The following is a 72,089-nucleotide window of genomic DNA, read 5'->3' as shown; positions in this document are numbered from 1 at the left end:
CTTTGAAATAATATGTATTGTGAAAACTTCTATACAAATAAATTTGAATCAAATTTTATTGCTTTTTTTGTCAGTACAGTCATTCCCAGTTTATAACTGATATGTGTTCACAGAACTTTAAATTCTGCGTCAGTCCCTTTCTATTTATACAATACACTGAAAAAAAAAAAAAAAAAAACGTATTGCAGTGTTCTTTTGTGCAAACATTCAATAAGAAAACAGCTGTGTTTGTCTTTCCATGAATTTGCAAAAGATATGCATAGATGGATTCAGGCGATTCAATCTGAAGAAGGGCGTTCATAACTAGTGATGAGAGAAATGAAGCTTCACAAAACTTAAATTACTAATGACATAATGCTTTGAAAATTACTTCCATGTATTTTTATTTATTCCTCGTCAGGCCCTTCATTGGAACAAATCTGGAGAAATTTTCGCAGTATCCAGTGTAGAAAATCACTTATTAAATCACTTACAAGTTTTATTGTCTTTTGTCACATCACCTCGCTCGTGCCCATTGTAGACACTGTGTTAAGAACACTTTAAATATCTAAAGGACATTTTTCCACTATAAAGAATAGAATGCAAAAGGCTCTTCATGGAACCATAGATGCAAATAAAGAACCTTCATTTTGCGTGTGTTGGATTTTTTGTCAGTTTGCATCAACAGGGTCTTAAGGGACGATCAAACTAGACTTCTATCAATGGCTTGATCAATGGCTTAAACACAAGCGCTTTCAATTGCTTAAAACAGTATCTAGTATCTATTTTCATGCTAGTACTTATTTTTAAGTACTGCTGACATCTAGTGGTGAATTAATGAGGCAACAATGCTAATGAACGAACAATTCAAAATCTGCTAAGGGGTAATTAAATGTACCATCCTTTATTGGAAAATTAAACAACATTTTTGCAAACATTAATAACCTCCTTAATCTTTTACACTGAGAAGATAGCGATCAAACTACATTTTATAAAAATCATCTTTTAAGTTCAGTAATACATATTAAACACGAGTCAAATTGACTGTGACTCATCTCAAAATCACTAATTTAACAGTTCACCTATTGCCAAAATTATAATAAAATGTCTACTAGTCACTAACGAAGTACTAGTGTCTAATGAACAAGAACTACTATGTAATATGTACTAGTATCTTGAAGGCACTATAGCACCTGAAGAATAAGCACTAGTAACCAATGAATAAGTACTAGTAGCCTACCTGATGGAATAGCCTACTAGTATTCTAGTAGTAATTAAGTAGTATGTTAGTAGCATGAAAATATACTAGTACATTTGAAGGATTAAATGTTAAAACAGCTTGCCATAAACACACTGCAGGTCTTTTCTCTTTTCTGTTTCACTTTCAGTTGATGCCCTAGTCTGCATAGATAGGGAGTATCAGGACTGACCAGACGCAGATCCAGAAGCAAATCCATTTCCCAACATCTTTATGAGTCATGAATCTGAAATAGTATATGTTTGAATCCTCCAAGTGATGTGAAACTAGAGGATACAAAGGGAAAAAATAACCCAACATAATGACCCACCAGGCTCAACGCAGTGTTTTTTAGAGTTCAGTCTAATGGTGCAGTAATGCTGTTTGTGTCAATGAGCCTGAAACCTCTGACTGTATTCAGAGTCCGCAGATAGATCTGGAAACTCTTCATCTTCATCTTCCAGTCTAACATTAGTTACAATGAACAAGTTTAAATTCAGCACTTCTGCACCTGCTGGCAGATGTTGTGACTACATCATTTTACAGGCAATCTTTTTTCATTGACTGAAATTCAGAAGTAGTGTATTCTGATCAAATAACTTGGCAAGCAACACATAAAAGCAAATATAATCATTCGATTATATAGTATATATTTCACCACAATCACCAGAGTTCTAAAAAGCATAATATTGACTACAGTAGGCTATATGGCTATGAGCTCCATCATTACAAGTAATTAGACCATTTATCAACAAGTGTGTGACTTGCTTTTATTTTTCCAGTAAAATCAGTGTCATCTTTGCATCAACGATCATCTCGCTTTTACTTTCAGTTCGTCCTGCTATATAAGACGCAGCACTTCTGACCGAGACACAGCTCCACCCGCGACTCCATCAAACACCTCCTGAGAATCACAAACTACTGACACCCACAAATGTCTGACAGAAACCTAGATTTAACCTCCCGTGGACATGACGATACTGGTAAGTGCATTTTAATAGTCTATATTTACTAACATTTAAAAAAATACATTTAAGTGTTATTTGTTATTTATGTATTCTATTTGTGTAGACTTTTTTTTCTAAATGTTTCATTTTCTAACTGACTGACTGGGGGGACCCTTGTTGGGGGCATGTTTTGTATTTTTAAATATCACAGGAATTATTACATTATCATATTGTCTGCGATTCAGGGGCGTGTCTAGAGGGGGGCACGGGGGGTATTCTTGATATCGAGGATGCATGGATATTATTATTGATATCAAGGATGTAAGTTACTAATTATAACACTTTCATTTTACAGAGAGCAAAGAACATTTACATTATCAAAGAACATTTTCATTCAGTCTAGCCAGAGTTTAGGCACTCTCAAAAACTCCCATTAAAATCACTGAAGCTGTTTACACTGTGAAATTAATATCTTATTTACATTCGTATGCACATCTGCAATTTGTTGTTTCTGATTAGAGAATTCACCAGATAATTCAATCAGCGAGCAAGTTAATAAAACACCGCGTTTCAGTGGTGACTCATCTGAACGTCTCTGATTGGCCATTGCATTCATAAGCTCAACAGAATCGTGTGTGTTTGGTTATAATGCAGCTCTGGCTCAGCGCCAGCCAAAGCACAAACCAAATTTGAATTTAGCAGCTGATGCTGTGCCACACTGAATGATCTAATCACATGTATCAAATATAACAAAATATTATTCAGCTATTTTTTTTTGTCTTTTGGAAGCTGCATTCAAAATCGACTTGGCTCAGAAATCACTTTGAATGGGCATGAGGCCTCTGATATCAGTGAGCGCGGAGTGGAGCAGGAGCGCAATGATTATTAAATGCTTGGAGCGCGGAGGGGAGATTGTTGACGCTCCACTCTGGGAGCTCTAGACTAATCTGCCTGTCACCGCCACACAAATGTGGCTTTTTGATAATGACTGTCCTACTACAGGATTTAACACAGAGTAACAGCTCACAGTTACAACAGACACTGTGAGACATTTTTTTTGACCCGATGCCAAACTTACTTGCCAACCCCTGGCCTATACGTTTTGAGAAATTCAGTCGAAGTACAAATATTTATTCAGTGCCACTTGACATAAAGAGGTGGTTTACTGCTTTTTTTTCTTTGCTTGATTGTGTTTATGGGGTGCAATATAACATGTCTTCGTGTTTCGTTTGTTAAAAAACGCCTTATTTTTCATATATTTCACCTTTATTGTAAGCCGCTTTCTCCTCTGTCATTTGAACGACCGGTTGACTTCCTGATTCTCTGAAACCACTCCCTCAGAAACAGGCGATGGGCTCTGATTGGTTAGTTGGGCCGGTGTGTTGTGATTGGCTAAACTGCGTACTGCACATTGTCCGGAAACTTCACGCCCATTACCTTCACGGGCGACAGTCGCATGTGCTCCGGTCAAATGTAAATAATGTCGTCAATATTGCCGTATCAGTTTGAGCCAGAATCAGACCCAGAAAGCGGTAATGAAGAGAGTCAAGCAGAACTTCCGCAAGCACGGCTCTTACAAACGTTTCTGAATGAAGTTTGCTGTTGTGATTACATATACATTTTTGAAGTTCGTACACGTTTGTCTTATACACACAAAATAGCATCGAACTAACTGGCTACTATAACCAAACAGCGTTGGCTTGTGTTTACGTTCTTGATCAAATCGAAAAATTACGTCATAAAGTATACATGGAAAATACATTTACAAAATTAGTACATAATTACAAATTCGCGTCCAAAATGTTTGTACGCGTTTGTCATAGACACACGAAATAGCATTTAACTAACTGGCTACTAAAGCCAGCGTTGGCATTTGTTTACGTCCTTGATAAAACTAAAACATTACGTCTGAAATTATACATGCAAATACATTTAAAATTATGAAATCTTACTTACAGGTTGTGGCCCAACAACTGCTGCCTCTGGTTTTAAAGTTGGAACTGCTCCATGTTTTAGTAATAGTTTCTGTGTGAATCCGGCATTGAACTCGTGTAGATTCTGGAAGCTGTCTTCCGTAAAATGCGCAGCACAGAGAGCTAAATTAGGATTGTAATTGTCAGGCACATAATCAAACATAAATTTTAACCATTGTTGACGAACTACAGCCTCCGTAGGAAGCCCGAACACAGAAGACCTGACAGCTGGGTGAAAATAACACCGTTTCGACGGCATGGCTACAACTCTCCACTATAACTCTTCCTCTTCGACAAAGCCGCAGAACATGGCCTTGCCCCCTCTTTGGCATGTTCCGGAGGGAGGGGTTTGATGGGTTTTTTACGTGTGCAACCCGGGAAGTATCTCGTTGTAGTCCCATAGGAGTCGTTTTTGTAGGCATTAAACTTCCTGATTTTTAAAAGATGATATCTCCGCTTACGTTGAACCTTCAGCGCCTCAACTTTGCAGATATTGTTCATGCACCAACAGCAACATTACATACTATTTAAAATGAAAAAAGTGAAATCGCAGTAAACCACCCCTTTAACTTTCCCTGACGCCTGAACTTGACATACACTTAAATATCCACTTTTCTTCGGATATACAACTCATAAAACACTTTATAAATATCAACTCAAAAAAAAAAAAAAAAAAAAATCGAATATGTTGCATGATTTTCTCGTTAAATTTATTCTAAAAAATAACATTTGTTTAGTGGTATTTAGCCTACCTCACGCGTCAACTTGACAAGATGGCGGCTCTGTTTCTCTCGCGAAGTCACTCAGGCTCGTGTGGAATGGATGTTGGCTGGATTTGTTTTTATTAGTTCACTCAAACATTGGCATTCTGAATGTTGACTGGATTTAAAAGTAACCATTCTTTTAATGTTTTTAAAATATATTTGAGCAGACCTTTAATATAATATATCTTCTCAACTAAGCACAAGCAATAAAATTACTTCAACTTGAATATTTTTGCCCTTCCAACATTTTATTTATTTGTTTTTTTTTTTTTTTACAATGTAGGTTAAGAGGTTCATTATAGGCTGAGAATTTTATATATTTTATTTTCATTGTATTTTTCTATTTTTTATTTATGTTTTTCTTGCTTTTTATTTATTTTTAGAATTATTATTGTTTTGTTTTGATTATTGTACCTTAATATGGTTTAACCCTTTGTATTATTGTGTTTTTGTCTGTTAAAAAAAAAAAAAAAAAAACAGTCATAGATCATCCAGGTGAAGTGGGACTACACACAGTATTAAGAACCAAGGGTTCCCAAACTTTTGAAGGGGGTTATTTTAATAATTTCAGGTATTTTTTGTCTTGTGGACCATATGTAAATATCTTTTGTGTAAAATATCTTACTCAGGACAGTACTAAATAAAAAAAATAACATGCATTTTGTATGATCTCTCTTATTTTGTTAAAATTATTCACATTTTCACAGATTCTGCAAGGAGTTCCCAAACTTTCACATGCCACTGTATGTGTCTTTATTAAATGAAAAATATATAATTTATGTAAAATATATTATAACTAACACACTATGAAGATGCATGCAAACCAAATCTCAGACTGAATCACACCAAATACAGAAATATTAGCTTGCAAGGTTCACTAAAACCAATTTTCTAATGTTCAGTGCTAAATAGCTTACATTTCTATAAAGCTTGTTTTTCAAAATGTCTGTGCCTATTATTACTGCACTAAAGCTCATCTGTTTCATTTGCAGATGAAGAATCTGATGTACCTATCATAAGAAATCCTGTTTCAAGCAACTTCTTCAGAATACATGTCTGAAACAAGTAACAGACCAGCAAATACCATTAACGAAGGTGGTTATGCTAAACAAGGATCATATGCATCAGGTTCAGGAAAAAAAACAGGTATTCCCAAGGCTGGATACATTGCAGAAGCAGGAATTGGACGATCTCGTGCTGAATACAGTGTATTTGAGGCAGAAGCCAAAGGTCCAAATGCATTATTTGGTGCTGAAGCCAGTCTGGTTAAAGTCGGAGCGTTGGCTCGAGCTGAAATCAGCAGCGCGTCAGCTAAAGCTGGTCCAGTTGCTGTGAAAGTGGGACTTGGATTTGACACGGGGGCATCTGTTGGTCTGGGTGGGGTGGAGGCCAAAGTCCTGGGAATCGGATTCTCAATTGGTCCAAAAATCGGATTAACTTTTCTGGGTTCAGAAGTGTCACTTTCACTCTTTTAGCCACAATAGGTATTAATTACCTGTAACATTTTACTATAAATTTATCCTAAAAATCTCTGTCTCAGTTTTGACTGCTCTCATTAGGAGTCGTCACAGCGGATCGTCTGGACATCTATTTGTCGCAGGTTTTCATGTCACAACCTAAAACTGACATCCTGAAAACCATCAACTACTACTAATATTTAACCCACTTAATGAATCATTCAAATTGCTCTCTATATTTAAACATGACTGTTATAGTTGCATATCACTTTTTATAATTCAATTATATCTTTAATGTATAAAATTATCACATTGTAAGACTATTTTTCTATATTCCTGTCCCCATTTAGGAACATTGTTATTTGTCAAAATGTCAACTATTAAACTCACACTTGTGTGTCTAATTTGGTCATATATCTTATAATATGACATTTTGTTTCTCTAATTACTGCTATTCTTTAATTCGAGCTGGTGTGTCAACCTCTTTATTATCATAATATGCTTATTGCTGGGTTTTTTTAAGAGTGGCCTGGTTGGTGTATAATAGTAAGGTCAAGAACTTGTAATATTTCCTGAATCTTCTCAGTGAAATCAGCATGTTTAGTTTATTTACCTTTCAAATTGGTAAAATGTTCTCATTTGAATTGTTTTCATTTTAAAATCAATAAAAACCTGTTAGTGTCTGTTATTGGGATGTCTTGTGAGTTCCTTTTTTCTCCTGATTGCCCTTGAAACTCCCATGAGCTCTGTTTTGTGTTTTATTTTTATTTTTTTATATTCATTTATTCTTCATTTAATTATTTTTTCATTTAATCATTTATAATCATTATCCATTTATGTAAGTTATCATTTGATTAATTATATAATTTTTATAATCATCTATAATTTAATCTTTTAAATACGAATTATTTGATTATTTGTCATTTATATTATGTTTTTAACTATTTTATTATTATTACCATTTTTCTTCCTTATCGTTATAATCTTATGATTGGAGATATTAGTTTTCATGAGTAAGAGACGAGAGAATGTCTCCTTTTCAAGGTTTTAACATCACAGAACGATGTTTTGAAGCAGTAAATCTGGATCTGATTTGGAGATCTGATCTAACAAAACGCTATCCAAAAATTGTCACAATACATTATATATATACATAAGCTCACCAAGGCTGTATTTATTTGATCAAAAATACAGTAATATTAAACATTACAGTACAGTTAAACAGTAAAATTAATTTCTAAATATGTGATTTTTTTTTCTGTTTTCTATGTGAATATATTTTAAAAAGTAATATATTTCTGTGATCAAAGCTGTATTTTCAGCATCATTACTCCAGTCTTCAGTGTCACATGATCCTTCAGAAATCATTATATAATATTCTGATTTGCTGCTCAAGAAACATTTCTGATTATTATTAATACATATGTTAAGGATCTCGTCTGTCTGATGTTTATCATGTTCATCTGATGTTTACTACTGTGAATATGATAAGTAACTTTTTTAATATGCTGGGGAAATTCCCGACATTAAACAAATTTACATGCATTGGGCGTTTGTGTTGTAAAAATGTACAGGGATACTTCATATTTAAAAATACGGACTCATTAGGGAATGTTTTCTCATTAAAATTGTGCAATTTCTTATTTATTCAATATGTATGGGAATACTAGGGAATACCAATATGGCGGCGCGGTGGCTTCACTTTCATGACGTCATGAGCAATCCAGTTCTCTACTAGCCTATAGATCAGTGGTTGAACTCATCATGTGATCCAGCCAGCGAGGTCACATTAGCCAATAGGATCGCACACGTGTGGCACCATTAGACATCAGAGGAAGCATCTCAAACAGTTGACAAGACACACTAAATGAAATCCTTCATTCAGTAACAAGAATAACAAATCAGGGAGACCAGGGTACATTTTTGTGGGTGCATGTAGATGAAGGAGTGAAGGGGAATGAGCGTGTGGATGAGGCAGCAAAGAAAGCTTTAAAGAAGGAAAATGTAGAAATGCAAATCAGTAAAGCAGAGGTGAAACATATAATCTGGAGGAAATATTCAACCAATTGTGGCAAGAAAGGGGCTAGAGAGGGGAAAGAGAGACATCTATATCGTATTCAAAAGAGTATCAGAGTAAGTAGGGTAGGTAGTGGAAACAGAAGTGAGGAATTGTGTTAACAAGGTTAATACTGGAGCACTGTGCACTAAATAAAACATTAAAAATGGCAGAGAAACACCAAACAAGTTTGTGTGAGGGCACTGGTGGATCTAGGGGTGGAGCCAGAGGGGCCCTGCCCCCTGCTGAATTCTGATTGGTTCCTGAAGAGCCCCTGTCCTGTCACTCATCTCTGATCTACTCAAAGCACTCGGTTAGTTGGTTGAAAATTCAGCTCGTGTAAATGTTTCTTTCTACCGCATCTTAATACGAAGCTTTACTTGTGAATATGGAGATTCATGTCTATAGTGCTGACTGATTTAAAATTGTTATTTTGGCCTCTCCTGAAATGGGTCACATTACCAGATGCTAGAAAATACTGTTTTTGATCATTTTCAACCTTACGGGGGCAAGAGCATAAATGAATGTGCACTTAATGCTGTTGAACCTACTTTACAAAGCAAACTTTCTGAGTGTGTGGTCTTTCAATCAGATGTGTTTGGAAGTTGTTTTCATTTCTACACCAACATTAAGTTCCAGATCCGTTTTCATTCAGATTTCTCAACTGTTTGCGGTAGACTTTATTTTAAGTGTGAAAAATCTGTCAAAAGAAGGAGATGTGACAAAAATCTTCTACAGCTGTACTGTCTCACTCCCCATCCGCTTTTGACATGAAAGGATGAAAGGATGACAGTTTTCAGGTGCAGCATCACTTTATACACTTCAGTCAGTCAGACAAAAGAACAGAGATGCTGATCAGCCATCAAATATCAGAGTCAAACAATAAATCAGTTAAATAGGGAACCAAACCATAATGTTGTATTTAGTAGGGTAGAGTCTAAACAACAGAAATATGGCAAAATATGAGAGAAATACAGAAACACGAACGGTTGATATCTCTGTAAAGGGTAATGGAGTATTTCATTTTTCTTATTGTAGTGGAAAGGAACCGATTGAATAATGAAAAGTGGGTGTTATATATCAGCCTCTATGTCTGAATATGCCCACTTCACTATGTAGTAGACAAAAAACAAACAAAAACAATAGGCTACATTAGTATGTCTGAATTCACAGTATTCATATATTCACAGTATTCTACAGTAGTCAAAAAGTACCTGGATAACATACTACTACCTGCAATATTTTGAAGTAAAGGAGAATTTACTATCCCATGAGGCCTTGGGAGAGGATTCATAAATGACGTGGAAGCAACACAAGTTATATTGTAGGTCACATGAAAATGCCAACATGACAGAATTCTGGATTGAATCCATACTATTATAGGACATATACTGTTTTATTGGTCACAAACTACGGTAAGTTCTTCTTAAAATGGAGTACATTAACTCAGATATCAGCCAAATCAAAAAGTAGAAACATTCTGGTTTCAACATCCAATGTATCAAACAAAATAACTAATACTAAGATATTTTACAAAGCTTGCAATATTCCTGTTATAAAAATGTTCCTGTTGAGTAAAATGTTTTTATTTGCTGAATTTACTGAAATTATCTGAATTTATCAAAAAATTATATGAATTAAAATAACTGAAAATGGCCTGGATATTATATTTACCGCAATATACCAGAAAGCTATTTCTAAACACCACTTTTGAATTGTTTCACGTTACGTGTTACTGGTTCAGAAATCATTCTAATATGCTGATTTCTGAATATTATCCATATTAAAAAATAATTGTGCTGCTTTATATTTTTGTGAAAACTGCAATTTAAATATTTGAAGATTTAAAATAATAATGATTATTCAAGGATGCATTCAATTGAAGAAAAAATTTAAATAAAAGTGACAGTAGAGACATATATAATGTTACAAAATATTTCTATTTTAAATAAATGTCCTTCTTTTGAACTTTCTATTCTTCAAAGAATCCTGAAATATTAAACGTATACCGTTTCCACAAAAATATGAAGCCGTTTTCAACTGCTGAACTGGATGCTTCAACTCTTTTAAACTGCCCTTTTTAATTTCTTTTTTTTAACAGAACCATAATAATATTTTATATATTAGTCCATTTTATATATATATTAATGACAGTGTCGGTTCTCTGATTAAAGTTCATCACTGGAAGTAATTAGACAATATTCACTCATCAACAAGTGTAGTAAAGTACATGAAGTGTAATTTCTCCTGAAGATCACTGTTATCATGTTTCCCATAAACTTCAGGGTGTTGCAGAAAAGTCTCTATACATTTCTTAAGTTTAAATGTCATAGATGCCCACTGACATTTAGAAATGCAAATACAAGCAGAAAATGTCTTCCTCTTTTTTGTTTCTTTTTCTTTTAACCAAGTCTTTTCTTTGCATTTTTTGGCATCTGATCGTACCAACATATGAACAACAGAACACGCTAAATTACCCTAAAACTGCCAAACTGTCATGACTTTAAAATGAAAAGTGTTTCATGCTTCCCCGTTATACAGCTCTGGAAAAAGAGACGAATCCAATTTTTTATCATATCAGCTTCTCTACATGTATAGCAGACATTTCATTGTCTGTTGAATTCCAACACAACGAGGACGTATAGGTTTGATTTTGGCATTGATGGGGACATAACAGCAGACAGTTGACACACATGTATTAAATGTGCATCCTTTAAAGCGCTCAGTTTTCTAGCGTATTTACTTTCACTTCTCAGGTAATATCAATGGCATGACCTTTATCAGATACGGCTGAAATTATATACAGTACACATAATTAATAGTTTAATCAAAATTATTGCTAAGGTCAATATTGTTACAGTGTTTTACCAATAAGTGCACGAAGAAGGAGTGTAAACAAAACAGAGTCTTTTAATAAAAATCCAAACAAGAAACAGAGAACATCCAGAAACGAGGGATAGCAAACACATAGGTGAAATAATAAAACAGAGATGAACACAGGCTTTAAATACTAAACGTAATCAAGGGGAAACAGAAACTGGTGTGGAGCTAATTAACTAATGAGTGTAACTAAGGAAACTAGGTCAACATGTAACAAATATAGTAGTTGCTGGATATTGGTAGAGACATGTCTCTATTAAATTCTAATCCCTTGGACAAAATGGTCCAGTTATCAAATTGTTTTTCTTTAAGAATTTTTAAGTCAATTACTGTACATAAAAAAGCTAAATTGGTATAATTTGAATCTGAAAAGTAAGACTGATTATCCCTTGATTAATTGCTAGGTCAAACTAGTTCTTAAAACTGTGATATTATGAGTGATTTTCTTTGACGTTCCTTTGTATCTTTCAAGCTATTTTACTGCATGTTTACACTGAAAAACAATTAAAAAGCAGCGGCACAGCAAACAGCATCATCTCCATCAGAATATTATGACATCTATGTGTAAAGAGTGTAAAAAGCAGAAGCGGTGTAAAGAAGAAATGGATGGATGCTAATTTACTGGTAACGTCTCTTCCCAGAAAATTGCAGTTTACTGACACAGAGAGACTAAACACCCACACCTTGAGTCTGGGAATCAAAGCAAGCGCTAGTTTCGAGATGAACTGGCCTTTTCAAGATTTTGCAGGAAATCCTCTTTCAAGTAAAGAAGAGTGTGTGACTTCTGCAAAGACTTTTTAAGATTGCATGGAAAGGTTTTATGGATGTTGGAATAAAATATTCTTCATGAAACTATTGATGCAAATAAAGAATTTTAATTTTTAAGATTTTGTGTGTGTTGGATTTATTGTCAGGGTCTTAAGGGATGATCAAACTAGACTATATTTTTCAGACAGGATATGATGTGATCCTCTAGGGCTTCAGTTTTAATAAATAACAGGAATAAATAATGCAAGTCATAGTTTACCTGTTCATTATACAACACTTCTGTTTGTACATATCTTTTAAGTGACAATGGACTTCATTTGGGATGGAAAGTGATCAAGGACTTGGGCTTCAATGAAACCTACTGCAGGACTTCTTGTTTTTGGCTTTCACTTTCAGTCGATGGTGTATATATGGAGCAGCGATTCTGACCGAGACACCACGACACTCCACCAAAGATTTATTGAGATTGAGAACCTGTTACAGACTACAATGTCCAAAAAACTACAGTTAAGCCTCCATGGACATGACGAAAATGGTAAGTGCATTTTACTTGTTTTTCAACACATCTGTGTCTATTTGCACTGCATTAAAGCTCATTTGTTTCATTTGCAGATGAAGAACATGTCCACCGTGGAGATGAGGAAAGTGGTGAGTGTATTGTAATAGTTGGTCTATATTACTAACACTGACTTTGCACAAACTCTACATTTTAGTATTATTTGTTAAATTTATTTATTTTATTTTGTGTATTTATGTACTTCTTCATTTTCTCAATGGAGTTTGTTATACAGTAGCCTATATGTGTTTCTGAATATTCCCAAATGCTGAAGGTCAAAGAAAAAGATTGTTGCAGTAATTAAAAAAAAAAATCTGAAATATGTGTCTTTAATAAATGAAAAATATATTATTTATTATGTAAAATATATTATCACTAAAACTCTATGAAGATGCATGCAAACCAAATCTCAGACTGAATCACGCCAAATACAGAAATATTAGCTTGCAAGGTTCACTAAAACCAACTCGTCACATTTACAGTGTTCTAATGTTCAGCACAAGATGGCATACATGTATATAAAGCTTGTTGTTTCTCTAAACATCCATGTCTATTTGCACTGCATTGAATCTCATCTGTTTCATTTGCAGATGAAGAGAACGCTGACATAAATGAATTTGACGAGGTTACCATAAAAAAGTCAAGAGCGCAAGATACATCAGCTACTGTTTCAAGCGACATCATAAACATGATTGACACGTTTGACAGACAAGCGAGTGCCAATACAGAAGGTGGTTATGCTAAACAAGGCTTTTATGCCTCAGGTTTTGAAGACAAACCAGGAAAGAGGATTCCCAAGGCTGGATATAGTGCAGCAGCAGGAGTTGGACGAGCTCGTGCTGAATACAGTGTATTTGAGGCAGAAGCCAAAGGTCCAAACGCCTCGGCTGGTGCTGAAGCCAGTGTGGTTGGAGTCGGAGCAATGGCTCGAGCTGAAATCGCCAGTGCATCAGCTAAAGCCGGTCCAGTTGGTGTGAAAGTGGGACTTGGATTTGACACGGGGGCATCTGCTGGTGTGGATGGGGTGGAGGTCAAATTCCTGGGAACTGGAATCACAATTGGTCCAAAAACCAGTATATCTGTTCTGGGTTCAGAAGCTTCATGTTCAGTCATGTAATCACAGAGGTATTAATTAATAATTTGTAATAATTTGTGTAACACTTTACTACCAAACCATGAAGACAAGAATAAAAACCAGTTAACCAGTTTTAATGCAGAATTAGTATTGTTATTGAGTTATAAATACACAGAATTATAATTTTAAATAATAATAATAATAATATGAAATAATATACATTTATTTTATTTTATAATTATACAAATGTTATGACTTTTTTTTTTTTTTTTTAAGAATAAATACTTATATTTGGTTATGCATGGGCATGCTTATTGCTTCATTCCATGTTTTATGGTAAAATAATGTGTTCACAGAACTTTGCACTTCTGCATCAATCATACAAATCACTAAAAAAAATCTCCACAGCTTTTGCAAACTCTTCGGCTCTTTTGTGCAAACATTCTATAAGAAATCAGCTGTATTTGTTCTTAGTATATAGTGCGTATATAGCCTAGTGCTTAACAAATGTATTAGACCACCACCCAATGTAAGGTTTGTACCACAGCTGCCCTAAACTAACAGTATTAGTGATTACCAAAATATTTTTTTATGTTTCTGTATGTTATTTGCCTAATAAATGACAATGCATTTTTTTTAGATTCTCTTTCAACATAAAAGTCTTTACTGACCATCACCATAGCCAGCAATGAGGTCACCGAGGTCATCTGTAATTTTTTCATGTTCAAAAATAAAATTTATCTGAATGACTAATTTGCTGTTTAAAACTCGTCATATGAGTGTCTGCATATATATTTCAGTTTAGACAGTTAACTGAAGCGTCCGTTAACTCTAGTACACAGATCTGTGGAACAAAAGTTACAGAACGAAATGAAATGCAAACACTAGCCATGAAAAAGTCCATGCTATTTCATTCTGTATAATAGTCAAATTTACACAAAATCATGCTAAAAACATTCATAAGGGCACTAGACAAAGTTAAAATCTATATAGCAATGGTTATTAATGAAAACTATAACAGTAATATGTATTGTACCATGAATAATAAACAACTGATAAAATTATCCTCCCTAACCTATAGTAAAGTATTAACAAATTGTGATGCAATAAATATGGTATAATTTAACAATGTTCATCCCTTTAAAACAGATAAAAACAACTTTCACAAACATCTAAACATGTCTGTCTCTATTAAAGTGTTTAGTGTATATAATGAGTTGTATTTGTAGGGGTTATTATAGTATAATCACTCATTTTCAAACCCTGGTTACAGTCTCTTGTCGCCATCTAAAGGTGGAATAATGTTACTAACAAATCGCTTCTGAACACTAAATAGGCTACTATTATTAATTAGGCTATTACTATTATTTATATAAAAAATATTATTTATTGAATAATATTTAATAAACAGCAACAGCCATCATGAAAGTTGCTGAACAATTAAGTCAAAAGCACATAACTGAACATAATTGAAAACATGATGCCAACTAAGCACATTACATACATGTGTATTACTGCCATAATAGACATTACTTTGTGGCTGATAACAATACTATTGTAACACAAACTGTAAAGCTGCTTGGAAACAATGTGTATTGTGAAATAAACCTGAACGGAATCAAATGTTCATTGCTTTTCTCTTATAACTGTTATAATGTGTTTATAGGACTTTGCATCAGTCCTGTTCCGTTCATTCAATCAGAGCTGGTTCTAGACATTTGGAGGCTCTAGACAAAATTCATGTTTGAGGTCCCCTACTCTCAATAAAAAACATATGAAACAAATATGATTCCTAACCTTTTCATTTATACAACATTTATTTTGAAATTTGGCCAAAAGTTTTCTATTCACTCTTTTTGAGAGAAGTCGCAGAAATAACAGAAATAACTATAATATTGTGAAATATTGTTATGATTTAAAATAATGGTTTCTATTTTTACTGTACTTTAAAATATCTATTTCTGTGATCAAAGCTGAATTTTCAGCATCATTTCACCAGTCTTCAGTGTCACATGATCCTTCAGAAATCATTCATGCTTTTTTATCAATGTTAGAAACAGTTGTGCTGCTTAACATTTATTTTATAACCTGTGATACAGGATTTTTTTGATGACTAAAAAAAAACAAATAAAAAAAAAACAGAATTTATTCAAAATAGAAATCTTTTACAACAATGTAAGTCTTTACTATCACTTTTTTTTTTAAATCAATTTAACATCCTTATGAATAGAAGTATTCATTTCTTTAAAAAAAAAGAAAAAAAAAAATACTGACCCATTGAAATACAACCTTTTGAATGGTATTGTTACAAAAATTTCTATTTTAAATAAATGCAGTTTTTTTTTTACTTTTCTATTTCTATTTCTATCAAATGAATGCAGCCTTGATGAGCAGAAGAGACTTATTTCAAAAACATTCAAAATAGTAATGTGTCCAAACTTTTGACTGGTGTCACGGTGCACACAGCAGGGAGGAACGAGGAACATGCAGACGAGGATAAACTTCAAAATAATAGTCTTTAATGAGGACATCAGGACAGGGCAAGACAAGGCAAGGCCGACACAGACAGGAACACCGGGGAATAACGAGTAGACCAGACGAAATCTAACTAAACAGGCAGGAACTAAATACACATGACAATTACTGATAATTAGACGAAACACGGCTGGACAAGACTTAACTAATAATCACACTTAACAAGGACAGGAACAAGACCAAATATGGAAACAAGAGGCGGGAACACATGACACACACGACAGAGGACTGACAACTGGTATGTACATATTAATCCAAATTTATCTAAGGTGATCTCTTTTTGTTTGTTGAGGATGCAATTATAGCTGAAATATTATTATTATTATTATTATTATTATTATTAGGCCTATTGCGGCAATTTGTTCAGTAATTTATTCACAGTTCCTGAATACACTTCAGTAAATGCACATCAGTGCTTTTATCATTTTATTTCCTCTCTGGATATGGGCAGGATTTCCCTCTTCCATTTAACTAATATTGACTACAGATATTGTCATATTACTAATATTAATTAATATGAAATTATGTATTGCATTGCTACCCAAAATATGCACTATATACAGAAAAAGGGGGGAAGTGAAAGACACATTTCTAGTTAATTGAAACTGAAAGTAAGAATTATGTGAGAGCAGTGTGCTTTTAACATACTATCTCTGTATTAAGATGTATTAATTTATTTAGTTACCACTTGTAGTACACTTGAACCCACCTTTCATACACTTTTAAATATAGTCATCATACATAGAAAAAAGACTTATGAATTATTTAAAATATAAGAATAATATATAATAAATATATACAAAATGTATTTATAATGTATCTCCTTTATATTAAATATTTAGCTACATGTTAATTTGGTTTACATTATCTGACTATACTTAAAACCAATTTAAGTGTTAGTGTTAATTAGTGCATTTATATTAAGTGTACTTAAGTACCACAGTTGGGAAAATGTACTTATAACTAGTACATTAGAAATATTTTTAATAATATCAAGTTAATTTAAACGTACCATTATTTTACAAAAGTCTACGAACACTGAAAGCACACTTTTAAGAAATACACTAATAAAACTCCGCTGTATATTTTTGCGGTAGTATACTTTATTTCAATGCACTAAAAATCAATTTAAGTATTAGTGGTATAGTATACTTTTTCAAGTGCACTGAAGTCCTACTGAAGTAGAAATATTATTTTAATGAATGTATTTATAGTACATGACTTTTACCATTTTATTTAGCACAGAAAATAAGAATGTACTACAAATGTACTTGCTTGTATTTAAGTATTTTTAGAGCATTCAAGCATACTTTATTTTTACCTGAGTATTTCAGAATTAATTCTTAAAATTGTTGGAAACGAACCTCGATTTCACAATTTCTGGAAGTAAGATAAGGTGAGGATGCGATGGATACTTGTTGCTAAAAAAATAAAAATAAAATAAAAATAAAAATTAATTATGTCAACTGTTATTAAATTTCTAATAAAATACTAAGTCATCTAGGAAACTCCGCACCAGTCAATGCAATGCATATCAGTGAGGAAATCAAAACTAGTCAGCGGTAAAATGTTCTTATAAAATATAAAATGTATTTATATAATCTATATTTATATTGCAGTTGTAAAATGTTCTTTGCATTCAGAATAGTTACTTTTTTTCAAGATACAAAATACTGTAATTATATTTTGTTTTTTATTTAAACTGAGGTATTTTGACTGACACACACACACACACACACACACATACACATACAGTGCCCTCCAAAAGTATTGGAACAGTGAGGCCAATTCCTTCATTTTTGCTGTAGACTGAAAACATTTGGGTTTGACATCAAAAGATGAATATGAGATGAGAGATTAACATTTCAGCTTTTATTTACAGGTACCGTAATTTCCGGACTATAAGCCGCAACTTTTTCCCCACGCTTTGAACCTTGAGGCTTAAACAATGACGCGGCTAATATATGGATTTTTCCCGCTTTCAAAAAAAAGAAGAAAAAAAAAAACATTCTGTGACGCGCTCAGTTTTTTGGCGGCATGAAGCTTTCATCAGACCAATGAAATTGCCGAACGGGTTAAGGTCAAACAACTTTTTTGTTTACTGTTTAGATTAAATCGAGCGCGCTCAAATTTCCCATCATTCTGATTACGGTAGTCATTTTGTCACCCTCATCATGGCAAAGACACGGAGAAATGCATATGATGCAGCTTTCAAGTTGAAGGCGATTGATCTGGCTGTTGGAAAAGGAAATAGAGCTGCTGCACGGGAGCAATTGGTCTTAATGAGTCGATGATAAGACGTTGGAAACAGCAGCGTGAGAAATTGACTTGGTGCAAAAAGACAACTAAAGCACAGGAGGAGGAAGATGGTGACCGTGTAATGTTCACGGACTTAATTAACCTCCGAATCTGTGGAGGTATCACGGAATCGCCGAAAATTCCGTGATGGGCTCACAGAAGGCATCAGCCGTGGTCCATGCACGGATTCACTGGTTCAACACCAGAGTGAAAAAAAGAGTGACTCCGATGCAGTTATACTTTCACTGGAGTACCTGACCCCACCCCTACCCTAAACCTACCCAGTTCTGAACAATAATGATGACGAGAAATGTCCCAGTATCGCATCGGCATATTGATGCTAAGGGTTTCCGTGCGTGGAGCACTGCTGATGCCGGTCACTGACTTACATTGGTATCACTTCTGTGAGCCCATCACGGAATTTTCGGCGATTCCGTGATGTCACCACAGATTCGGGGTTAATTAAGTCCGTGAACATTACACGGAATTCTGTGAGATCATGTTGCAAAGAAGGCTTCTGGGCTACTGTTTACTGCTATTTTTTTGTTACAAGCCGCGTTTCGTTAAAGCCTGTGTAAAGTTAATTTGTTTCAATGTACCTTTAGGCACCTGCAGCTTATAGACATGTGCGGCTTATTTATGTTCAAAATAATATATTTTTTAATTCAGTGGGTGCGGCTTATATTCAGGTGCGCTCAATAGTCCGGAAATTACGGTATTTTCATCTGGATCTGATACACAACTTAGAAGATATCACCTTGTGTTTGAACCCACCTATTTTTCATGTTACCAAACGTATTAGAACATGTGACTGACAGGTGTGTTTTGTGTGTCCTATTAAGTGATGTTTTATTAACAAATTTCGGGAGGAGCTCGCACAGATAATTAACACGGCCAATTCATCATCAGTAATCACACCGCCTATCCAATCAGCACGAGAGAGAACCCCTATAAATAATCAAGCAGTCTTACCTTCATTATCTCGTCTTCCAGCATGTCAGAGATAGAGCTTTTCAGAACGAAAACTCCTTCGACGCCACGGATATTCCTGCGTCTCCAGCCGCTGTGCAAAGCACCAGCGCCCGCAGGACACCTCAATCGAGCCCACGGCTGCAACACGGGCCGCCGGCCTTCACGCCGCCGCACCCGCTCGTGCCTCCAGACGCCGAGGCACGCCATCACCTTCGCCTTCAAGACATCAGCCATCTTCTCCAGCATCCTCCTACACGCCTGCCGTTTCCTACGCACCAGCCGCGGAAAACTGGACCGTGGCAGGACTACGCCAGGTGCTCACCAGCTCTGGTGTCATCATCCCGAGTCGCTCAACCAAGCCGGACCTCCTCGCCTCTCGCTTCCTCCAATCCGGGAACCTCCAAACTCTTCTCCTCCGTCTAAAGCGGTGAAAAAGCAAGCCAGGGCCGCAGTGGTCCTTACTGCGGCCCGTTCAAATCACCTCTCCTCGGGCACGAGCCTCCGGCCACTAGGTCGCAGCAGAAGGCCTTCGGCAAGCCTGGGCGCGACCCGGATGCCGCAGCAACCAGCCCCCACCCTCCTCCTCGAGCCGCCGAGCATCAGCTGCAACGCATCTCGGCGAAGTGCCGGCCTCACGCCTCCACAAGCCGCAATGTTAGCGAGCACACCTCCGCTAGTGGCGAAGAGACACTTTCAGTCTCAGCCCCACCCCACTCCCAATCCCCTACCCATGGCCAGCAGCCCCACCGGTGCAAGCCCCGGCGCCCGCCATTCCCCCTCTCTTCCCTCCCTTACCTCCGCTCACCGATCTTTCCCAAGCGAACACGCTACCGCCATCAGCGCAAGCCCCAGCGCCCGCCATTCCCCTCTCTTCCCTCCCTTACCTCCGCTCACCGAGCTTTCCCAGCACGAACACGCCACCGCCATCAGCGCAAGCCCCAACACCCGCCATTCCCCTCTCTTCCCTCCCTTACCTCCGCTCACCGAGCTTTCCCAGCACGAACACGCCACCGCCATCAGCGCAAGCCCCAACACCCGCCATTCCCCTCTCTTCCCTCCCTTACCTCCGCCACCGAGATAGCCCAAGCATGCCCCAGCTAGCGGCTCCAGTGGCTACCCTTCCCCTCCCTCTGCTCGAGGTTCATTCTCGCTTTCTTCCGCCACACTCCTGCCCATTCCCCGAATGCGCCGCACTGGAACCAGTTCCGTAGCCAACTCCATCAGATCACAGATCTTGTCAGGTATGGATATAGATCTTTTTCCCTGTTATCACCAATTTCACCCCGTCTGCAGATCGGCAAATTGACTGCGCGAATTTTCCGTCACCTTAAAAACACAGCCAACAACCCGTCACGTATCTTATCATTTACAGAATTCACGATCGCTTTTAACCGTTACACAGAAGTTATCTGTACTGCTTTTCCTCACAGGACGCGAGCTCTGCGACTATCTCGCGATAATCGCTGAGCTCGCATTATCATACGGAGGCTCCCACTTCTACACGTACCACAAATTATTCGCCGCCAAATGCGCCATCCGAGTGGCCCAATGGAATCAGTGTCCTTACTGGGGAGCCCTGGATACTGAACTCCATAATAGAGTATTTTTAGGCTGCCGTAATATTGCATGTGCGGTTTGCCGATCAATTTCCCACTCCACCATCATATGCCCCTTCATCAATCCATCCATCCCCCCCTGCCCAGAGCCATCCCAGCCCAAATCCACCAGTTACGTGCCACGCATTCCAAATGTCTCACCCAACCCACCCCCCCCTACCTCATTTCGCCACCGGCCATCTTCCTCCGACGGCCAGGTCTGCATCAGTTTCAATTCTGGCAGATGCTCAAGACAACGCTGCCGGTTCATGCATGTCTGTAATTTTTGCGGCGGTGCTCACGCCCGCATGATATGTCCAGTACGGAAAGCTGCAAATAAAAATGATAAAAAATATTTATCGACTCCTGTAAATATTTCTCGTTTGTCTGCAGAACTGTTTCATCACCCTGACCCCCATTTCATCAATTACGTAATAACAGGTCTCTCACACGGTTTCCACCCCGGCGTCGGAAAACTCCCCACCCAAAGCCTCATCTGCCCCAATCTCCAGTCCGCTCTCGCCGAACCTGAAACAGTCGATACCCTAATCAAAAAAGAAATAGACGCAAACTTCATGATCGGCCCTTTTCCGCTCCTCCCTTTAACGTTTTCCGAGTTAGCCCCATCGGCGTAGCTACCAGAAAATTTTCTGGTAAAAAACGCCTCATAATCGATCTTTCCTCACCACATAATTCCCCATTCCCAAGCATTAACAGCCTCATCGCGCTCGAAGAATTTTCTCTCCACTACCATGACATTGACCAAGCCATTACCCTGATAAAATCGCGGGCCGTGGCGCTTGGCTGGCCAAAGTCGATATCACTTCAGCCTTTAAAGTAATGCCCATCCATCCAGACTTCTGGCATTTATTCGGCATCCGCTGGCAGAAAAATTTTACTTTTCCGTCCGCCTCACCTTCGCTGCAGAAGCAGTCCTAAAATTTTGACATGCTGTCAGAGGCTATCTGTTGGATCCTCTCCAACAATTACGATATACCTTATCTGGTCCATCTTCTAGACGATTTTCTAATCATCTCGCCCCGACTCCATCCCAGCCGCACACCTTTTGACAATTCAAAGGTTTTCGCAGAGCTCGATTCCTCTCGCCAAGACAAAACCGCGGGCCCTAGCACTTCCATTGAATTTTGGGTATCAACTTGGATTCACAAAATTCCAGGCCTCCTACCCAAAGAAAAAATCGACAGGACAATTCTAGTAGCATCCACTCTCCTAGCAAACCCAAGCTGTTCCAAACGAGAACTGCTATCCATACTCGGCCACTTAAATTTTGCGATGCGCATCATTCCGCAAGGCCGCCCATTCATCTCCCATCTCCTATCCCTCGCATCATCCGCCCACGCACTCGAGGATCGAATAGCTCTAACAGATTCATGCTGCAATGAGCTAAGCTTATGGATATCCTTTCTCAAACAGTGGAGGCTTATCCTTCTTTACAACAACTTGATTTCTTGCCCAGTCGACATTCAATTGTTTACCGACGCCGCCCCCTCCGTCGGTTTCGGAGGTTTTTATCAAGGCCGCTGGTTCGCATGTACGTGGCCCCCCCAGCTGTCAGATCTACCTCAGCCGCTAATATCCTCAGCATTATTTGAGCTATATCCCTTAGTCGTCGCAGCCCTTCTGTGGGGTAAAGAGTGGTCTGCCACCAGCATCATTATCCATTGCGATAACGAAGCGACCGTGCACTGCATTAACAAAGGCCGTTCACACTCACCCGCGCTAATGCCTTTGTTAAGACGCCTGATTTGGATTTCAGCTTGCGACCAATTCATTATAACTGCAAAACATATTCCCGGGTCCAAAAACCAAATAGCTGACTCTCTGTCTCGTTTTGCCTTCCAGAAATTCAGAGCGTTGGCTCCAGAGGCGGATCCGCTCCCAACCCCAGTACCTCCTTATTCAGAGCTGATATTTCCGTAAGTCATCCTCTGAGACCTCTCCTTGAAGCTTCCCTCAATTCAATTCTTCAAGCGGTCTCCCCCAGGACCCTTCAGTCCTATCTAACAGCCTGGAAATGTTTTAAAACATTTCACTCCGCTTACAATCTGCTGTTTCCCGACTTTTCCCTGCTCTCCATCACCTCCTTCATCTCCCACCTTAACATTAACAAAAACCTCCAAATTGGCTCCATTAAAGGTTATCTAAGTGGAGTTCAATTTTTCCACAAACTCATATATGGTTCCCCTTCTCCCCAAATAGCCAATCCACAGACCTCCCTACTCATCAAAGGCATCCAAAAAACTCATCCCACCCGCCCGGACACCAGGCAACCTATAACCTTAAGGATTCTAACCGAATGTATCTCCACCCTCCGCAGAGGTTACCATTCCATCCACACCGCCCGTACACTCGACGCCATGTTTATCCTAGCTTTCTTCGGTTTTCTCAGATGCTCCGAGCTCGCCATTACATCTAGCTTTAACCCAATCATTCACCCCACCATTTCTGATCTAGCGGTGCTGGATGATGAAACCATCTCTTACTTCATTAAACAGAGCAAGACAGACCAGTCAAAGAAAGGCCACTTCATTTACATTTTCAACCTCCAATCACCCATACTACCATACCAAGCCCTCCTAGCCTTCCTCCAGCTCAGGAAATCACAGTCCAAACTCCCTTCCGACCCCTTTTTACAGACAACTCCAACCGCCCGTCACTCGTTTCTGGTTCCAAAACACCTTAAATCAGTTCTGCTCCTATCCGGTACCCCAGCCACAAACTTTTCCAGCCATTCGTTCGAATAGGTGCAGCAACCACAGCAGCCCATAAAGGCCTCTCCCAGCAGCAGATACAAGCTCTCGGTCGCTGGTCGTCAGAAGCTTTCAAGAGCTACATTCGATCGGACCGCTCCCATATCAAGGAAGCCCACCGAACCCTAATCGGTCAACCCCCTTAATGAATGTATCCCCAGTAACCCAACTTAGACCCCCATAGCCAACCCCTCCTAACATCACCCAATCCACCCACAACGCCCCATCCCCACTCCATCTATCCCAGCAGCACCCCGCTCCCATAGGAGCCTTTTCTCTATTCCTCCACTGCCGCAGCAGTGTCTGCTCCCGCAGGAGCTCTATCTGTATGTCTCCACTGCCGCAGCAGTGTCTGCTCCCGCAGGAGCTTTATCTGTATGTCTCCACTGCCGCAGCAGTGTCTGCTCCCACAGGAGCGCTATCTGTATGTCTCCACTGCCGCAGCAGTGTCTGCTCCCGCAGGAGCTCTATCTGTATGTCTCCACTGCCGCAGCAGTGTCTGCTCCCAGGAGCTCTATCTGTATGTCTCCACTGCCGCAGCAGTGTCTGCTCCGCAGGAGCTCTATCTGTATGTCTCCACTGCCGCAGCAGTGTCTGCTCGCAGGAGCTCTATCTGTATGTCTCCACTGCCGCAGCAGTGTCTGCTCCCGCAGGAGCTCTGTATTTTCCCACTGCGCTCTATCTGTATGTCTCCACTGCCGCAGCAGTGTCTGCTCCCGCAGGAGCTCTATCTGTATGTCTCCACTGCCGCAGCAGTGTCTGCTCCCGCAGGAGCTCTATCTGTATGTCTCCACTGCCGCAGCAGTGTCTGCTCCCAGGAGCTCTATCTGTATGTCTCCACTGCCGCAGCAGTGTCTGCTCCCAGGAGCTCTATCTGTATGTCTCCACTGCCGCAGCAGTGTCCGCTCCGCAGAAGCTCTCTGTGTTTTTCCCACGGCCCCAGTCCTATCTGTATTTCCCTCTTATCTCTACTTTTCAGATGCCGCAGCAGTTCCCTGCAGAAGCCATTATATCTTTTCAGGTGCTGCCGCAGCTTCCGCAGAAACCACTTTTTCTTTTCAGATGCCGCAGCAGCGTCTGCTCCCGCAGGAGCCAAACTCTCTTCTCAAAGGCCACAGCAGTGCCGTTACTCCAAGCGACGTCCAGCACCCCACCAACCTTAAGCTCTGCAATTTTGGGGGGTTATCAACGTACCTCTCTGGCTGCTGTCCCGCGCTTATTGCATCTTTGGGGGGAACGCTCTAGGTCCGGGCTAAATGCCGAGCTCGGACCCCTCTCCCCAGACAGGGGGAGTACCCTGGGCTCGGGAGTAATTACCGAGCTCGGAGCCCTCCCCCTGGACAGCACGCCAAATACGCATAATCTTTACTCAGTTTATTATAGGTAAGAGTGAACTCGTGAAGTGATGTTTTATTAACAAATTTCGGGAGGAGCTCGCACAGATAATTAACACGGCCAATTCATCATCAGTAATCACACCGCCTATCCAATCAGCACGAGAGAACCCTATAAATAATCAAGCAGTCTTACCTTCATTATCTCTCGTCTTCCAGCATCCCTCCACCACCCGACTCCTCACCTTCAGCCCGTCTCTACCCCAGCACGGGCAGGAGCACTCGAGGGGGACGCTCTAGGTCCGGGCTAAATGCCGAGCTCGGACCCCTCTCAGACAGGGGAGTACCTGGGCTCGGGAGTAATTACCGAGCTCGGAGCCCTCCCCCTGGACAGCACGCCAAATACGCATAATCTTTACTCAGTTTATTATAGGTAAGAGTGAACTCGTGAATTGATTATTCAAACAATAAATAGCACTGAATGTCTGCGCTCAGTTTCAGATCCATGCAGACTGCATTTATAGTTAGTTAGACGTGTAACCAACATGAAAACCAGAGAGGTGTCTATGGGTGAAAAACGAGCAATGGACTCTATGCACGGCCCACCGCCTACGTGTTTCCGCTAAAATCTCAGTTGTAGGCGAGCTTCCGGTTTAGCGTTCTCTGATAGCAAGCTGTGGTAATAGCGGTCTTTCTGTCAAATTTTCGATTATCTAGCGATTACAAGTAATTATTTTATATTATATATTTTATTAACTGTAGTAACAACATTTTAGTATATTATATTAAAATATAACATTTTATTAATGAGTTCAAGAAGCTTCAAGTGCCTTCGGCGTGAAGGTGCAACGTCTATGTATTGCTGTGTCCCGTTATGTGACACATCCTCAAGGTTTAATTCGGTGGTTAGTTTCCATACTTTCCCTTTGGACAAGGAAACAAGTAAAAAATGGATTCACTATATCCGACGTGAGGATTTTAATATCACTCCTAACACAAGAGTCTGCAGTCGTCACTTCAAGAGTGATGATTTGATCGAGCCATCGACTCCCACAGAACGCCGGCTACTGAAGAAAGGTGCAGTGCCCACTTTGTTTGAGTGGAACAACTACTCCACTTCTGCACCAAGGCGCACCGGGGCATGGCAGAGGAGAGAAGTTTCCCCTCCACTGAACGAAGATCCTGTGCCTGTGGACCTCCAGCATGAGGAGCATGATTATTGTTCCTTTCCCGTTCCTGCGGCTGTCGATCTTTCTTTAGATCAGACTGAAGATCTCCGAAAGGAAGTGGAACAACTGAGGAAACAGGTGGAAGAACTGTCTGTCCGTCACAGATTTTGCTTGGGCAGATTTGCTGCATCAGACGATGACATACGGTTCTACACTAGGTAAGATTTAAAACTTATAAATAATATTATATCATTGTTAGGATGCTGTATTATAATTTTCTGGTCTTTGCATAATACAGTATGTCCATGTAGATATTTTATTTACATGTCAGTAAACCCGTATACTATACAAGTAAGCTACAATACAATCTAAAAGTAAGATAAAACTGTTGGTCATTTTGTGATGTGTATTATCTCAAACATGTCCCACATCTTATGTAGGTTTGTGACGTACAATCACTTGATGGCGTTCTGGAGACTCATTGAACCTGCATCCCACAACATGGTTCGTGTGACCAGAGCAAGGGCAGCTACAACTAGGAGTGAAGGTGGAGCATCAGGCAATGCATCTGTAATTATATATTTTTTTCATTTATCATTCCTTTCTAATTTTGTATATTATACAGTACATTAAAACAAAATTTAAATGCTGCAAATGCTACTTTCTCCATGTATAAACACGCATATAAAAAGTTTTAAATTTTTTTTAACAGGGTCAATGCCTGCAGCCCATAGATGAGTTTTTTCTCTTCATGGTTCATCTCTCAGTTGGTCTCACACAAAGGGATCTGGCTCACAGATTTGATATTCATCAGTCCACCGTGAGTCGAATTATAACAACCTGGGCAAATTTTCTTTATACCGTTCTTGGATCAGTGCGCATCTGGATGTCTAAGGAGGCGGTCAAGGCTCACATGCCAAAGGAGTTCCAGGACTATCCAGACACACAAGTGGTGATCGACTGCACAGAGCTGCGGTGCCAAAGTGAAGTGTTCTCCTCTTATAAATCCCACTGCACCTTCAAGGGGTTAATTGGCATGGCACCACATGGCGCAGTCACCTTTGTGTCATCCCTGTATGCAGGATCCATCAGTGACAAGGAGCTTCTCAAGCAGTCTGGGATTGTGTCTCTGCTGAAACCTGACATGGCTATTATGGTCGACAAAGGTTTTCTCGTGGATGACTGTGTGCCATGCAAAGTCTACAGACCTGCTTACCTGTCAAAAAGAGAACAGATGTCAGCTGATGAGGTAAAGGAAACTCAATCCATTGCTCGACTGAGGGTCCATGTTGAGCGTCTCATCCGCAGGGTGAAACAACACAAGTTGTTTGATACAGTCATCCCTCTTTCCATCACAGGGAGCATCAACCAGCTATACACTGTTGCTTGCCTCCTTGTGAACTACCAGAATGGCCCCTTGGTAAAAGCATGGGCAAAGGATTAAAGACTAGACAAGACACTTGCTGTAGGGGACAGAACAATTTGAATTTATTTGTAGAGAATATAAATATGTTGATTAAATGTAAACAATTTTAATAATGTGTCTGTAAATAAATAACTTTGATACAGCATTTCTGTAAACATGTAAATATAAATAACTTTGATAGTGTTTCTGAAAATGTGTAAATAAATAACTTTTTTACAATGTAAATCAACTTGAATTTCTTTTTTTTTTCTTTTACATTTTTAAGGATCTTGGCAGGTAGAAATAAAAAAAGAAATGGTCAGCCCTCTCTCTAATAGTTTTAAACATTCTACAGTCTTTGTAGATGCGCTGGATCATCATGTCATCCTGTGCGTACACAACAAAATCACACCAGTCCAATCCCGAGATCAGCATCTGACCTTGCACTTGCCAGGAATAAGCATGCTGTTGTTTTAGCTCTGGTGTGCCATTCTGCAGCTTCAGGTAAGGGCAGTCAACATAACTCTTTAGATTTGGGCACTTTATCTCCAAAAGGCCAAAACCTGGTGCTCTGTGGGGTCGTAAACGATACCATCAGGAGAGGAGCCAAGCCAAGGTGCATCTGGGTGAATTAAGAATCCACAAGGGTAGAAGTTCACTCCACGCAAAGACAGTATTCCTCCACCGCTGCAGATTCCAGTTCGAGGCCTCTCTTCATGTCTGCTGTCTGGCGAGTTCCTTGTGGATTCTTTCAGCCAAGTGTTCAGCAGAGCTCTGCCCCCTTACATGGCAAACCTCTCTAAATCGGGACGATGTTACTCGTGGCTTTCTAACGGAGTGCCAATCCATTGAAGCACTCTGGTCTTTGGTGGCATCCTGAATCTTGTGTGCCGTTTCCAGAGTTACTGCCAGTGACTTCATGTGCAGTAGTTCATGTTTGCTATGTACAAATAAGCACACAGATGGGTCAAGGTTGTAACCATCTAGAGGCAGAGGTGGTCGTGGTGGGGCATCTTGATGGGGAGTAACGTTGCGTGTTGTTGCTGCTGGCTGTTGGTATGACAGAACACTCCCAGCCTGAACTTTACCGAAAGCAGAATCCACCATCCAATCATCACTGGACATCCCCATTGTGGTGACTAAAGGGGCTGTAGTGCTGGTAAAGTCCTTATACACCTCTGCCACTTGCAGGACTGAGAGGTCAGGCAAGTCGCTGGAAACACCTTTATACAAGGTACTCCTGAAATGAAAATTAGTGAAAAAAAATAATAATAAAAATAGTATGAAAAATAAGTTGCACATTTTTATAGACTCAGTTACCATTCTTTAATTGTATGGAGAAAAAAGATGCAATGAAAGTGAATAGTGACTGAAACAGCCATGCTGCCTAATATATGTTTTTGTGTTAAAAGTAATATGGGTTTGGAATGACATGAGAGCGAGTAAATGCCATGACTTTGTGAACTCTCTCTTTGTCCATATAGTAAACAATCTTAAACAATCCCATATTATACTTCTACATTAAGTAAGTAACTGATTGCACTGTGCACCTTAAGCCATCTGCGAGTTTCCTTTCTTTAGGTCGTGCAGATATAACCACCATCCCACTGACAGGACCTGGCCGGACTCCCTAGGAATACCAATAGTCACTTTAGTATGAACCAGTGTTTGCCAGACTTGTTCCTGGAGGCCCACCAACAGTGCATGTCATCTCACAAATCTGACACACAAGTTTTAGGTCTTTTAAAGAGCAATGAGTTGAATTTAAAACAAGGTCTGTGTGCCTCCAGGAATTATGTTAGGAAAGCAATCATTTAATATAATTAATTCTAAAAAGTTTTGAAAATTCACTTAAACTTACCATTGTTCGTGGTTTGTGCCAGCTCTGCTCAGTTTCAGTACAGCTGCGAACTGGAGGAACTGCACTGATGCCAAGCTGAGAGTAATGTGCAGTCTGGTACAATAGTGCAACAATATGGTTGCACAGTGCTGTGCCAGCAACACAGGAACAGCTACACTGGGACAGTATGACAGGTTTGGAGTCCTTTAATGTAATCTGTAAGGATAATTAAACAATGACATAGTAAATGGATGGCCCCAAATGAAACAAATATCTATCTATTTATCTATATAAATAAATATATCTATATATATAACAATCTTTCAAAATCTGTATCTTTCTTTTAAAGTGCTAAATTTATTTACTGAATAGACTTATGTCTGCATTTCTAAACTTACTGTATAAATTAATAGAAATTTAATTAAAAAAAAAAAAGTTTAGAAAATTTAAACATTTTAAAATATGAACAATAAATCCATCCTTTATTTCTCTAGTTTTGTCTCCCTACTCTCAAATGTGGCTTCTCTGTCTTCCTCATAGATCTGAAACAAGTCGCCCTCACGCTGATCTCTCCTGTCACCTGATCCTTTTCAGAGACTGAAAAAAATGACATAGCTTTAAAGGGTCATACAGATCGTATTAACATAATATCATTAGCGAAATTATAAAAACAGAAGATCTTAAAAAGGTTAAGTAAACAAGAGTATGCACTGTCACAAACGAAGCTAGCTAACGTTAGCTTGTTAGCTTGAGAATACGTACCTTCAAAGTTGTCGATATAGGTCGAAATATACAGTTTGAAGCCCTTCTCCTTTTTACTTGAAGGAGTGACCGATGCTAATCTTACAATTCGATTTACATCGTTCACTGTAATCCGTGGAAGTTCTTGCAAGCAGCGAGTGTAAAATGCCATGCTGAGAGCGCTCATTGAAACGGTAGGGAAAAACTGCTTCCACTGCAGCACCGGAAGTTGCGGAGCAACTGACACAAAACGCGGAAGTAGTCGTGCATCGAGTCCATTGTGAAGCTGAGAGAAAAAGAAAAATCAAACAATTGCACAAACTCTGGCAATAGCAAATACAACCATTTGGAATCTCCTGAGGTAGAAAGAAACCACTGGTGTACTAAGTAACACACCTCGAACGGGTAGATCAAGGAAAACATCAGCAGCTGACGACAGAAACATTGTGACAGCTGTAAAGAAAGACCCTAAAACAACTGGTAGTGACATCAGCAACAACCTACAGTGGGCAGGAGTGAAGGTCTCACAATCTACTGTTCGCAGAAGACTTCATGAACAAAAGTACAGAGACTACACCAGAAGATGCAAACCGCTCATTAGCGAGAAGAATAGGAGACGAGCCTCAAAAATTCTGGGACAAGGTTTTATGGATCAAAGTGATGGAAAGCTAAAGTTTGGAGAAAAAAGGATCTGCTCATGATCCTAAACATACAAGCACATCTGAAACACAGAGTACACAGGTGTACATTATAGTACATGTCAAGCTATTTCTTTTCATGCACAATTTTCCCCGCTTGAAAGGGAGAGACACATCATCAACGGAGGCCTTAACTGGATTCCACTCTTCCTTTTTATTGGTTCAATTTTGAAAATAAAAACTGACATAAGTTGTAGCAGAAAGGTGAAAAACCTTTAAAGAGAAACAAAGGTACAACATATGTAAATGAATTGCAAATAAACTCGTTAAACAACCACTGTTGTCATTCTGATTCTTTGTATCTATTTTTAGCATACAGCATTGTTCAATTTTATTATTATTTATTATTTAGTACTCGTCAAAGTGTAATTTACAGCATAGTACTAACAATTAACCTGAACATTTAAGTTTCAAAGCATGTTTATGAACTCAGGTTAATTATATTATTTTAACGAGCGGCTTATTCGCACATGAACTTCAGAAATAAACAATATTCTTTCGTCACTCTACCAGCAATCAAACTATCAAAGTGCCCTGGCATCTATCGGTCGTTCGTTAGAGAGATTAGCTGCCATTTGAAGGGCTGTTTGAAATTCACTGTAAGTGAGAGTGGACTCACCTCCAAAATTTTGGAGTGCCCTTTTAATAATGCGCACAGCAGCCTCAGCAGCTCCATTTCTATGTGGAGAATCGGCTGGATGGATTTTCCAGATCCACTCCGTTCCATTTTCTGTCGCTGCTTCTTCCAGAGCAGACTTGTCAATTCCTTCCAGGAATTTGTACATCTCCTGCAAAACTGGTCTGGCTCCAAAGAAATTGGTGCCTGGATCTGAATAGATCTTTTTGGGATAGCCTCTAATTGCAGCAAATCTTTGAAAGGCCATTAAGAAACCTTCGGTCGACTGGGAGTTAACAAGCTCTGCATGGATTGCTCTACTCAACATGCAGAAAAAGACAACACCCCAGACCTTCTGTGAAGTTCTTTTCTTAACGTCATCTTTCACATGGTAGGGTCCAAAGAGATCTACCGTAGTGAACTCGAAAGGTGCAGCTGGTTGTGTTCTTTCTGGTGGTAAATCACCCATCACTTGCTGACACTTTTTTGCTTTGTTCCTCCTACACTGAACGCAGCTGTCGACAACCTTTTGGGCTATTCTTCTACCTTTTATGACCCAGGCTCTCCTTCGCATCCTAAGCAGAGTTTCTGCCAAACCTCCATGGCTTTCTTTGTGGGATTCTCGAGCAAGTAGTGTGGGCACCCAGGCGTTGTAAGGAAGGATTGGAACACTACATCGATCTTCTTCAAAGACTTGCACTCTGCCACCGCAGACCAGTAATCCAGTACCTGGATCCTTATAGACTACCAGCCTGTCTCTGGTGGTGTTTGGAAAGGTTATCCCTTCTTGCACAGCAAGAAAAATGTCTCGTAGGGCATCTTCTCGTTCTCTCACCGTGATGGTTCCTGTAGAAGAAACTACCTCCCACTTTGGGTTATTTAAGGTCCGGTTTTCACCAAGGAACTTTCTTGCAGCTCTCCAAACCCACGCTATTGTTTTAACCAGTCGAGACAGATCACTGAACCGCTCCATATTACACAAGTTCTTCACAGCCAAACCTGCCGGTGGTCTTCTTGGTTCTGTTTGAACTTGGCTGAGATCCTCAATTTGCCTTGACTCTTTCGTCAGTTCCGTCTGCTTTGCGCTAGACCTCGTCAGGACAGCTGCGAATGCCTTCTTTTGAAGCTCAATGACGCTCTCTCGGGCGGTGGCAGCTAAATCTTTAGCTGACTTAATTGGCCACTCATCTACTGGCAAGCTCAGGAACCTTGGCCCATTCTGCCACTCTGAATTCTCATCAAGATTTTGAGGGCTAGCTCCTCTGGTTATCATATCGGCAATGTTTTGTGAACCCGGTATCCACCACCACTCTTGTGATTTTGTGATTCCTTGGATCTCCCCAATTCTGTTAGCAAAGAACATTTTGTAGCCATAGCTTTCTCGCTGTATAGCACCAAGGACTGTTTGGCTATCAACCAAGTGGTACCATTTCTCCACTTGAATTCGGCTATGCTGTTCGAAGTACCTTCTCAGGCGTGAGGCAAACACTGCTCCACACACCTCCGCTTTGATAACATCTCCTTTTTGGTCTAGAGGAGTCAGCTTAGCTTTGGACTCTACAAGCCTGATGATTGAGCCCTGGTTTGAGTTCCATCTGAGGTACAATACAGCACCATAAGCATTTTCACTCCCATCCGAAAAAGTTATCGCCAAGGGCTCATCATTTGAATTCGGAGGTGTTATAGCTCTAGTGAATCTAATTTGGCCAAGTTGGACATATTCCTCAAAGAGTCTGATTGCATCTTCTCTGAGTTCATCTGAGAGGGCTGCATCCCAAGTTTCATTTACTGGAACCCCTCTATTCTTTGCCTCTTGAAAAGCTCTGCGAACCAGAATTGCTCCCTTTTGCTTGGCTGGAGTCACTAGACCTACTGGATCGTACACTCCTGAGACCTGACTCAACAACTCTCTTCTCGTTAGTGGTTTTGGTGTCTGGTCTCTAACTTGCTCATGTGAGAGGTTTTGACCAAGACGCATTTTCTTTTTTCTCTTTGAGAAATTGATTGACGTCATTACATGGAGCATGTCTTCTTCCATGGAATAGCCCTCTTGTACATTTTCTTGATGTCTCCTAACGCGGCGTACACTCCACTTCTAAATCTCAGCAGGACAGCGCGTATCTGATTGAGAACATCTGGGCCTTTCATTAACAAGTCATTCATGCTGACACCTCTGAATCTCTGGCTGCTGTTCCAAACAAGCCTCACTGGGGTCGTGACTGAGTGAGGGTTAGGAGCGATGAGATGACTAACGTACCACACAGGTCCTTCCCAGTTAGCGATTGCGCTTTCCGATAACTTTACTGCAGCTCCTCTGTCAAGCATGTCCTTCACTTGAGCGCTATAGGCAGCCTTCCATTCAGGCTCTTTAGCCAGTTGTTTTTCCATCCTCAGGAATGTAGCCTCAACTGCACCCCTATTTTTTGGCAGGGAAGCTGGGTCCTCTATCCAAGGATATTTAGCATGCCAATGCGGTTCTTTGCTGTGGTTGTCCTCCAAGACGTAAGTGAGGCCTTCTCTTACTATTTCAAGCTCCCTCTCCTCAGCAAGAGACATTTCTTTTCCACCTGGTTGGCAATTTCCGCAGCGGCAACCCCCAATGGAATCCCACTTCCACCACTCCAGAAAGTCTCGGCTGCTGGTTGCGACGCTTGACTCATGGAATCTGGCTAATGGCTTATTTGGTGGACAGTACTCTATTACCTCCTCATATTTGACAGCTGCCAGCCTCATTGATCTTGCAAAGTGAGTTCTGGACCAGTGGGCTGATACGGTTACATCTTCAAAAAGCTCAGGGTGAGTTCCTCCAATCGTCTTCCCCAGCGGTCCATCCCACAGCACGAGGTCTCCAACTACTTTGATCCTCTGTGGAGCCAACTGTCCTTCTCGATGGCTTATAAGCAGATCCACTACTTTTGGTCTCACAAGTTCGGCAAGAGGTATGTCTGGAAATAATTTTTTCCATTCGCTCAGGAGACACTGCTTTGTTGATCTCAGCGATGATTTCCAATCTATAGCAAGCCAATTGGTGTGACCTGAATGTTCCCTGGGCAGTTCTTACTCTGATTTTCAGAAGATACCGCTTAGTCTTTCCCCTTTTAGGTTCAAACGGTTTGCAGCACTGTGGGTTATGTAATTAGTGTCTGATGCCAAGTCAATTAATGTCTCAACTTTCTGCCCAGCATTGGCTGTCACATTAAGTAGCATCATAATTACAGGCAACTCTAGCAACCCACACTGTGCTAGTAAACTTGGCTTTTCTTTGGTTGCATTGAAGACTCTTACTGCAGTGTTTGAGAACACATTTCGGCATTGCTGTGCCAAGTCTGGTGGAAGCCTGCTGAGGAACTCCTCTTGATCCTGAGTGTAGTCCTTCCGGCTCTTGTCTCCTTTTGAACTAGACCTACTCTTTTTTAGGCTTGCACTTCCTTCTCTTTTAGCATGCGGGCATAAATAATAGTGATGCTCAGGAACACTCTCATCCTCGCAGTCTTGGCTTTTGCATAGGTAGTTGGGTTTGCAGAATGAATGCTCCCCATGGACCTCGAGGCACTTCTTACAAGCTCCTAGCATTCTTATTGCAGCCTTCTTCTCTTCTAGCTTTGATGCCCAGAACTGCTTGCAAAAGTAGAGCTTCCTTCTATGCTTAGTATCACCACAGACTACACACCCTGCTTGGTCACTGTTTGATTTTGTGGACTTGGTTCTTGCCCATCTTGGTTCAGCTTTTACCTCTTTTTTGTTTGGTTCCTCAATCCTTAATTGTTCAAGCTGCTCATAAATGCTCTCCTGCTTTTTGAGGAATGTCAAAAGAATGTCAAACCGATTGTCTGGTGTGACAGCACTCTGCTGGTCAGAGATGTGGATGAGCCATTTCTTCTCAAGACTCTCAGGAAGCTTTCCTTCAATTGACTTTGTCACTAGCGGATTCTTAATAGCTCCAGTGTTTCCAAGGTCACTCAAATCTCCAAGTGCCTTCTCTACCTCTTGGATTGACTCAACTATTTTCCGCAGTTGGTGACTTCTGATAGCGGGAATTTTTTGCAAGTCTTCCACTATTTCAATTGCAATTGCTGTCACATTACCATAGCGGTTTTCCAAGACACGGAAAATGTCGTCTGCGGTATTATAAGTGGTGAGGCGGAGTTCTCTTACAATCTTTTCATCAAGACTGTCTAGCAACTGAACCTTCTTGACTTCCTTGGAGCCAGTAGGCTCGCCCTGCTTCTGGAGTGCTTCCCAGTCCTTCTTCCACCTGTGAAAGTCTCGTCTGTTACCAGTGAACTTTGGGAGAGCTGTGGGTTTTAACTTAATTGTCGCCGCGGGGTAAGTGGAGATCATTGGTGGAGGTGTTATTCTCTGTGCCTCCTCCTCTCGTCTTGCCCGAATGAAATCAGCTTTCTTTGACATTAACCTGGTAACATCGAGTTCGAGTCCTCTCAGACCCTGGCAGAAGTTTCTCTCTTCACCTGATGGAATGCACCGTTGCCACTTACTGTATAGATCTCTTGTAGTCCTCACTAAGTTCTGAAGGTGAGTGAGCATGTAGTCGTAAGCTTTGTGATTTCCATCTGGAATTACTGCCTCAACTCTTTCACTCTCAGCTTCAGCAACCTGCAGTGCTGTGGACAATTCCATGTCTTCATATCTGGTCCATAGTGTTTCTTGAAGAAGAGCTTTAGTTTCATTCAGTTTTAACTCACATTCGCTTGTAGTTTTTGCAAGGTCATCTTTTTGCTGTTCTGTTAACACAGCTGACTTCTCTGCATCTAGCTCTGCCTCTAACTCTGCAATCATGCCTGCTTCAAGATCGTCATTTACTCCCATGACTTTCTCCGCTTGCTTTGTGAGTTTATTTAAACTGCTTCGAAGATCCTCCTCTGTCATGTCTTTACAGGCTCTTGATATAGTGTTGATTAGACGTGTGAATGCCCTTTTTTCCACTGTCCTTTCTTGCATTGAGTTGCTCGAGTGACTTCCCGACTGCCTGGCTGGCCATTTTGACTTCGGTTCACAGGATAGAAAGTAATATATAATTTTTCAAAAGATATTTTGTTATCTTCTAACTTGTCCCTTTGAGTCTCACAGGTTTCCGGTTCCTACTGGTATCCCGGTTTTTCACTGTCAAGCCATTTCTTTTCATGCACAATTTTCCCCGCTTGAAAGGGAGAGACACATCATCAACGGAGGCCTTAACTGGATTCCACTCTTCTTTTTATTGGTTCAATTTTGAAAATAAAAACTGACATAAGTTGTAGCAGAAAGGTGAAAAACCTTTAAAGAGAAACAAAGGTACAACATATGTAAATGAATTGCAAATAAACTCGTTAAACAACCACTGTTGTCATTTTGATTCTTTGTATCTATTTTTAGCATACAGCATTGTTCAATTTTATTATTATTTAGTACTCGTCAAAGTGTAATTTACAGCATAGTACCAACAATTAACCTGAACATTTAAGTTTCAAAGCATGTTTATGAACTCAGGTTAATTATATTATTTTAACGAGCGGCTTATTCGCACATGAACTTCAGAAATAAACAATATTCTTTCGTCACTCTACCAGCAATCAAACTATCAAAGATAAGCAAATCAATACACTCTTAACTTAATAACATTGATATTTGCTGCACTGAACTATATTAGTCGTCATTTGAATTTGAAATAGTTAAGCGATGAACAGATAAACACAGAAAGGCCACGGATCTCTCAGTGTTGAACGCAAACACATTTGCTGCGTCACGAACCGCCTCGGCATCCGCCGCTACACCAGCCACATATCCCTTCGCCCACCGAATCGAAATTAAAGTTCTCACCGGCTGCCACTCCGGGATATGATGATGGTTTGGATGTTTTTACACTTTTCTTCCGTCTAGCTTTAGGTTTCAGCAGAGAAGTCGCGTCCGTCTCATCTCACGCGACAGCAGACCTTTTTTTCCCCTTTATTTCCGCCCCTCACTCCGATTGGCTGATGAATTATTATTATTAATTTATTTATTTTTCCATTTATTTCAGTTTGACTTGACAGTACACATTACACAGGTAATGTAATGGCTTGGGCTTTCATCGCTTCTTCTGGGACAGGCTCAATAATCTTCATTAATGATGTAACACATGATGGCAGCAGAAAAATTAACTCAGAAGTCTACAGAAATATTTTGTCTGACAATTTACAGAAAGATGCAACCAAACTGATTGGGAGATCCTTCATCATGCAGCAAGATAATGACCCAAAACATAGTGCCAAAACAATAAAGGAGTTCATCAGGGCAAGAAGTGGAAGGTTTTAGACTGGCCACTTAAACCCTGTAGAGTATGCATTTTACCTGCTAAAGAAGAGACTGAAGGGAGTAACCCCCCAAAACTGAAAGAGGCTGCGGTGAAAGCCTGGAAAAGCATCACAAAAGTAGAATGCAAAAGTTTGGTGATGTCAATGGGTCACAAGCTTGATGCAGTTATTGAAAGCAAAGGATTTGCAACTAAATATTAAGTCTTTTTCACTTTAATCTATGTTAATTCTATCTGTTCCAATACTTTTGGTAACATACTAAATGGATGGGTTCAAACACAAGGTGATATCTTCTAAGTTGTGTATCAGGTCCAGATGAAATACCTGTAAATAAAAGCTGAAATGTTAATCTCTCATCTCATATTCATCTTTTGATGTGAAACCCAAATGTTTTCAGTCTACAGTAAAAATAAAGGAATTGGCCTCACTGTTCCAATACTTTTGTTGACTTACTGGCAATTTGTCTTACACTGTGTCATCACCTTGTGCACAAACCATTTTTTCTGTTTTGGAATAAAGATGTGTATAGGAAAATTGAACTAGGATGTTTAATGTCAGCAATAAAATGTGTTTATTTTCTAGAATAGCTGTTTTCTCTACCTATCTATCTATCTATCTATCTATCTATCTATCTATCTATCTATCTATCTATCTATCTATCTATCTATCTATCTATCTATCTATCTATCTATCTATCTATCTATCTATCTATCTATCTATCTTTATATGGTTCTATCTGTCATTCCACCTGCCAAAATAGATTAAAGATAATAGATTCATTTGTAGTTCATCTGTGTATATGAATTTTGGAAAATTAAGAAATAATGAACTTTAGTTCATTAAACAGTATTTAAAAATAAATTATTTATATGATTTAACCTCATCCGTTTTTTTTCTTGTTTTTTTGGCAGTTAACGGGAATCATCTGTAAGTTTCTCAGACAGAAGCAGTGAACTGAATAGACATCTCATCTCTGACATTTCTTTTTTATGCAGATGGTGGAAGCCCTGTGCATCAAGCCAACTCTCACAGGTGAGCGTAAACTCACACATACAGAGATGACTGTAAGGGGTCCAGTGTGGTTTCTGGGTGACAATTAACTCCTAGGTATTCTAAACCACAGAGACCCTTCACATTTACCCTGGCCCATTGATTCTACAATAATGCATGCCAGACTTGCTCCTGAAACTCAATTTAAATGTTTGGCCTCTTACATCTTCTGTGAAAATAAACACTCCTCTTGGGTACAGTATTATTTCCTGTTACACAGCTACGCAAATAAATAAATATGTTTAGATTTGAGTTGAAATTATGTTAATTTACTTGCATATTATCTAAAAGCTTCCACTAAGAAAAATTGTCCATTACAGTGTGCTAAACAGTGTAACACCAACTGTGAAATCTCTGTCTGAGAGACACAATGTAAATATGTTTGCTGAAATATTGTATGTTTTCAATCTAAATCATGCTGACTAAGCAAATGCTTGATCTCATTTTAAATAAAAATGTAATTCTATATTTAGGTCAAGCTTCTTCTTTCCTGATGATTTAATGAAATCAAATGTCACTTATGGCACTTAGACTTGTGTCACCAAATGACAACCCACTGTTTTTGCTTCTGCATATTCTACAGTTCACCACAGACTGGTCATATTAAGTTGAAAATGTCCCAAAAACCCACAGTCAGTGAAACTACAGTACATGCTGCACAACCAACGAAACTACATTTAGCGAATGAATTCCCATTGAGAAGTGTTATACAATGGCTTGAAAATGTCTAACCACATTTTTTTACATTTTATAACTTGCATTTCAATCCATGTTAACTGCTTAAAACAGACAGTGTCACAACAATAGTACACAATAATAATAGTATTTGTAAACATAGTATTTTATGGATGGCTATGTCATTTTTTCACATTTTAGCTTGCATTTATAGCTCACATTTAAAACAAATTATCATGTAGAGAGCTGAAAAAAATACCAAAATTGAAAGATTTAGGAATAAAATACAGATAAAATAATTAAATATTCATATACATAAACAAGTCTATCTAAAATCATCCAAACAAGATTCCAAACATACAATAAATAAAAACAAAACGTTTATTTGTTTATTTTGGGAATCCCAGCTGTCAGAATGTGATTGGGTGGGGCAGGGTGGGGTTTGAGTCAGTTTTTGGTGTATAAATGTTTCTGAGATCTGGCAACCCTGAAACTACTTGACAGAAGCTGCACTTTTAAAGGTCAGAAACAGCTCTCTCGATTCTCCACCAAACACCTATTGAGATTTCTAGACTTGAATCCAGAAATGTCTGAAAACCGAGAATTAAGCCATCACGGACATGAGGAAAATGGTAAAGGCATTTTAATAGTTGGTCTATATTTACTAACATTAAAAAAACAATACCTTTTAGTTTTATTTCTTAATTTGAGTATTTTATTTGTGTATTTAATTATTTCTAAAACATTTAATTTTCTAATTGTGGTAGGTTTTATGTGTAGAAATTGCTTGTGAATATTCCCAAACACTCTGAATGTCTTTATTAAACTAAAAATGGATGGCAAAGACACATTTTAAATTAACAGGTACTTTGAGTGTCTTACTCATATTTATTTTCATTTATATACAACAGAATTTAAATTACATTCACTTTGTTAACAGCAAAGCACACGAGTGTCAATCATGAAATGCATCTCTGAGAAGTAAGAACTGTGCATCTTGTTTACTTTTGTGTCTTTTTTATGCAGTCAAACATACTGCGTATGAGAGCAAAACTAATTATTTTGTAATTAAAATATAAAAGATGTCAAATACTTAAAAAAAAAGTTTGAATATAGTTACAAAAATAAAGTTATCGATAACAAAACTCTTTGCGGTGCGTGTAAATCTTTGATTTTCTTTATGCAGTTCTTTTTCATCTCGCATTTTTTCTGTCATTGTTTGCAGGTCTAAAAGTTGAAGCTGCATCTCAGTTAGCGGTATCTGTGCACTAGTGTCACGAATCTGGTCTGCACTTCCATTCACCCTCCACCAGAGGTCACTCGCTCACCACATTGACTCACACCATACATAACACTGGACTCCATTTCCCATCATTCATTGCACTGATTGCACACATGGCTGATTGCACTAATCACACGCACACCTGATCCCACGCACACACTGATCACACACCTTATTTAAACCCTGGACTTTGTTTTCCACACTGCCGAGTATTGTATGCGTTTACCGCTCCCCTAGCCGTAGCAACTCTACAGAGCCCCTGTTAGTTTTCCTAGTTTTCCCCTGCCTGTCTTGGATTGTGTTTTCCCGTGTTTGTTGTAGCCCGTGTTCCCTGGATTAACCCTTGCCTTGCCGTTTGGACACTGTTTGCACCCCTATTGGATTCTAGCCCGTGTTCCTTGGATTATCTCTCTGCCTTGCCCACTGGATACTGTTCGCCGATCGTCGACCCACGCTTGCCCTAGGATTACTCTTTGTCTTGTCCCTGCCATACCTGTTTGCCATTGCTCGACCCTGCCTGTATTTATGACCATGCCTGTAAATAAAAGCTTGCACTTGGATCCGCACGTCTCACGTCTCGTCAGCCCTGTTACAACTAGAATGAAAGACCTGTTTCTATTGGTCACTCTTGCTTGGTGTGATAGTTTAGCCACACTCACTACACGATCATGCCAGTCAGACAGAGAATAGCTCAAACTCCACGAAAAATGTCTTCTGAACAACTCCGAGAGACACAAGCATAATCAAATGTGGAGATGTATTTCCACCTTCACATTGTTCTAAAGTTCAATGTAAAATGGCAGCTATGACGATGTAAATTCATATTGTTATTTTTCTAAATGTCTGTCTATATGCACTGCATTAAAACTCATTTATTTTCAGGTGAAGAATCTGGTATGATTTATACCACATGGCTGCATGAAGAAGAGGATGACAGCATAGATGATTCAAGTGACATTAAAAAGCCACGGAAAATCGAAAGGGATACTACAACAAAGCCAACTGTGCGCCTTGCATCAGCTAATGTGTCAATACGCAACAGCATAGATATTATTGACACGTTTGACAGATCTGCAGATGCCAATGCAGAAGGCACTTATGCTCGAAGTGGAACAAATGCTGTAAGTCCTGAAGATGAACCAGGAAAGAGGATTCCCAAAGCTGGAGCCTTCGCAGAAGCAGGAGTTGGACGAGCTCGTGCTGAATACAGCGTATTTGAGGCAGAAGCTAAAGGTCCAAACGCCTCGGCTGGTGCTGAAGCCAGTGTGGTTGGAGCTGGAGCAATGGCTCGGGCTGAACTTGCCAGTGTTTCAGCTAAAGCCGGTCCAGTCAGTGCAAAATTGGGACTTGGATTTGACACGGGTGCATCTGTTGGTGTGGATGGGTTGGAGACCAAACTACTGGGAACTGGAATCTCAATTGGTCCAAAAACCATTGTATCTCTTCTGGGTTCAGAAGTGTCATGTTCAGTCATGTAATCATGCAGGTACGTATTACACCAGCCACATATCCCTTCGCCCACCGAATCGAAATTAAAGTTCTCACCGGCTGCCACTCCGGGATATGATGATGGTTTGGATGTTTTTACACTTTTCTTCCGTCTAGCTTTAGGTTTCAGCAGAGAAGTCGCGTCCGTCTCATCTCACGCGACAGCAGACCTTTTTTTCCCCTTTATTTCCGCCCCTCACTCCGATTGGCTGATGAATTATTATTATTAATTTATTTATTTTTCCATTTATTTCAGTTTGACTTGACAGTACACATTACACAGGTAATGTAATGGCTTGGGCTTTCATCGCTTCTTCTGGGACAGGCTCAATAATCTTCATTAATGATGTAACACATGACGGCAGCAGAAAAATTAACTCAGAAGTCTACAGAAATATTTTGTCTGACAATTTACAGAAAGATGCAACCAAACTGATTGGGAGATCCTTCATCATGCAGCAAGATAATGACCCAAAACATAGTGCCAAAACAATAAAGGAGTTCATCAGGGCAAGAAGTGGAAGGTTTTAGACTGGCCACTTAAACCCTGTAGAGTATGCATTTTACCTGCTAAAGAAGAGACTGAAGGGAGTAACCCCCCAAAACTGAAAGAGGCTGCGGTGAAAGCCTGGAAAAGCATCACAAAAGTAGAATGCAAAAGTTTGGTGATGTCAATGGGTCACAAGCTTGATGCAGTTATTGAAAGCAAAGGATTTGCAACTAAATATTAAGTCTTTTTCACTTTAATCTATGTTAATTCTATCTGTTCCAATACTTTTGGTAACATACTAAATGGATGGGTTCAAACACAAGGTGATATCTTCTAAGTTGTGTATCAGGTCCAGATGAAATACCTGTAAATAAAAGCTGAAATGTTAATCTCTCATCTCATATTCATCTTTTGATGTGAAACCCAAATGTTTTCAGTCTACAGTAAAAATAAAGGAATTGGCCTCACTGTTCCAATACTTTTGTTGACTTACTGGCAATTTGTCTTACACTGTGTCATCACCTTGTGCACAAACCATTTTTTTCTGTTTTTGGAATAAAGATGTGTATAGGAAAATTGAACTAGGATGTTTAATGTCAGCAATAAAATGTGTTTATTTTCTAGAATAGCTGTTTTCTCTATCTATCTATCTATCTATCTATCTATCTATCTACCTATCTACCTATCTATCTATCTATCTATCTTTCTATCTATCTATCTATCTATCTATCTATCTTTATATGGTTCTATCTGTCATTCCACCTGCCAAAATAGATTAAAGATAATAGATTCATTTGTAGTTCATCTGTGTATATGAATTTTGGAAAATTAAGAAATAATGAACTTTAGTTCATTAAACAGTATTTAAAAATAAATTATTTATATGATTTAACCTCATCCGTTTTTTTTTTCTTGTTTTTTTTTGGCAGTTAACGGGAATCATCTGTAAGTTTCTCAGACAGAAGCAGTGAACTGAATAGACATCTCATCTCTGACATTTCTTTTTTATGCAGATGGTGGAAGCCCTGTGCATCAAGCCAACTCTCACAGGTGAGCGTAAACTCACACATACAGAGATGACTGTAAGGGGTCCAGTGTGGTTTCTGGGTGACAATTAACTCCTAGGTATTCTAAACCACAGAGACCCTTCACATTTACCCTGGCCCATTGATTCTACAATAATGCATGCCAGACTTGCTCCTGAAACTCAATTTAAATGTTTGGCCTCTTACATCTTCTGTGAAAATAAACACTCCTCTTGGGTACAGTATTATTTCCTGTTACACAGCTACGCAAATAAATAAATATGTTTAGATTTGAGTTGAAATTATGTTAATTTACTTGCATATTATCTAAAAGCTTCCACTAAGAAAAAATTGTCCATTACAGTGTGCTAAACAGTGTAACACCAACTGTGAAATCTCTGTCTGAGAGACACAATGTAAATATGTTTGCTGAAATATTGTATGTTTTCAATCTAAATCATGCTGACTAAGCAAATGCTTGATCTCATTTTAAATAAAATGTAATTCTATATTTAGGTCAAGCTTCTTCTTTCCTGATGATTTAATGAAATCAAATGTCACTTATGGCACTTAGACTTGTGTCACCAAATGACAACCCACTGTTTTTGCTTCTGCATATTCTACAGTTCACCACAGACTGGTCATATTAAGTTGAAAATGTCCCAAAAACCCACAGTCAGTGAAACTACAGTACATGCTGCACAACCAACGAAACTACATTTAGCGAATGAATTCCCATTGAGAAGTGTTATACAATGGCTTGAAAATGTCTAACCACATTTTTTTACATTTTATAACTTGCATTTCAATCCATGTTAACTGCTTAAAACAGACAGTGTCACAACAATAGTACACAATAATAATAGTATTTGTAAACATAGTATTTTATGGATGGCTATGTCATTTTTTCACATTTTAGCTCGCATTTATAGCTCACATTTAAAACAAATTATCATGTAAAGAGCTGAAAAAAATACCAGAATTGAAAGATTTAGGAATAAAATACAGATAAAATAATTAAATATTCATATACATAAACAAGTCTATCTAAAATCATCCAAACAAGATTTCAAACATACAATAAATAAAAACAAAACATTTATTTTAAGGCTATTGGGAATCCCAGCTGTCAGAATGTGATTGGGTGGGCCAGGGGTGGGGTTTGAGTCAGTTTTTGGTGTATAAATATTTCTGGGATCTGGCAACCCTGAAACTACTTGACAGAAGCTGCACTTTTGAAGCTCTCTCGACTCTCCACCAAACACCTATTGAGATTTCTAGACTTGCATCCAGAAATGTCTGAAAACCGAGAATTAAGCCCCAATGGACATGACGAAAATGGTAAAGGCATTTTAATAGTTGGTCTATATTTACTAACATTAAAAAAACAATACCTTTTAGTTTTATTTCTTAATTTGAGTATTTTGTGTATTTAATTATTTCTAAAACATTTAATTTTCTAACTGTGGTAGGTTTTATGTGTAGAAATTGCTTGTGAATATTCCCAAACACTCTGAATGTCTTTATTAAACTAAAAATGGATGGCAAAGACACATTTTAAATTAACAGGTATTTTGGGTGCCTTGCTCATATTTATTTTCATTTATATACAACAGAATTTAAATTGCATTCACTTTGTTAACAACAAGCACATGAGTGTCAATCATGAAATGCATCTTTGAGAAGTAAGAACTGTCCATCTTGTTTACTTTTGTGTCTTTTTTATGCAATCAAACATACTGCGTATGAGAGCAAAACTAATTATTTTGTAATTAAAATATAAAAGATGTCAAATACTTGAAAAAATAATAATAACAAAAAAAAAAAAACTAAATCTTTGATTTTCTTTATGCAATTCTTTTTCATCTCGCATTTTTTCTGTCATTGTTTGCAGGTCTAAAAGTTGAAGCTGCATCTCAGTTAGCGGTATCTGTGCACTAGAATGAAAGACCTGTTTCTATTGGTCACTCTTGCTTGGTGTGATAGTTTAGCCACACTCACTGCACGATCATGCCAGTCAGACAGAGAATAGCTCAAACTCCACGAAAAATGTCTTCTGATCAACTCCGAGAGACACAAGCATAATCAAATGTGGAGATGTATTTCCACCTTCACATTGTTCTAAAGTTCAATGTAAAATGGCAGCTATGACGATGTAAATTCATATTGTTATTTTTCTAAATGTCTGTCTATATGCACTGCATTAAAACTCATTTATTTTCAGGTGAAGAATCTGATATGATTTATACCACATGGCTGCATGAAGATGATGATGACAGCGTAGATGATTCAAGTGACATTAAAAAGGCATTACACAAGCCACAGAAAATCGAAAGGGATTTTACAACAAAGCCAACTGTGCACCTTGCATCAGCTAATGTGTCAATACGCAACAGCAAAGATATTATTGACACGTTTGACAGACCTGCAGATACCAATGCAGAAGGCACTTATGCTCGAAGTGGAACAAATGCAGTAAGTCCTGAAGATGAACCAGGAAAGAGGATTCCCAAAGCTGGAGCCTTCGCAGAAGCAGGAGTTGGACGAGCTCGTGCTGAATACAGTGTATTTGAGGCAGAAGCTAAAGGTCCAAACGCCTCGGCTGGTGCTGAAGCCAGTGTGATTGGAGCTGGAGCAATGGCTCGGGCTGAACTTGCCAGTGTATCAGCTAAAGCCGGTCCAGTCAGTGCAAAATTGGGACTTGGATTTGACACGGGTGCATCTGTTGGTGTGGATGGGTTGGAGACCAAATTATTGGGAACTGGAATCTCAATTGGTCCAAAAACCAGTATATCTCTTCTGGGTTCAGTAGTGTCATGTTCAGTCATATAATCATGCAGGTACGTATTACTAACGAACAACAAAGACAAGAACAGAAACAGAAAAAAAAGCCTTTTTAAAACTTTATCCAATTTTAAAGCAGAACTGTTGTTGAGTTTTAAATGCACAGAATCACATTTGAACAATATTACAACATATAGTTATAGTTTAGATTTTATAATTCTACAATTGTTGAGACTCTTGATTTCATTTAAAAAATAAATATTTGTATTTGTTTATGCAGGTGTGTTTAATTAGATTACACCAAGTCCAGTTTGGATTTCAGATGACGGCATACTTCAGATCGACGTACAAAACTGTCAAATATTATCCTTGTATTGTAATCATTATGAGCACAAGTTGTAATTGGTGTCTAACATGTTTGTTGTGTCTGCTTAACTGAATATATGATGTTAACTAACCACATAACGTGTTACATGTATATTACGCACATATTACTTTGATCTGTGGCTGATAAGAGAATACTTCCCAACTCTAACACTGAAACAAGAATTATCTGTAACGCTGCTTTGAAATAATATGTATTGTGAAAACTTCTATACAAATAAACTTGAATCAAATTGTATTGTTTTTTTTTGTCTTTTTTGTCAGTACAGTCATTCCCAGTTTATAAGTGATATGTGTTCACAGAACTTTCAATTCTGCATCAGTCCCCATATAATACACTGAAAAAAATAAATTAAATAAATGTAAAAAAAACGTAGGCCCTATGCAGTGTTCTTTTGTGCAAACATTCTATAAGGAAGCAGCTGTGCTTGTCTTTCCATGAATTAGCAAAAGATATGCAGGTGGATTCGGGCGATTCAATCTGAAGAAGATCATTCATAACTAGTGATGAGAGAAATGGAGCTTCACAAAACTTCAAATAAAGTGAAAGAGAAAGTGAAAGTGAAGTGACATACGGCCAAGTATGGTGACCCATACTCGGAATTTGTGCTCTGCAAATAACCCATCCAAGTACACACACACACAGCAGTGAACACACACACACACACCGTGAACACACACCCAGAGCAGTGGGCAGCCATTCATGCTGCAGCGCCCGGGGAGCAGTTGGGAGTTCGGTGATTTGCTCAAGGGCACCTCAGTCGTGGTTTTGAGGGTGGAGAGAGCGCTGGACATTCACATTAGTAAACCAATTACTGACATAAAGCTTTGAAAATTACTTCCGTGTATTTTTATATTTTATTCATCGTCAGGCCCTCCAAGATGTAATATAGTTTGTTTCTTCATCAGAACAAATTTGGAGAAATTTTTGCAGTATCCAGTGTAGAAAATCACTTATTAAATCACTTACATGTTTTATTGTCTTTTGTCACATCACCTCGCTCGTGCCCATTGTAGACACTGTGTTAAGAACACTTTAAATATCTAAAGGACATTTTTCCACTATAAAGAATAGAATGCAAAAGGCTCTTCATGGAACCATAGATGCAAATAAAGAACCTTCATTTGTTGAGAGTGCGTGTGTTGGATTGTTTTGTCAGTTTGCATCAACAGAGTCTTAAGGGACGATCAAACTAGACTTCTATCAATGACTTGATCAATGGCTTAAACACAAGCGCTTTCAATTGCTTAAAACAGTATCTAGTATCTATTTTCATGCTAGTACTTATTTCCTTTATTGGGAAATTAAACAACATTTTTGCAAACATTAATAACCTCCTTAATCTTTTACACTGAGAAGATAGTGACCAAACTACATTTTATAAAAATCATCTTTTAAGTTCAGTAATACATATTAAACACGAGTCAAATTGACTGTGACTCATCTCAAAATCACTAATTTAACAGTTCACCTATTGCCAAAATTATAATAAAATGTCTACTAGTCACTAATGAAGTACTAGTGTCTAATGAACAAGAACTACTATGTAATATGTACTAGTATCTTAAAGGCACTATAGCACCTGAAGAATAAGCACTATTAACCAATGAATAAGTACTAGTAGCCTACCTGATGGAATAGCCTACTAGTATTCTAGTAGTAATTAAGTAGTATGTTAGTAGCATGAAAATATACTAGTACATTTTAAGGATTAAATGTTAAAACAGCTTGCCATAAACACACTGCAGGTCTTTTCTCTTTTCTGTTTCACTTTCAGTTGATGCCCTAGTCTGCATAGATAGGGAGTATCAGGACTGACCAGACGCAGATCCAGAAGCAAATCCATTTCCCAACATCTTTATGAGTCATGAATCTGAAATAGTATATGTTTGAATCCTCCGAGTGATGTGAAACTAGAGGATACAAAGGGAAAAAATAACCCAACATAATGACCCACCAGGCTCAACGCAGTGTTTTTTAGAGTTCAGTCTAATGGTGCAGTAATGCTGTTTGTGTCGCTGACTCTGACTGTATTCAGAGTCTGCAGATAGATCTGGAAACTCTTCATCTTCATCTTCCAGTCTAACATTAGTTACAATGAACAAGTTTAAATTCAGCACTTCTGCACCTGCTGGTAGATGTTGTGACTACATCATTTTACAGGCAATCTTTTTTCATTGACTGAAATTCAGAAGTAGTGTATTCTGATCAAATAACTTGGCAAGCAACACATAAAAGCAAATATAATCATTTGATTATATAGTATTTATACTACGGGGCCGTTGAATGCTTGAATCTGATTGGCTGACGAACGTTCTAAAGTGTGCAATTATTTTCAGGGAAACGCACGGCGAACGTAGTTCCAGGCAGCTCTTGACCTCATTACATGACCATGTCACTTCGCCAAATGATTTCTGTTATTTCAAAGGTCTTACAACAGCAAAATAAACAAAATACCCACAATGACACTGGCCAAACAAATAAATATAATAAACAAATGTATAAAAACGACAGATCATGTCCATGTTTTTGACACAAAATTACGCTTTATTATGTACGGAAAGCACATACACTATCTTTCCCGCTCTCTCTCCCTCACAGACCGCACACACATAACAGTTACAGTTTGCACACACACTAGCATACATCGCGCTAATGTTGTTAGCGTTACTCTGACGATTTTATCAGTAAACAACTTAAAAACTACATGACTTCTCACAAGCGAGGGAACAACAACGGCGCTGTTCGCGAACAAAAGGAACTAAGTTTCACTATAACTAGAGACATTGCTGCCGAACACTATTGAGAGACTCACAGAGGTAATTTTTTCTCTCTCTCTCTCTCATAACTTACTTATTAACTGTATTAACTGTATTAGTCTGCTATCAACGGCTCAAGCCTCCGTTAATAGGTTTAAAATGACATTGTGGAATTTTGCAACAGAGGCGCTGGATGAAATGCGGAAGAAATAGTCCTACTCACATAGCGATTTAAGTAGAAATACCGGACAAATACCTTGAAATATATCATCTATCGTCGTCAATTATTCCTTACATATTTCACCACAATCACCAGAGTTCTAAAAAGCATAATATTGACTACAGTAGGCTATATGGCTATGAGCTCCATCATTAGAAGTAATTAGACCATTTATCAACAAGTGTGTGACTTGCTTTTATTTTTCCAGTAAAATCAGTGTCATCTTTGCATCAACGATCATCTCGCTTTTACTTTCAGTTCGTCCTGCTATATAAGACGCAGCACTTCTGACCGAGACACAGCTCCACCCGCGACCCTCCATCAAACACCTCCTGAGAATCACAAACTACTGACACCCACAAATGTCTGACAGAAACCTAGATTTAACCTACCATGGACAAGACGATAATGGTAAGTGCATTTTAATGGTTTACTAACATTAAAGACATTTTTCATATTCTAACTGGGGACATCTTTTGTATTCATGGATTTATATTGTTTCTATATTCATTTAGAGTTTCATTGTGAAAATATGTATTAGACTATCTCAACAATAATATATCTCAAACTGCATTATGTGTGTTTAATCACAATTAATTACAAAAAAAGAGGGATTAATTAGTTGTTTTAAATTGATTGACAGCACAATGCATATTATTAATAAGATATTTTAAAGATGCAGATGTTTTCTTTCTTTTAGGTTTTTTGAACAATTATGTTGTGTAGAAGTTTGTGTTAAGCAAACCAAAATTCAGAATAGATCACAACAAATACAGAAATTACAGTTTGCAAGGTTGAGTAAAACTTGTCACATTCACAGTGTTCTCATGTTTAGTGTAAAATGGTATAAATTCAAATAAAGCGTTCACTGCGTTAAAGATAAAGGTGCCATAGGTGATTGTCTTCAGAAATTTTTTTTTGTTATTCTGGTTGAAAGTCTCTTCACATCCTGATAGGGTAAGTACGTACCTTTAATATTTTCAGTCTTTATTCTTCTCACACTGTGTAGCACACAATCATAGTTTTATATGCAAGGCGGAACTACCTCCTATGTTTCTTTTAAGAACTGATAACATGGTGTGCACCCGGAAACAATTTTTGATTGGCTTTATCTGAAGGATATTTAGATGTAACAAATTATAGTGACAGAGTAAACATTTCTTTGTAGAAATTTTTTTTTTTTTAAATCACTTGTGAATGCTTTAGAATGGCCTTAAGTGGCAAGGTAATAATAAGAATAAATGGGCTGTTATTGAAAGTTTTTTAAAGAAAAGAAATACTGTATCAGGTGATAGTTTAGAATATGAAAATGGGTGCAAAATGAGAGAACGGGTAAAAGACCTGGATAAATCTGATGTTAAATACTATTATTATTATTATTATTATATATTTACTATTAGCAAATATTATTTTAATGGCAAATGAACTAGTGATAATAATCAATGGAAACTATGTGACAATGTAAATTTTGAAATGGTTCCACCCAGAGGTTAGAGAACTGTGTAGTAATTTGGCAAATAGAAAATCAGTCAGTTGTGTGTGCTTTAATTGTCAAATACACTGTTGAAGTTTTAAATGTAATGAAGGTATTTTAAAAACCAAGTCATTAATGGACTGGAGGAGAGCAACCCCTTGAACCATAACTCCTTTGACTGACATCTGAAGAGATTGTCTCGTACGTTTCTATGTGAAGATCCCCAAAAGGCAGCTGATTATGATTAAATTACTAGGAAAACTAGATACTAGTAGGTACAAAGGTACAAACATGGTAAATGTGCGATAGCAGAAAACCAGAGTACAAAGATTTGAGATTCTGGTAAAATTATGACTTAAAAAAGAATTAACCAAGCAAGTTAAAAGACAAAAAAACAAGCGAAAATTACAATGAGTCAGATTAATTGCATAAAGGGGATGTTGTGTAAAATGCACTCAAGAATACAATTACTCTGGCTCACTGTTTAGCTAGTATATTATGTCAAATGGTTTATTATTTAGTTTTTTTCCGGCAGAAACCTTATATGGGCAATTATGTAACTGTTGCATGCATTTATAATCAGGGTTCCCACGGGTCCTTGAAATCCTTGAAAGTTTGTGAATCTGATTAAAAATTTTCAAGGAAAAGTTTTTGAAAACAAACAAACATACATACAGGTCCTTAAATTCCATATTATTACCTACGGTCCGCTAATGTGTTATTTCACCAACACTTTGTGGCCTATGCATACTAGCTTGCTTGATTTACGTTGCACATTAATGCGTTACGTTAAGTGTTACCCATGTGAGGTACTTTGTGTTGTTCGTTGCCATGACGTTCACACGCACACGAAACTACTAAGATGGTACCTCAACGTTTCACAGACACACCGTGAAACATTGCAAAAATAGGCTGAAACCGCTGAAACGTGATGACTGGAAAATGCAAGTTTCAAGATATTTGGCTCACCAAAGAAGATTACAAAGAATGGCTTGCCAGAGATCCAAAGGATGTAATGTTGAATTGCTTTGCTTGTTAAGATAATGTAAAGCAATGAGGCAAGAAAAACTTAAAAGCATATTCATATATCTTAAAACTTCTGGTTACATGAGCCTAAGCTCTTTTCAATAAAATCCATGCAATAGTTAATATCAGATCATTTTAGAATACTGTGTAGCATGTACCAAATATTATTCAATTTTATGCAAAACAGAAATACTACAAATATCAGATTTCTGTCATATGGCCAAAAATAAAAGCAAAAAAAAAAAAAAGCTTTTTTGCATAGTTGTGTTTGACACATGGAAACTGTAACAATGTATCTTACAAGGTGACGCGATGTAACCTTTGCTCTCACTTGAAATGTGTCCCCACATTAAAGGGGTGGTTTACTGTTTTTTTTCTAGGCTTGATTGTGTTTATGGGGTGCAGTCTAACGTGTTCATGCTTCGTTTTTTTTAAAACGCATTATTTTTCATATAGTTTACCTTTATTCCACACCGCTCTGTCCCTTCTCTGACAAACGCCTCGATTACTTCCTGTTTTTATGAAGCCCCTCCCTCAGAAATACGTGATGGGCTCTGATTGGTTAGCTGGCTCAGTGTGTTGTGATTCACTAAACCGCCGAGCGTGCGTCTAAATGTCCCGCCCCTCAGCTCAGCTGCATGTGTTCCAGTTGTATTGTAAACAATGATTTATAACAATATAGAAACGTCTATATTGCTTATCAATTTGAGCCCGATTGAGACGCAGAGGATATTCGTGAAGAGGATCGCGCAGAACCTGTGCAAGCACGGCTCTTAATGGTATGTTTGTTTGTTTGTCGTCTCATACGTTTAGATACGCTGTTATTATGCTACTTCTTATGTTAGCTTTTAATATATGGTTTTATTCTGATTAAAGCTTTAATACAGTACGGCAACTGCACACGCGTCCATGTATAACGCTTCTCATAACAGTTTGTTGGAGCTGATCTGACGATCTGAATGAGAGAGAGAGAGATGCAGATCAGGCGACGCGAGGAACAGGATTAAGAGGCTGTTTTAGAACATTGATTTTGAAACTTGTGATTGTGAATCCATTAGAATCGTTAGAAGGCGGAATTGATTTTTAGGTGCACCCCTAGTTTTCTCTTCCTCTTCTCTAAAGCAGTGCAGCATGGCCTCGGCCCCTTCTTACATGTTCCCGAGGGCGGGGTTTATCTGGGTCAGTGACGTATTAGACCCGGGAAGTAGTTCGTTGTAGTCCCTTACTAGCCGTTTTTGTAGGCATTAAACTTCCAGAATTTTAAAAGACGATATATCTGTTTGCATTGAACTTTCAGCGCAGCAACTTTGCAGATGTTGTTTATGCTCAAACAGCAACATTACACACTAACTAACGTTAAAAAAGTGAAATTGCAATAAACCACCCCTTTAAGTCCTTGAATTTGAGGGTATTGGACCTGGAAAGTCCTAGAAAGGTCCTTGAATTTGAAGTTAACCAAGGTGTGGGAACCCTGAGTATAACATTTATATGATGTCTATAGTAATGTTAGGCTGGAGAGTGTCGCAGAGTTATACAGTATGTGAGGGCAGAAATGGCAGTAAAGAGTTGAATTCAGGGTCCAAGAGATAAGGAAAAGACCACACTTTGTTGTTTTACAACTTTTATTAAGCATATGTTTAGTAAGATAATAGAGATATGAGGGAAAAAGAGGAGAGAGTTCTTAACAAGAGGTGATGGGCTGGCTGCAGGACGAGGTCTACAGTAGAATCCAGAAGAAGAAAGAAGAGATAACACATGAGGCTACTTTAAGACGTTGAGGGTGTTCCCAGTCTGCGTCATTTGGGGAGTTCACTAGTTTAAATATCCGTGAGGACGAGATTAGATGCCACTACGGGACCTGAAGAGCTTCTCTGGCACCAGAGCCACCTCTGATATTGCCTTGAGTAAAGAACTTTTCAATATTTATACTTTATTTAATACTTGTATGCAGTAGTTCTAGAATACTTGTGCTGCTAGATATACAAATTGTAATAAATAAACTGACTTGTATTTATATAACAAAGTCTGCCTCCCGTGGCATTGATTTACAAGCCAGAACAGACCCCGGAGAAGTCTTTTTCGGTCCTAATTTGTACTAATATTTAGGTCCAATTCGACTTATTTACCTAACCTGAGAATAATAAAAATAAGATGAAGGTGTTTAAACATGCGCTGAAAAACAACATCTATAGAAATTTTGATATTTAGAATTTCTATATAAAGAATAGAATGGAAATGTTCTGTGTATGTTAGAGGTTCTTCTTGGAACTATTGATGGAAATAAAGATCCTGTGTTTTTAACAGTGTGTGTGTGTGTGTGTGCGTGTGTAAAATCAGTGTCATATTTGCATCAACAGGGTCTTAAGGGTTGCTCAAAGTAAACTTGCAATTTTGGAATCTATACCAAACAGGATATGATGTCACGCTCTTGGAATTCCATTTGTTTATTGTTCCAGTTACCACTTCCTTCTCTGCACTTTTTAAGTGAATCTGGGTGCGTCCGAAATTGCATACTTCCCTACTATATAGTATGCGAAAAACTGTATACAAGGCGAGTAGTATGTCCGAATTGATAGTATTCGAAAAACAGTAGGCGAGAAGTACCCGGATGACCTACTGCTTCCGCCCGAATTCTGTAATAGGCAAATGATGGACACTTTGCTATCCCATGAGGCCGTGGGAGAGGCGGCGTCATATTCGAAAAATGACGAAAAGCTGCAACGCAGCTGTCTTCAAGTGTAATGGAAAAATGTTGTTGATGTTCATTGTGGTTAACTTTTTTTAACAATTTCAGAGTTGGTGCCTTATTCTGTGTGTCTCAGGAGTGGCGATACGGGCCGAATCACAACTTCACCTGCATCACTCCACCAAAGCCCCGTGGAGAACTTCTGACACCTAAAATGTCTGGAAATAACAGCTTTTAACTCAAAATATCTTATCACCTTTGCAATGTTCTAAAATTCAGTATAAAATGGCAGCTATGACGACGTAAATTCATACAAAGCTTGTTATTTTTCTAGACGTCTGCCGATATTTGCTCTGCATTAAAACGAATGTGTTTTATTTTCAGATGAAGAATGTGACATACTTTATACCAAATGTCTGCGAGAAGAAAACCCCAGAGTCGATTTCACTGTTTCAAGTGAGATTAATAAGAAATTACTCGAAAGGAGCACATGGAAATGTAAAAAGCATATTTCAAAAAGTCTAAGTGTGGAGCTTGCATCAGCTACTGCTTCAGGAAGCGGCATCATAGGCATGATTGACACGATTGACAGACCCGCAGATGCCAGTGCAGAAGGCACCTATACTCGAGCTGGATCATATGTGGATGGTTTTGAAAACAAACCAGGAAGGAGGATTCCCAAAGCTGGAGTCTATGCGGAAGCAGGAGTCGGACGAGCCAGTGCTGAATACAGTGTATTTAGGGTAGAAGCCAAAGGTCCAAACGCCTCGGCTGGTGCTGAAGCCACTGCGGCTAGACTCGGGGCCGGAGCAATGGCTCAGGCTGAAATTGTCAGTGTGTCAGCTAGTGCTGGTCCAGTTGATGTGAAATTAGGACTTGGAGTCGACACAGGTGGATATATTGGTTTGGGTGGGGTGGAGGCCAAAATACTGGGATTTGGATTCTCAATCTGGGTTCAGAATTGTCATTTTCATTCTAGTCACACAGGTATCAATAACCTTTGAATATTTACGTGTAACATTTTACTATGTCTAAATTTATCCTAAAAATCAATTTATAACATGACTGTTATAGTTGCATATCACTTTTTATCATTCATATATATCTCTAATGTATACAATTATCACATTGTAAGACTATTTTTCTATATTCCTGTCCCCATTTAGGAACATGAACCTTGTTATCTGTCAAAATGTCAACTATTAAACTCAGACTTGTTTGTCTAATTTGGTCATATATCTTATAATATTACGATTCTCTAATTACTGCTATTCTTTAATTCGAGGTGGTTTGTCAACCTCTTTATTATTACAATATGCTTATTGCTGTGGTTTTTTTGTTTTGTTTTGGTTTTTTTAAAGTGGCCTGGCTGGTGCTGGTCAGACGAAGACCGAGCATTGAAACATACTCAACTAAGATTATTCAATAAACTCAGCTCATTTTTATCATCATTACTTTATGTCCTGTTTCTGCTCTTCTCTGGCTTTTTTCAGTCAACTTCTTGGCTGATAGAAGACTGTTAATACAGTGTTGGGTTCCAGACAGACTTGCTGTTAACAAGTTGTTTGAACGGATATTTTCTGACAGAATCTGATTTAGAGATTTGGGCCTGTATTCACAAAACATTTTATAATTTTATCTTACCACTAAGAGTTCTCCTAAATAGCAGTAAAACCTTTTAGATAAGAGTTTCCTCTTAAAACCTATTCACAAAGCTGCTGAGACAAACTCTTACTAAGGAATAGAGAGAAGTCTTAAGCTAAGAGTAAGGGGGCGGGGTTGACCTCGTTGCTATGGGTGATGTCAGCATGCTTACTAACTATGCATGAAGTGATTGGCTGATAGTCTCTGTCAGTGATTTATTACTAGAAATAGGTTGGAGAAAAAAAAGTTTTAAAAATAAAAATGTTGCCACATTCAAATAAAGATTTTTAAAATGCAAGTGTCATATGTTCAGCTAATTGTCAGGCTCTTACAGGTATGCTTCTCGTAAACATTTAGTGAATATGCATATAAACAGCCTTTTAATTAACAGAGTAGAATAATCATGGATGATAGTAAGACGTGCAAACATAAAAGAAAACCAAGCTGGACACAAGAACACCTGTTACTTCTTGCCCAACTGGTTAATGAAGTAAGTACATTTTATTTATAGAGCACATTTAAATCCAGCTTACACTGACCAAAGTGCTGTACAAAACAATCATAAAATACAATAAAATACAAAATAAAAATAAAAAAAATAAATGAAAACAATATAATCAAAGGAAAATTTGGAGTTGGCATAACCTCCAAAACCAAAGGCAATACCCTTTTAAAAGTTCATTATTGTCAAATGTTTCTAAAATGTTTAAGTTCCGAGGCAGATTGCCGCCAACAGCCATTTTAGGATAGTTTGTGGCTTGGTCTTAGACTTAAGAGTCCTCTTCACTACTCCCAATGTTTCACAGATTTAGGAGATAGTTTTAGTGAGTATTTATTTTGTGAAATACTCTTAGAGCAAAAATTTAGGACTGATACGCCCACTATTTTTAAGATTTTCTAAATCGGCGAGTTATGAGCTACTTTTAGCATTAAGATGTTTTGTGAATACGGCCCTGATCTAACAAATGATCCTTCAGAAATCATTATATAATATTCTGATTTGCTGCTCAAGAAACATTTCTGATTATTATTAATAAATATGTTAAGGATCTCGTCTGACTGATGTTTATCATGTTCATATGATGTTTACTACTGTGAATATGATAAGTAACTTTTTAATATGCTGGGGAAATTCCCGACATTAAACAAATAACCATTTACATGCATTGGGCGTTTGTGTTGTAAAAATGTACAGGGATACTTCAGATTGTAAAATACGGACTCATTAGGAAATGTTTCTCATTAAAATTGTGCAATTTCCTATTTATTCAATATGTATGAGAATTAGGGATGTGCCTGAAGCCAAATACCTTATTCGGACAGGCACGGATAATGGCTTCAAAACGAATAACGGATTTATCCGAATAACATAAAAAATATTCGGCAGACACAATCACATGTTTGCTGGAACAGAAGTATAGTGAGGTCTGCGGTTGTTAAGATTTGTGCAATAATAATGGCTAGTACTGCTTTGATATGTACGGTACGGAGCCCGGGAAGTCACCTGTAGGAGAAAAAAAAAACAATCCGTGCCGACGGTTTTGGAATCCGTTCCCTCAGTTTATAAACCGTACTCACGAATTCTTAAACTGTTCCCTCGGTTTAACAAATCGTGCCCACGGATTAATAAACCGTACTCACGAATTTCCAATCCGTGCGCTCAGATTTTGTAAACCGTACCCTCGGTTTTTGAATCCGTACCCACAGATTCATAATCCGCGCGCACGCTTTCGCAATCCGTTCCCACGGGTTTGTAAACTGTACTCACGGATTCATGCAGCAAGCTCCTAGGTAGCCTACGTGTTAACGAATCATACTGTATATTGTTTTATTGCATATTATTCTGTGGAATAGGCCTGCAGCAAATTGTAACGGACACGAGTTGGAATACAACGATTTAATAAGAAAGATGTGCGTCAAAATCTTGTATTTATTATGTCTATGGCCAGACCCCTCTCATCATCATGAGCACCCTATAGGTCGTTTGTGCAAGCCCTTATTGCGACCTATATTTACGTTTTAAAGCCCTCTAGCACGCGTAAAAATAATGACAGTCTCGTGTTGCGTCTGTCGTCATGAAATGACGTATGACTGTCATTACCAATCAAAATGCGTGTTTATTTAAATGCAATATGTGGACTTTTTACACCGATCTCACAGTATTCGTACATATTTTACTAGGTGGCTAATTCGTACAAATGACCACACCTAACCCTAACCCTACCCCTAAACCTACCCCTTACAGGAATCATGCAAAATCATGATTTTTAGTGCACATTTTATGAGCGCGTGCGTTCTCTGGGATCGAACCCATGATCGCATGATCACGTAATTACATATCGTCGTATAACGCAATGCTCTACCAAAAGAATACAAAACATTAATATGAAAATGTCCTGTTGCTGATAGGGGCGCAATTGTAGTATACGCTCTGATGGGTCGTATTTCAGGGATTTGGACAAACGACCTATACGGGCGTATTGGTTGGAGGACAGGTTAATATTACACACATATTACTTTGATCTGTGGCTGATAAGAGAATAGGCTACTTCCCAACTCTAACACTGAAACAAGAATTATCTGTAACGCTGCTTTGAAATAATATTTATTGTGAAAACTTCTATACAAATAATTTATTGTTTTTTTTGTCAGGACTGTCATTCCCAGTTTATAACTGATATGTGTTCACAGAACTTTACATTCTGCATCAGTCCCTTTCTATTTATATAATACACTGAAAACAACAACAACAACAACAAAAATGTAGGCCCTATGCAGTGTTCTTTTGTGCAAACATTCTATAAGGAAGCAGCTGTGTATCATGTCTTTCCATGAATTAGCAAAAGATATGCAGGTGGTTTGGGCCATTCAATCTGAAGAAGATCAATCATAACTAGCCATGAGAGAAATTAAGCTTCACGAAGTTTCAAATAAAGTGAAAGTGAAGTGACATACTCGGAATTTGTGCTCTGCAAATAACCCATCCAAGTACACACACACACACACACACACACACACGTGAACACACACCCAGAGCAGTGGGCAGCCATTCATGCTGCAGCGCCCGGGGAGCAGTTGGGGGTTCGGCGCCTTGCTCAAGGGCACCTCAGCCGTGGTTTTGAGGGTGGAGAGAGCGCTGGACATTCACATTAGTAAACCAATTACTGACACAAAGCTATGAAAATTACTTCCATGTATTTTTATTTATTCATCGTCAGGCCCTCCAAGATGTAATATAGTTTGTTTCTTCATTGGAACAAATCTGGAGAAATTTTCGCAGTATCCAGTGTAGAAAATCACTTATTAAATCACTTACATGTTTTATTGTCTTTTGTCACATCACCTCGCTCGTGCCCATTGTAGACACTGTGTTAAGAACACTTTAAATATGTAAAGGACATTTTTCCACTATAAGGAATAGAATGCAAAAGGCTCTTCATGGAACCATAGATGCAAATAAAGAACCTTCATTTTGCGTGTGTTGGATTTTTTGTCAGTTTGCATCAACAGGGTCTTAAGGGACGATCAAACTAGACTTCTATCAATGGCTTGATCAATGGCTTAAACACAAGCGCTTTCAATTGCTTAAAACAGTACCTAGTATCTATTTTCATGCTAGTACTTATTTTTAAGTACTGCTGACATCTAGTGGTGAATTAATGAGGCAACAATGCTAATGAACTAACAATTCAAAATCTGCTAAGGGGTAATTAAATGTAACAAATCAAGTAAAAATGTATCATCCTTTATTGGAAAATTAAATAACATTTTTGCAAACATTAAACAGACAGACAAATGCCATGCGAAAGGTCACAACCTTCCCATCGCCCCAGCGCAAATTCGCTAACCTTGGTGCCCGCAGGGACCACTGAGTACATCGCTGCTGCAGATAGCCAAGCCGCTGTTCCTTTCCCCACAGAAGGCAGAAGGGATTTCGACCTTCAATGAAAGATAGCTTCAAGTCTTTCCTATTTGTTGTTACAGCTTGGCAGTAACGAAGGGGAAGCGAGCCTTCCAAAGAAGGGCGCTACGGAGGCCACATCCTGCCCGAAGGGAGGTAACATGTGGAGACACTGATATGGACTGACCCAGGCCTGGGGTAGTACTACATACGACTGGACCCTGGGGCAGATCCTACCTAGGGGTAGAGAGGAGAGCTGCCAGCAGGGCCTGACAGAGGGCTCTGTCAAAGGGAAGACACGGGTTTACCGTGAGGGAGACCTTACCGTAGTAGAATATACATATAGGATTACCCGAAGGGAATCAAGCCATACGGACACCTAGCCCAGTACAGGGGCTGACCGGAGACCCGGGCGAGCTAACACAAGTACTGGGCCTGGTGTCAGACTGCTCCGCCCAGTCTGACTGCCGGGGGTGCTGGAGGAACTCCACCAGGGTTCGCCGTCCGGGGAACTGAACTGGAGGAGGAAAACGGCGCTCGTATCCCCAGGTGAGGGGGAATGGCGCAGCAAGCGTGACACCGACCAGCTCTTCCCGCCACTTACCTGTTACCCAACACACGGGAAGAAACTGGCTCGACGTGGAGATTGTAATATCTCGTGAAGGTGTTCAGTGTCGCCCAGCCCGCAGCTCTACAGATGTCTGCCAGAGAGGCGCCGTGCGCCAACGCATAAGAGGAGGCAACACTCCGTGTGGAGTGAGCCCTCACCCCTAGGGGGCACGGCTCGCCTTGGGATTGGTACGCCAAGGCGATGGCATCCACTATCCAGTGGGCCAACCTCTGCTTGGAGACAGCCTTCCCTTTCTGCTGACCTCCGTGGCAGACAAAGAGCTGCTCAGAGCTTCTAAAGCTCTGGGTGCGGTCCACGTATATGCGCAACAATCTTACCGGACACAGCAACACCAAGGCTGGATCTGCCTCCTCCGAGGACAGCGCTTGCATGTTCACCACCTGATCGCGGAGGGCCTCGTGGTCAACTGAGCTCAGCTCAACTGAGTCCAGCTTCTCAAAGGGACCCCTCTGAAGCCCAGCCAGGACAATAGAGAGATCCCAGGAGGGCAGCAGGGGTGGTCTAGGAGGATGTAACCTTCTAGCACCCCTCAGGAACCTAACGATGAGATCGTGCTTTCCCAGGGACCGGCCGTCCACTGCATAGCGATGTGCTGTGACAGCAGCAACATACACTTTCAAGGTGGAGGGTGACAGCCTATGCTCCAACCTTCTTGCAGGAAAAAAAGCACTACTCCAATCGTGCATCTTCGGGGGTCTTCTCAGAGAGAAGAACACCAGTTCACGAACAGACTCCATTCAGCGCATAGGCCTGCCTCGAAGAGGGAGCTCTAGCCTGAGTGATCGTGTTAACCACCGCTGGTGACAGATCAGCTAAGTCTGCCGCACCCTGTCCAGGAGCCACACATGGAGGTCCCAGAGATATGGACGCGGGTGCCAAATGGTGCCGGGCCCCTGAGAAAGGAGGTCCTTCCTCAGAGGAATGCACCAGGGAAGAGCTGTCGCAAGGAGTATGAGTTCGGGAAACCAGGTCCGGGTAGGCCAGTACGGCGCTACCAGCAGGACCTGCTCCTCGTCCTCCTGTGGCGGAGCGGTGCATCACGCCGGGGCAAGATGTGCTACTTACCTGTTACCCAAGTGGCGTCGGTCTGCTTCTGTACTGCCGAGAACTGCTGGGCACAGTCCTCGACAGTGTCGCCGAACAGTCCAGCCTGGGAAACGAGAGCGGCAAACAGTGCACTGTTGACATCGCTCTTCTCAACAAGGCTGAGCCATAGATGGCCCTCTTGGCATGCAGAGCAGAGGCAGCTTGGCCCGCAGCACTGTAAGCTTTGGCCGCGAGCGGCCGTCAGCCTACAGGCTTTGCACGGGAGACGAGACGATTCCTCCAAGTGGCAGCGTTTTGCGGGCACAAGTGCACTGCAAACGCACTCTCCACCTGGGAAATGTCGACGTACCCCCTAGCTGCCCCGCCATCAAGGGTAGCGAGGATGGGGGAGGCAGATGAGCCGCTTCTGGCCGTAAAAAGGGGCCATCCACGACTTCGTCAGCTCCTCATGCACTTCTGGGAAGAAAGGAACCGGGGCAGGGTGTGGTCGCGAGCCACGGCCCGAGCCGAGGAACCAATCATCTCGCCGCGAGGGCTCAGGACTAGGAGGTGTGCACACCTCCAGCCCGATGCTCGTGGCGGCCCGGGAAAGCACGGCCGTCAACTCTGGGTCCGATTCGGCGGCGGGAGGAGGCAGCCCCGCCGATTCTTCATCCTCAGAGGACGATTGCCCATCCCCCGATGCTGCGATCGACATCTGAGCCTCTATAGGCGCACCGAATTAAACGCTGGGCACGCTGTGAGACGGCACAGCAGAATCACCGGGGAGCCGCACAGAACAGCTGCTGCGGGAGGAGTGAGATGTCTGTAGGGTCTGGCCCAGGCGGAAAGGCTCTCACTGTAACCCTCAGATCGCCCAGAGTACTAGCCGATGGTTCTCTGCTCGTGGCAGAGAAGCCAGCGCGGGTAGTAAGAGAGGGAGCCCCTCCCATCCCCGTGAGGAGAGAAAGGTGCGATCGCAGCGCTGCCATGGTTACACGCTCAGAGCGAACGCATAAACCATCCACGAACGCAGCTTCAGTGCGCTGGATGCCCAGACACTGAAGACAACGATCATGTCGTGGACGGAGGATAGGAAACGACCGGAACCAAGAGGACACAGCCGGAACGGTGTCTTTAAAAAGACACAAACCGACCGTGATTTGCTCTTTTAGGAAATCTGCTCTTTTTAGTTGAAGTGCCCAGGGGAATCGCTGCAGACAGGGACACCGCTGTTTGCACCATAACGCCAACCAGAACAGCTTCCAGACAGATGATGAATGACTCTTTGTGGAGATCAACACGTTCATCCACTCGGCTCCGAAGCAAAAATCTAATGAATGGATGCACCTGCCGCCTATTTATACCCGTGTGCACGGGGAGTGGCGCAGATATGCAAAATCCACTAGCCAATATTCATTGGCGTTTTCTCTTAAGTCAGAGATAATTGGGGCTCCCAAGTAAATCCCCTATGCCGTCACGACATAACTCGTAGTGACCGACAGATAGGGAACTACTATGTAACAAGTACTAGTATCTTGAAGGCACTATAGCACCTGAAGAATAAGCACAAGTAGCCAATGAATAAGTACTAGTACCTGATGGAATAGCCTACTAGTATTCTAGTAGTAATTAAGTAGTATGCTAGTAGCATGAAAATATACTAGTACATTTTAAGGATTAAATGTTAAAACAGCTTGCCATAAACGCACTGCAGGCCTTTTCCCTTTTCTGTTTCACTTTCAGTTGATGCCCTAGTCTGCATAGATAGGGAGTATCAGGACTGACCAGACACAGATCCATTTCCCAACATCTTTATGAGTCATGAATCTGAAATAGTATATGTTTGTAACCTCCAAGTGATGTGAAGCTAGAGGATATAAAGGGAAAAAATAACCCAACATAATGACCCACCAGGCTCAACGCAGCGTTTTTTAGAGTGCAGTCTAATGGTGCAGTAATGCTGTTTGTGTCACTGAGCCTGAAACCTCTGACTGTATTCAGAGTCCGCAGATAGATCTGGAAACTCTTCATCTTCATCTTCCAGTCTAACATTAGTTACAATGAACAAGTTTAAATTCAGCACTTCTGCACCTGCTGGCAGATGTTGTGACTACATCATTTTACATGCAATCTTTTTTCATTGACTGAAATTCAGAAGTAGTGTATTCTGATCAAATAAATTGGCAAGCAACACATAAAAGCAAATATAATCATTCGATTATATAGTATATATTTCACCACAATCACCAACGTTCTAAAAAGCATAATATTGACTACAGTAGGCTATATGGCTATGAGCTCCATCATTACAAGTAATTAGACCATTTATCAACAAGTGTGTGACTTGCTTTTATTTTTCCAGTAAAATCAGTGTCATCTTTGCATCAACGATCATCTCGCTTTTACTTTCAGTTCGTCTCTGCTATATAAGACGCAGCACTACTGACCGAGACACAGCTCCACCCGCGACTCCATCAAACACCTCCTGAGAATCACAAACTACTGACACCCACAAATGTCTGACAAAAACCTACAGTTAACCTCCCGTGGACATGACGATAATGGTAAGTGCATTTTAAAAGTCTACATTTACAAACATTTAAAAAATACATTTTAGTGTTATTTGTTATTTATGTATTCTATTTGTGTAGACTTTTTTTTCTAAATGTTTCATTTTCTAACTGACTGACTGGGGGGACCCTTGTTGGGGGCATGTTTTGTATTTTTAAATATCACAAGAATTATCACATTATCATATTATCACAAGAATATTATTAGGGCTGTTAAAAAATAACACGTTAATGTCTGCGATTAATAAATTTGTTCAAAATATTTAGCCTAATGTAGTTAATGCAGCATCCGTTTTTTCCTGGTATCCTTTGGCTAGAGAGAGAGAAAGAGAGAGAGAGAGAGAGAGAGAATGACAGAGGAATGAATGCCCGCACAGCATATTAATAAGCTAAATTATTAAGTTAAAAATGGCTTTCAATTAATGTTGGATGACTATAATTACTCATTATTCATTCACAGAAATTGAAAAAAACTAAATCTATTTAATAGAGACATCTGTAACAGCATTGGTATCAGTGAAACTTCATTTATATAAGAAATCAAAATTGACACTAATTAATTTATTAGCGCACATTGTCTTGAGGTCAACACTCAAGTTAATCCACAGAAAAAAAAATTTGGTTTTGGTAATCTTTAATCAAAATCTGAAAATGTGTTCCAGCTCCTGAATGGCATTCCTTCTCTGATGACGTCAGTTTGATGGCTTGGGCAGAAAATCCTACAATATAAAAATATATCCCAAACTTTATTATGTGTTTAATCACAGTTAATTACAAAAAAAAAAAAGAGGGACTAATTAGTTCTTTTAAATCGATTGACAGCACTATCATGCATATTATTACTAATATTTTATGAAGACGCAGATGTTTTCTTTCTTTTAGGCCTTTTGAACAATTAGAGCTACGTTGTGTAGAAGACTGTGTTAGGCAAACTAAAACTCAGAATAAATCACAACAAATAAAGAAATTACAGTTTGCAAGGTTGAGTAAAACTAACTGGTCACATAAACAATGTTCTAATGTTTAGTGTAAAATGGTATAAATTCATATAAAGTGTGTTGTTTTTCAGGTCATGATAATATAGTCGATACACCAGACATATCTGACACGTATGACAGACCAGCAAGTGCCCATACAGCAGGCACCTATGCTCGAGCTGGATCATATGATGAAGCAGGAAAGAAGATTCCCAAAAATGGAGTTTATGCAGCAGCAGGAGTTGGACGAGCTCGTGCTGAATACAGTGTATTTGAGGCAGAAGCCAAAGGTCCAAACGCCTCGGCTGGTGCTAAAGCCAGTACAGTTGGAGCAGGAGCAATGGCTCGAGCTGAAATCGCCAGTGCTTCAGCTAAAGCCGGTCCAGTTGGTGTGAAAGTGGGACTTGGATTTGACACGGGTTTAACTGCTGGTCTGGACGGGGTGGAGGCCAAAGTCCTGGGAACCGGATTCACAATTGGTAAAAAAACGAGTGTATCTGTTCTAGGCAATGAAGCGTCATGTTCAGTCATGTAATCAGACAGGTAATAATCACCTTTAAATAAATTTATATATAACATTTTACTACCAAACCATTAAGTCAATTGCATAATTAGTATCGTACTAATTTTGCAAAGTATAAGTACACAAAATTTAACTTTAACAATATGAAAACAATGTTTTATTTTAGATTGTATAATTCTACAATTGTTGAGATGTTTATTTCATTTAAGAAGTAATATTTGTATTTGGTTATGCAGGTATGTTTTATTAGATTATGTGAAACTCCAGTTTGGATCCAACCTTTGCAAAGATTTCAGGCAACGCCAACAATTGCGAAGACTTCAGATGATGCCAACTTTGGATCAACATACAAAACTGTCAAATATTATTCTTATATTGCAATCATTATGAGCATGAGTAATTGCTGCCTAACATATTTGTTGTGTCTTCTTAACTGAATGCATGATGTTAACTAAACTGGAGGCTGATAACTTCCTACAGTACCTGTAACACTGAAACAAGAATTATCTGTAAAGCTGCTTTGAATATGTATTGTGAAAAGTGCTATACAATAAACCTGAATCGAATATTTATTGCTTTTCTCTGCAGCACTGTCATTCCCAGTGTAACTGTTATAATGTGTTCAGAGGACTTTCTGTAGACCTTTAATATCTACATCAGTCCTTTTCCATTTATACAGTTTACACTAAAAAATAAATTCTATAAGAAAGAAGCTGTGTTTGTCTTTCTATGAATTTACAAAAGATATACACAAGTTGGTTCAGGCGATTTAATCTGAAGGAGGTCATTCATAACTACTGATGGAGAAATTAAGCTTTTCAAATCTTAAAATCAAATGAACCAATTGCTTGTAATGTCATAATGCGTTGGAAATTACTTCCATGTATTTTCATGTAAAGCAATCAACAATATTCTGAAATACACAGATCTAAACTTATTTCCTTGAATGTCAATTTGACACATTTGGCCTGTTCGTCTAATCTTTTTCCTTTCATGTCTTCAGTTGTTGTTCTAATTAGGTAATCAATACTGAATTAAGTACTAGTATCCAGTGCCTTTGTGGGGCCCTGGGCTAACGCAGCTTAAACAATATTACATCTTAAATATAATCTTACAAATCTGCAACAGCCCAGCAGATAAATTTAAATATCACTCACCACTAAGGGCTTCTTCCTGCTCTTTTTATAATGCGCTAGAAGTTACAGACATTTTAAAAATGTAGCCTATAATTTTGTTTCTCTGTTAAACAACATTAATAGCTTAGTGAAAGACATCTTCCCTTGTGTATTTGTAGCCTATTTGAATTTATTAAACACCAAAACACAACAGCAGTTGACCATAGTGCTGTACAAATAAAATAAAATACAGTAAAAAGAATAACATCAGTAAACGCAAAAGATAATTTAACATACAAATTTTAAAAAGCCAAGATAAGAAAATAAGATTTCAATTTAGTTTTAAATTCATGAAAGCATGAAAATATAGTTCATTTTAAGGATTAAATGTTAAATCAGCTTGCCATAAACACACTGCAGGTCTTTTCCCTTTTCTGTTTCACTTTCAGTCGATGCCCTAGTCTGCATAGATAGGGAGTGGCAGTAGAGAACAGACACAGCTCTTTGTTTGAAAACCCTTGAGTGAGATAATAATCAGTAATATAGGCTATCAAGAGTCACTCAGGGTGTACCAATCCATTTCCCAACATCTTTATCAGTCATGAATCTGAAACAGTCTCCTCCAGTTTCACATCACTTAGTCTAATGGTGCTGTAATGCGGTCTACCTCGCTGTTTCACCACAATCACTAATGCTCTAAAAAGCATAACATTGACCACAGTAGGCTATAGGCTATATTGAGCTTGATCATTAGAAGTAATTAGACAATATTATTTGATCAACAAGTGTGTGTGAGTTGTATTTTTATTTATTTATTTTTTCAGTGAAATCAGTGTCATCTTTGCATCAATGGTCTTAAGGGACGGTAAAAATAGATTTGTATTTTTCGGACACTTCTGTTCAGGGCTTCTGTTTAAATGAATAACAAATGATAAAAATAACAGTTTATGTAATACAAGCCACGGTGTATGTGTTCTGTGTATTGTTATCACTTCCGTTTGTTCATTTCTTTAAGTGAAAACAGGCTCCATAGCGGATTCAAGTGAGCAAGGACGGCTGTTCATTTAAACTCATTGTCTTCTTGCTTTTCTCTTTCACTTCGTGTCCTGCTATATAAAGAGCAGCGGTACTGACCGAGACACAGCTCCACCCGCGACACCCTCCATCAAACACCTACTGAGATTTATAAACTACTGACACCCAAAAATGTCTGACAAAAACCCACATTTAACCTACCATGGTCAATATGATAATGGTAAGTGCATTTTAATAGTCTATATTTACTAACATTGAAAAAAATGCATTTTAGTATTTTGTTATTTATGTATTCTATTTGTGTATTGTTTTCTAAATGTTTCATTTTCTAACTGATTTTTAAATATATATAATCATAAAAAAGGACTTTTGAATTTTAACAATGTTAACACTTTATTTCGATAGTCCACTTTATCAACTACATGTCAACAAGCAGTCATTAGAGTATTAGACTGTCTGATTAATATCTTCTAACAATTTATTTTGATGGCTCCACAACATACAACATACTGACTATGAGAAACTTTGCAAGTATGTCAACTTATTCTACTAACCTTAAACCTACCCTACTGAGAGTTAGTAGACATGTAAGTTGCAAATTAATGAGAATTAGTTGACATGTAGTTGACATGTAGTTACAAAGTTACTTAGTAGAATGTCTAAAGTGGACTATCGAAATAAAGTGTAACCAAAATATAACTTTTGTAACAATATACACTACCATTTAAGCTTGCGGTTATTTTATTTATTTATTTATTTTTTAAGAAATTAGTTTTTATTCAGCAAGGATTTGTTAAATTGATAGGAACAGTGATAGTAAAGTTCGATATTGTTAGAAAACATCTCTATTTTGAATAAATGCTGTTCTTTTTAACTTTTTGTTTATCAATGAACCCCAAAAAAGTATCACAGGTTCCAAAATAAATAAATAAAATAAAAAGCAAAAAATAAATAAATAAAATAAAATAAAAGCAGCACAACTGTTTCCATAATTGATAATAAATCAGCATATTAGAATGATTTCTAAAGGATCATATGACACTGAAGACTGGAGTAATGATGCTGAAAATTCAGCTTTGAATCACAGAAATAAATCATATTTTAAAGTATATTAAAAAAAGAAAAACATTCTTTTAAATTGTAATATTTCACAATAATACACTTTCATAATGCAGCATGATTATCAAAATTGGTAATAAAGTCCTTTCACGTCACCATGTAGCCAGCCTACACTTCACATGATAGGCCTGTAGGTGGCACTTGGGCTTCATTAACTACACTCTCAGAAATAAAGGTACAAAAGCTGGCACTGGGGCGGTACCTTTTCAAAAGGTACATTTTTGTACCTATTAGGTTCAAATATGTACTAATATGTACCTTTAAGGTACCAAAATGGAACTTTTAGGTACAAACATGTACCTTTTGAAAAGGTACTGCCCCAGTGAGTGTCCCATTTTGAGCTTTTGTACCTTTATTTCTGAGAGTGTATGAGAGTTTCATGAAATCCCTGCTAAAAACAAAACAAAACAAAACAATAGAAGCCCAATAGAAACCATCACAGAAATTCCAATGGTTTCCATTAAAATACCATAATAAACTATTAGCTTTTTCCAGTAAAACCATTACAAAATTCCTTTTTGTAGTGTGTTTTGGGCATTTTTCCAACAGGATTTAACATCCCACCAACAGAATCCATCACATACCAGTAGACACCATTATAGTTTCCATTAAAACCAATACAATTCCCATTATAACCATTAAATCCATTACATTTTCTATTGTGTTTTGGGGAGGGTTCTATTGTTTTTTTTTTCAGCAGGGATAGTAAACGGTGTAGAATATCATACATAAATATAAGTGAATTGAATAACCTACAGATTACCATTACAGCGATGTAATTTGATTTATAAAATGAGACAAACCGCAGGTCCAGATCCACAAATAAGCTTGTCTGTCCCATGTCATTTTCTACCGATTAATGAATAAGAACTGATAATGACCGCTCCACTTCACATTATTGTACAATGAAATTTGAACTTGAGCCAGATCATGATTATTTGGTGTATTATACATGACAAACGGGCGGATTCAAGTGATCAAGGACATAGGATGTTCATTTAAATGCATTGCAGATCTTCGTGCTTGTCTCTTTCACTTTCAGTTCGTCCTGCTAAATAAGGAGCAGCTCTACTGACCGAGACACAGATCCACCCGCGACCCTCCATCAAACACCTGCTGAGAATTACAAACTACTGACACCCAAAAATGTCTGAAAAAACTACATTTAACCTACCATGGACATAACGATAATGGTAAGTGCATTTTAATAGTCTATATTTACTAACATTTAAGACATTTTACATTTTCTAACTGGGGACATCTTTTGTATTCATGGATTTATGTTGTTTCTATATTCATTTAGAGTTTCTGTAACAAAGCCAACGAGACGTGAGACATGCGGATCCATGTGCGAGCTGAGATGTGAAGTGACTCTGGATGATCAGCTGAGACGTGACAGCTGAGACGGCCCAGTTGATGTGAAATTAGGACTTGGAGTCGACACGGGTGGATATATTGGTTTGGGTGGGTTGGAGGCCAAAATACTGGGATTTGGATTCTCAATTGGTCCAAAAACCAGTATATCTCTTCTGGGTTCAGAATTGTCACTTTCACTCTAGTCACACAGGTATCAATAACCTTTGAATATTTACATGTAACATGTTACTATGTCTAAATTTATCCTAAAAATCCATTTACTGTCTCAGTTTTGACTGCTCTCATTAGGAGTCGTCACAGCGGATCGTCTGGACATCTATTTGTCGCAGGTTTTCATGTCACAACCTAAAACTGACATCCTGAAAACCATCAACTACTACTAATATTTAACCCACTTAATGAATCATTCAAATTGTTCTCTATATTTAAACATGACTGTTATAGTTGCATATCACTTTTTATAATTCATATATATCTCCAATGTATACAATTATCACATTGTAAGACTATTTTTCTATATTCCTGTCCCCATTTAGGAACATGTACCTTGTTATCTGTCAAAATGTCAACTATTAAACTCAGACTTGTTTGTCTAATTTGGTCATATATCTTATAATATTAATATTCTCTAATTACTGCTATTCTTTCATTCGAGCTGGTTTGTCAACCTCTTTATTATTACAATATGCTTATTGCTGTGTTTTTGTTTTTGTTTTGTTTTGTTTTTTTAAAAGTGGCCTGGCTGGTGAATAATAGTAAGGTCAAGAACTTGTAAGAACTTTGTGCTGGTCAGACGAAGACCGAGCATTGAAACATACACAACTAAGATTATTCAATAAACTCAGCTCATTTTTATCATCATTACTTT

The 72,089-nt window shown here is 38.8% G+C and overlaps 4 protein-coding genes, 1 long non-coding RNA gene and 1 pseudogene across 12 annotated transcripts; all 6 read left to right on the top strand.

Moving 5' to 3' along the window:
* Nucleotides 1–12,489: 12,489 nt before the first annotated feature.
* LOC131549785 (uncharacterized) lies at nucleotides 12,490–14,379 on the top strand. The gene is made up of 3 exons (XM_058792257.1): nucleotides 12,490–12,596; nucleotides 12,674–12,709; nucleotides 13,208–14,379. The coding sequence occupies exons 1-3, from the start codon at nucleotides 12,551–12,553 to the stop codon at nucleotides 13,732–13,734; spliced, it is 609 nt and encodes a 202-aa protein (XP_058648240.1). The 5' UTR covers nucleotides 12,490–12,550; the 3' UTR covers nucleotides 13,735–14,379.
* A 6,301-nt stretch (nucleotides 14,380–20,680) lies between these two features.
* On the top strand, nucleotides 20,681–24,037 carry LOC131549141 (uncharacterized; annotated as a pseudogene).
* A 1,976-nt stretch (nucleotides 24,038–26,013) lies between these two features.
* LOC131549508 (THAP domain-containing protein 2-like) lies at nucleotides 26,014–45,892 on the top strand. Of its 8 annotated transcripts, XM_058791750.1 has the most exons (6): nucleotides 26,014–26,584; nucleotides 26,807–26,936; nucleotides 27,675–28,275; nucleotides 38,952–38,988; nucleotides 41,846–42,449; nucleotides 43,955–44,369. In XM_058791750.1, exons 4-5 carry the CDS (start codon nucleotides 38,952–38,954, stop codon nucleotides 42,439–42,441), a joined length of 633 nt encoding a protein of 210 aa, XP_058647733.1. In that variant the 5' UTR covers nucleotides 26,014–26,584; nucleotides 26,807–26,936; nucleotides 27,675–28,275; the 3' UTR covers nucleotides 42,442–42,449; nucleotides 43,955–44,369. The 8 variants fall into 8 exon arrangements, with proteins under 8 accessions (XP_058647733.1, XP_058647729.1, XP_058647726.1 ...); XM_058791751.1 differs by lacking the exons at nucleotides 26,014–26,584; nucleotides 26,807–26,936 and having other exon boundaries at nucleotides 27,367–28,275; XM_058791749.1 differs by lacking the exons at nucleotides 26,014–26,584; nucleotides 26,807–26,936; nucleotides 27,675–28,275; nucleotides 38,952–38,988 and adding exons at nucleotides 40,196–40,313; nucleotides 45,861–45,892 and having other exon boundaries at nucleotides 43,955–43,991.
* LOC131549140 (uncharacterized) lies at nucleotides 42,444–47,134 on the top strand. Its single transcript, XM_058790990.1, has 4 exons — nucleotides 42,444–42,449; nucleotides 43,955–43,991; nucleotides 46,191–46,806; nucleotides 47,031–47,134. Exons 1-3 carry the CDS (start codon nucleotides 42,444–42,446, stop codon nucleotides 46,796–46,798), a joined length of 651 nt encoding a protein of 216 aa, XP_058646973.1. The 3' UTR covers nucleotides 46,799–46,806; nucleotides 47,031–47,134.
* Nucleotides 47,135–54,457: 7,323 nt separating this feature from the next.
* On the top strand, nucleotides 54,458–56,474 carry LOC131549139 (uncharacterized). The gene is made up of 3 exons (XM_058790989.1): nucleotides 54,458–54,518; nucleotides 55,685–56,287; nucleotides 56,467–56,474. The coding sequence occupies exons 1-3, from the start codon at nucleotides 54,458–54,460 to the stop codon at nucleotides 56,472–56,474; spliced, it is 672 nt and encodes a 223-aa protein (XP_058646972.1).
* A 14,427-nt stretch (nucleotides 56,475–70,901) lies between these two features.
* Nucleotides 70,902–71,817, top strand: LOC131549784 (uncharacterized). Its single transcript, XR_009273483.1, has 2 exons — nucleotides 70,902–71,037; nucleotides 71,148–71,817. It is a non-coding gene; the product is annotated as an uncharacterized LOC131549784 (long non-coding RNA).
* The last annotated feature ends 272 nt before the right edge of the window (nucleotides 71,818–72,089 follow it).

This window comes from Onychostoma macrolepis, chromosome 11 (assembly GCF_012432095.1).
Source record: "Onychostoma macrolepis isolate SWU-2019 chromosome 11, ASM1243209v1, whole genome shotgun sequence".
Taxonomy (NCBI): Eukaryota; Metazoa; Chordata; class Actinopteri; order Cypriniformes; family Cyprinidae; genus Onychostoma; species Onychostoma macrolepis.
The sequence above is the reverse complement of the archived record's forward strand: the minus strand, read 5'-3'. Positions and strand labels throughout refer to the sequence as shown.

Bases quoted from the DNA above. Each gene is read 5' to 3' on its own strand.
- LOC131549139 (XM_058790989.1), top strand. From the start codon at position 54,458: ATGCCACTACGGGACCTGAAGAGCTTCTCTGGCACCAGAGCCACCTCT. The intron at 54,519-55,684 runs GTAAAGAACTTT...TTTTATTTTCAG, and splicing joins CACCTCTGATATTGCCTTGA to ATGAAGAATGTGACATACTT.
- LOC131549785 (XM_058792257.1), top strand. From the start codon at position 12,551: ATGTCCAAAAAACTACAGTTAAGCCTCCATGGACATGACGAAAATG. The intron at 12,597-12,673 runs GTAAGTGCATTT...TTTCATTTGCAG, and splicing joins CCATGGACATGACGAAAATG to ATGAAGAACATGTCCACCGT. The intron at 12,710-13,207 runs GTGAGTGTATTG...TTTCATTTGCAG, and splicing joins CCGTGGAGATGAGGAAAGTG to ATGAAGAGAACGCTGACATA.
- LOC131549508 (XM_058791743.1), top strand. From the start codon at position 26,052: ATGTATTGCTGTGTCCCGTTATGTGACACATCCTCAAGGTTTAATTCG. The intron at 26,585-26,806 runs GTAAGATTTAAA...CATCTTATGTAG, and splicing joins GACATACGGTTCTACACTAG to GTTTGTGACGTACAATCACT. The intron at 26,937-27,724 runs GTAATTATATAT...TTTCCATCACAG, and splicing joins GAGCATCAGGCAATGCATCT to GGAGCATCAACCAGCTATAC.
- LOC131549140 (XM_058790990.1), top strand. The intron at 43,992-46,190 runs GTGAGCGTAAAC...ATTTATTTTCAG, and splicing joins CATCAAGCCAACTCTCACAG to GTGAAGAATCTGATATGATT.